This window comes from Rutidosis leptorrhynchoides, chromosome 10 (genome assembly GCF_046630445.1).
Source record: "Rutidosis leptorrhynchoides isolate AG116_Rl617_1_P2 chromosome 10, CSIRO_AGI_Rlap_v1, whole genome shotgun sequence".
Taxonomy (NCBI): Eukaryota; Viridiplantae; Streptophyta; class Magnoliopsida; order Asterales; family Asteraceae; genus Rutidosis; species Rutidosis leptorrhynchoides.
This window is the reverse complement of record NC_092342.1, coordinates 330,921,143-330,993,231: the sequence shown is the minus strand read 5'-3', so window position 1 is coordinate 330,993,231 and position 72,089 is coordinate 330,921,143. Positions and strand designations below refer to the sequence as shown.

Below are 72,089 nucleotides of genomic sequence, written 5' to 3'. Positions count from 1 at the left end.
TAAACATATCCAGTCATTAAAAGAAGAATTACCATACCTCTGTACCAGTAATTCCCTAATTGGCCCGGCCAATTCTACAGCTTCCAAGGGTCCCCATTCTATGACCCTTGGTACCTCAACAACCTTAGAGTGAAGAGTATGCAAACCCCGTTGATATTTTGGATAATCTATCCAAAGTCTGTCAAATCGCAGGTTCGGGTGCAACTGTTCCAAATGCATATCTGAAAAGGTCATGACTGGATGAGGTACATCCTGCCTGTAGTAGTTATCTACCTCCTGTTGTTCCAAGTTCTCAGCAGGAGCATGGCGGGCTTGGGATGAAGATTCACCCCTTTCATTCTGCAAAACACATCAAACACAAATTTTGTGCATCCAAATATGCATTAGTGTCAGCAAAATCATCAATCAAAATAATTACAATGACATTATCAATTTATATCAAACTTAAGCTTATTTTCACATTTTTATCAAATCTACACTTTTTCAAATAAGCATATACGAAAATTTTCGCCAAGTTCATAAGCATTCAACTCAAATAACATGTCAAAATAATCATTACTAGCAAATAAACAAGTCTCAAATGGCATTATCTTTCAAAAATCAAGTTCATGAATTTTGGACTTGAAAAAGTCCACTTTAATTCTCAAAATCATGTTTAGGCTCAAAGTTTGGATCATTTAACTACCTAGACATGTTACACTACTCATTTTAGCAACAATTCATGACAAAAATCGGCCATAACCTGTTTATATCAAAAAGCCCCAAATTTGCTCAAGAACACAAACCCTAGATTCTAAAGATTTTGAAGTTTTTGGCTTCAAATCATGTTAACAAGCATCAATCTAGGTTATACATGCATAATATACTAACAATTTAACACTAATTACACTAAATATTAACAAAATTCAAATTATGAAAATATGCTCAAGAACACACTAAAATTCGGATTTAAAGGTGATTTGGGGTGTAATTGTACCTGTTTTCTTGAGTAGTTCCTAGATATCATCCTTCTCAACATGATTATAGCAAAAAATTTGGTGATTAACGGTTAAAAATTGAGATTTTTGGGGGTGATTTTCGTGGGTTTTCGGGGGTTTTTTCGCTGTTAAAATTGCAGTGTTTTTGTGTGTGGTGTGTACAGATCGTGCAGCTGGTTATATTTTTTTTCTGTAATTTGGTCCCTCCGCGAGTCGCGGAGGTTTTCACTGAAAACTCCGCGAGTCGCGGAGTTATTTTTTTTTTTTTTTTTTTTTTTTTTTTTTTTTTATTTTTTATATTCTTTAACTTATAAAACAATTAAGAAATTAATTTTAAAATTTTGTTTCCCTTGTTATTTAGGACGAGGTCGTTTCGGATTGATGTCCTAGTCCGTCCCTCGACAAAATTTTAAAATTTGTCTTTTTGTAGCGATTGTTTTAAAAGCTAAGATTTTTGGGTTTTTTAATGTTTTTGGCATACTTTAAATCAATAAGATTAAAAATAATGATAATAAAAGTTCTCGTCCCTCCCTCGGGTAAAGCAATTTCGGTTCAAAGACCTAGTCTTCAACTTACGACGAATTTTAAAAATCATATTCTTAACTTAATGAGATAAAGTAAATTTTTGTTTTTAAATTCACACAACTTAAATAATAAATTCAAAATTAAAAAATTAAAAATTAAAAATTCACACCAAACTTAAAATTTGAAATGCATAAAATTAAAATTCATATTTTAAAAATTAAAAATTCACACCAAACTTAATTTAAAAATTCATAAATTCATATCAAACTTATATTAATTTTTCAAATATTTACAATTTTAAATATATTGTTTTTATAAAGTTTACAATATTAATTTAAGATTTAAATATTAATTTTAAAAACATGGTAAAAAATAAAATTAAAAATCTTTTTGTCTTTTTATCCCACTTTAATCAATCAAATATTATCAAAAATATGCGCCCCTCTTTTCGGTAAAGTAATTTCGGTTCCAAGACCTAATTTAACTCATGACGAATTTTTGAAATATTTTGGTTTGATTGTTTAAAGATATTTATACCTTAAGAATAAACGTTAAATTTCGCAGTGATGTAATAAATTTTTGAACGATATCAATAATTTCGGTCGCCAAACCTAATTTTATTTAAAACCAATTTAATACTTTTTAGCGAACAAATTAGCGTTTATTATCAAAAGGTTAAAAATAAAAATAAAAATAAAAACTGTACAGACATACCTGTGAAATAGATTTCTTAGTTATATGATCTATTATATTCATAAGATAGTCGGTTTAATTGGTCTTCCATGGCTGCATAGGCGTAACCTCGAGCATTCATTGTCTTTTCTTCTATACATATGAACGGTCCGTCTCTGCATAAAGTAACAAATTCGGTATTTGAATAGGTTTGATTATTTGAACATTTACCTCCATGTGACCATTTTCCGCATTTGTGACATTTTTCTAGGTGTCGTGCTCTTCTTTTCGCTGCGGATTTTGATTTTCCTTTACCAAATTGTAACTTATTATCTTCGCATCTGGATCCTTTTCTAACTCCGTCCATTCTTTCTCTGATTACTGATACTAATTCACTCGGTAGTATGTCATTATTACGTTTAGTGATCAAAGCGTGTAGCATTAGACCATGGTTTAATTCACAGGCAGTCTTCATTTCGTAAAAACCTAAAAAAATAAAAATTCAGAATGGGGGGAGAAGACTAGTTCTTTAGGGTCTGCTAGGGAAAGACCATACGTGTTCCATTTTCGAGAACTACACGAAAACAGACAATCTAACTCTAACAGAAATACATATTATCCTTTAAAGACTTGATTCTCCCCACACTTAGTTAGCTGTGGTGTCGAAATTGTGATTAACTTCGTTGTCGACTTCCATCGGACCCTGTATGTAATGTTTAACTCTGTGACCATTAACTTTAAATTCAATCCCATTTGAATTCATCAATTCTATCGTTCCGTATGGGAAAACTCTTTTGACTATGAATGGTCCAGACCATCTTGATTTTAATTTTCCAGGAAATAGCTTGAATCGTGAATTGAAAAGAAGAACTTTGTCTCCTTCTTTAAATTCTTTTGAACTTCTGATTCTTTTATCATGCCATTTCTTCGTTCTTTCTTTATAGATTAACGAATTTTCGTATGCTTCATGTCTTAATTCTTCTAATTCGTTTAGTTGACTTAATCGTAGACGTCCAGCTTCATGTAAATCAAGATTACATGTCTTCAAAGCCCAAAATGCTTTGTGTTCAATTTCTACTGGAAGATGACATGCTTTTCCATACACAAGTCTAAAAGGTGTGTTTCCAATTGGAGTTTTGTAGGCTGTTCTAAAAGCCCAGAGTGCATCCTCCAATTTAATGGACCATTCCTTCGGATTTGATCCTACGGTTTTCTCAAGAATACGTTTTAAAGCTCGGTTTGTATTTTCAACTTGTCCACTTGTTTGTGGATGATATGCGGTGGAGATTTTATGAGTTACTCCATATCTTTTAAGAACTTTCTCAAGTTGATTATTACAAAAATGAGTACCCCGATCACTTATTAAAGCTTTCGGTGTTCCAAACCTTGCAAAAAGACGTTTTAAAAAGTTTACTACAACTCGTGCATCGTTAGTTGGGAGAGCTTGTGCTTCCGCCCATTTAGATACATAATCAATGGCTACGAGTATATATAGATTATTATGAGATTTTGGAAATGGACCCATAAAGTCAATACCCCAAATGTCAAATACTTCACATACTTGGATGACATTTTGTGGCATTTCATCACGTTGACTTATTTTTCCGGCCCTTTGACATGCATCACAGGATTTGCAAAGAAGGTGTGCGTCTTTGTAAATTGTAGGCCAATAGAATCCAGCTTCATAAACTTTTCTTGCTGTTAGTTGAGGCCCATAATGCCCTCCTGTTGGTCCTGTGTGACAATGGTTTAAAATTTTACTAGCTTCATCTCCAAATACACATCGGCGTATTATTCCATCGGGACAACTTTTAAACAGATGTGGATCTTCCCAGAAATAGTGTTTTATATCACTGAAGAATTTCTTTCGTCTTTGGTACGATAATCCTTTTTCAAGGAATCCACAAACTAAGTAGTTTGCATAGTCTGCAAACCATGGGATTTCTTTATAATCTATCTTCAATAGATATTCATCAGGAAAGTTGTCTTGTATGGCCGATTCATTCAGAACTTCTAATTCGGGATTTTCAAGACGAGAAAGATGATCAGCGGCGAGATTTTCTGCTCCCTTTTTATCTCGGATTTCAATATCAAACTCTTGTAAGAGTAAGATCCAACGGATTAATCTTGGTTTAGCATCTTGTTTTGAAAATAGGTATCTAAGAGCAGAATGGTCGGTATAGACCACCGTTTTTGCTAGAACGAGATATGATCGAAATTTGTCAAAAGCAAAGACAATAGCAAGGAGTTCTTTTTCAGTAGTTGTATAGTTCGTTTGTGCTCCTTGTAATGTCTTACTAGCATAATATATAGGTTGAAATCTTTTTTCAATCCTTTGTCCTAAAACGGCTCCCATTGCAAAATCACTTGCATCGCACATTAGTTCAAATGGTAGATTCCAATTTGGTGTTATCATGATTGGTGCATTAGTGAGTTTTTCTTTAAGAATATTAAAAGATTTGATACATTCATCTGAAAAGATGAATGGCGCATCCTTTTCTAGGAGTTTATTCATAGGAGTGGCAATTTTAGAAAAATCTTTTATAAAACGTCGGTAAAAACCGGCATGCCCTAGAAAACTCCTAACTCCTCTAACATTGGTGGGATGTGGAAGTTTAGCAATTACATCTACTTTAGCTCTATCCACTTCAATTCCTTCTTTTGAAATTTTATGTCCAAGAACGATGCCTTCTTTAACCATGAAATGGCATTTCTCCCAATTAAGTACTAGATTTGATTTTTCGCATCTAATTAGCATTCGTTCCAGATTAATTAGACATGATTTAAATGTATCACCGAAGACTGAAAAGTCATCCATGAATACTTCCATGCATTCTTCTATCATGTCGTGAAAAATCGCCATCATACACCTTTGAAAGGTTGCAGGGGCGTTACAAAGTCCAAATGGCATGCGTTTGTAAGCAAAAGTACCATAAGGGCACGTGAATGTGGTTTTCTCTTGATCTTCGGGTGCTATTGGAATTTGAAAATATCCGGAAAATCCATCTAGAAAACAATAGTAACTATTTCCGGCTAATCTTTCCAACATTTGATCTATGAAAGGTAAGGGAAAGTGATCTTTTCTGGTGGCGTCATTTAATTTTCTATAATCAATACATACACGCCATCCTGTTACAGTCCTAGTAGGAATAAGCTCATTTTTCTCATTTGTGATGACAGTCATGCCACCCTTCTTAGGCACGCATTGAACTGGGCTTACCCATGGACTATCAGAAATTGGATATATCAAACCTGCATCTAGCAGTTTAATAATTTCCTTTTTAACTACATCTTGCATATTAGGATTTAGTCTTCGTTGGCGTTGCACATACGTTTTATGACCTTCTTCCATAAGGATTTTATGTGTGCAATACGAAGGACTTATTCCTTTAATATCATGAATCTTCCATGCAATGGCTGGTTTATGAGCTTTCAACACAGAAATGAGTTGTGATTTCTCATTTTCAGTAAGAGAAGACGATATTATTACAGGTAATTCAGATTCACCATGTAAATAAGCGTATTCCAAATGGTTTGGAAGTGGCTTTAACTCTAATTTCGGAGGTTCTTCTATCGATGATTTATATCGATATCTGTCTTCTTCTTTTAGCATTTGAATTTCTTCTGTTGTTGGTTCATATCCATTAGCTATAAGTGTAGCTAACATTTCAGCTTCATCAATTGGTTCATTTCCTTCTCCTAAAGAACATTCTCCTGTTCCTTGTAATTCTGGAAATTCTTCTAATAATTCTGCATGTGCATCTATAGTTTTAATATAATAACATGTATCATCTGCAGATTGTGGTTGTTGCATGGCTCTATCCACTGAAAAGGTAACACTCTCATCCTCTATACTTAGGGTCAGTTTTTTACCGAACACGTCTATCATTGCTTTAGCCGTGTTTAAGAATGGTCTTCCTAATATAAGAGGAACTTGAGAATCTTCTTCCATGTCCAAAACAACAAAATCTACTGGAAATACTAAAGTACCAACTTTAACTAGCATGTTCTCCATTATCCCTCTAGGATATTTTATTGATCTATCGGCTAGTTGTATGCTTATTCTGGTTGGTTTCAATTCTCCAAGGTCTAGTTTAGCGTATAGTGAATACGGCATTAGATTTATACTAGCACCTAAGTCTGCCAATGCTTCTATTGAACTAAGACTACCCAGAAAACATGGAATTGTGAAACTTCCTGGATCAGATAGTTTTTCTGGTATCTTATTCAACAGCACTGCTGAACAATTAGCATTCATTGTAACAGCCGAGAGTTCTTCCATTTTCTTTCTATTCGTGATTAGATCTTTCAAGAATTTAGCATACCTTGGCATTCCTGAAATCACATCAATGAAAGGAAGATTTACATTTATCTGTTTAAACATATCCAAGAATTTGGATTGCTCGGCTTCAAGTTTTTCTTTCTTCATTTTACTCGGATAAGGAAGTGGTGGTTGGTATGGTTTAACATAAGGTTTATCTTTAACTGTGTTATCTTCATTAACCTTTTCAACTACCGGTTCTTTTTCCTTATCTTGATCAGGTTGTGGTTCTTGTGGAGTAGGAATAGTTTCATCAGAAGTTACTGGTATTTCAGGTGGTTTAAGTGTTGTACCACTTCTTGTGGTAATAGCTTTAGCTGTTTCATTCCGGGGGTTAGCATTTGTATCGCTTGGTAGACTTCCCGGTTTTCTTTCACCTATTAACCTTGCTAGGTTACTTACTTCTTGTTCTAGATTTTGAATAGAAGCTTGTTGATTTCTAAATGCTTGAGCATTTTGTTCATTGGTTTGTTTCTGAGATGTGAAAAACTGCGTTTGAGTTTCAACTAGCTTCGTCATCATATCTTCTAAATTCGGCTTTTTATCATCGGTTTGTTGTGGTGGTTTGTTTTGAAAATTCGGTCTTTGCTGATTGTAAGTATTATTGGATACTTGTTGATTGCTAGGACCTTGTTGGTTGTTGTATGGAATATTTCGGTTATAATTCTGGTTTTGATTGTAAATCGGTCTTGGCGGTTGATAATTATTCTGATAATTATTTCCAGGCCTTTGGTTTATGTATGAAATATTCTCTCTTTGTTCCATTGTTAATTCAATACTGAGACAATCTTTTGTCAAATGTGGTCCTCCACACTGCTCACAACTAATTCGTATTGAGTGAATATCCTTAGTCATCTTTTCCATTCGTCTCTCGAAAGCATCTATCTTTGCGGAAATGGAATCTAAGTCATGGCTAGAATCGGCTCTAGCTGCTTTAGATGATCTAATGATATCTTTTTCTTGGTGCCACTCATGCGAGTGGGAAGCAGTATTATCTATAATTTTGTAAGCATCAGTTTCGGTTTTCTTCATAATAGAACCACCAGCTGCTATATCTATGTCTTTCCTTGTAGTGATGTCGCATCCTTGGTAGAATATTTGTACTATTTGACAGGTGTCTAAACCATGTTGCGGACATCCTCTTAATAACTTTCCATATCTTGTCCACGCCTCATATAGAGTTTCATTTGGCTTTTGTGTGAACGTAACAATTTCTGCTTGAAGTCTTACGGCTTTAGATGCAGGAAAGAATTGTTTAAGAAATTTATCAATTAAAACGTCCCATGTATCGATCGCCCCTTCAGGTAACGATTCCAACCAATCTTTGGCTTCTCCCTTTAAAGTCCAGGGAAATAACATGAGATATATCTGTTCATCCTCCACTTCTCGGATTTTAAATAGTGTGCAGATCCTATTAAAGGTACGTAGATGTTCATTTGGATCTTCCTTCGGCGCACCACTAAATTGGCATTGATTAGTCACCATGTGTAAAATTTGTCCTTTGATTTCATAATCTGGCGCATTAATGTCTGGATGAGTAATTGCGTGACCTTGGCCAGTGCGTTTAGCTCTCATTCGGTCTTCCATACTTAGAGGTTCCAGATTCTCCATAATTGAATTCGTTGACTCGGTATCACTAGATGCTTCAGATTTAATGGTTCGTTCCTCAACAATCTCTGTTTGAATGATTGGTGGTTCCGGAGGAAAGTTTAATGGTTCAGGATCTATGAACCGTTCCTGAATATTTTCTGGTTTCTCAATTGTGAGGTCGGGTTCAAAAAATGGATTATCGGTAATTTGAACTGAAGTACTTGGTCGACTGGATGACGATTCTAAAGAAAAATCAACGGCGGTTATATTTGTTAAACGATGTCTTGATCGAGTTACAGGTGGTGAACGTACAAAAGGTGGTGAACGTCTTGCTCGGTGCATTCACAGAATATCCTATTAGTTTTTAAAAGGAAAGAAAAATTATAATAAGTTATCCAATCAATAGACTTTTCTGATTTTGCCCACGTTTCGAATAGCCAAAAGATGCAGCAGAGGGGCAGGATTCGTTTGGTCTCAATATAATTGAGGACTGTTTGGCTCCAATAACCCGGTCCACGTACAAATCCAACTATTACTACGAACCAGAAAATTTTGATGTCTATCAATTTAACCACTTAAAATAAATTTTCGTAATTTTAAGAAATTTAGATAAGAAGTAGAAAAAATTCTAAGTCCTAAAAACTAGAATAGCGAGAAATAAGAGAGAAAAAGATTGCGCGTCGAAAAATGTCGAAAAAAAAAAAAAATGGTTGAAAAATAAAAGGTGACGGAAATAAAAGAAACTTATAAAAACTTAAAAATACTTAACTAATTTATCCTTATTACTACAACTAACTTAAAATTATAATCGCAAATTGAAATTACTAATTGGAATGATAATTGATACATAGTAAAAGGTCTAAAAATATTAAAGCTTACAGGAAAAACTAAATCCCAAATGGAAATAACTTAAAAAGAAACTAAAACTTAAAAAGGCGTCGCAAAATTCTAAAGCATCTAAATCTTAGTCTAAAGAAAAAGTACTTAAGGAATTCTACGGCAAAGCCTAAAAATATAGGAGTAAAAATAACTATAGCAAAAACTAAGTTTAAAATTAATTATGAGCTAAAAATATAAAAGTTACGCTACAATGATTAAAAAGGTACAAAATATAAAAATATACAAAAAGTTGTAAAAAGTACAATTTTTATAAAAAATATTATTTTTATATTATTTATTTTATTAAACTACTAATTTTACAATTTAATAAAAACTTATTAAAACTAAATACATAAATAAAGTAAAAAGTAAAAATAAAACTAAAATTAATAATAATAATAATAATAATTAAGTTAAATAATAATAATAAATTAAAACTCCGTAATTAATGCAACTTTAGGGTTTTGTCCGTGTGTCAGAAGACCTCCGCGAGTCGCGGCAAATAAAGAGGAAAACCCCGCGAGTCGCGGGGTTCAGAAAAACAGTTGACAGGTTTCACTTTTTACGCGTTTTTCTTTAATTTTTTTTTTTTTTTTTTTTTTTTTTCTGTTTTCTGTTTTTAATTTAAATAAACGATTTTTAATAAAATTTATATTTTTATAAATTAAAATAAAGATAAAGAAACTTATAAAACTTAAATATTTAACAAAATCTTAAAAATACTTATATTTTTGTTTTTCTTTTTATATTTTTGAATAATTAAAACGTAATTTTACAAAAACGACTTTTAATAAAAGTAAATAAAAATCTTTTTTTTTTTTTTATATTAGCGTTGCGCTTTCGGCTTTTAAGAGTAATTTCCCCGGCAGCGGCGCCAAAAATACTTGATGTCGAACGAGGTGTATATAAAATAGTTATTATTTTACTAGGAAAACACTATTAAATACGATACAATTTTACACAAGATATTTATTTATTTATAGAATGGATATACTTAAACCTTGCTACAACACTTATAGGCAGTGTACCTAATCGTACAGTAGTGTAGTTTTTAGTAAGTCCGGTTCGTTCCACAGGGAAATCTTTAAACAAAGCTCAACGCTATATTAGTTTACTTTTATAAAAATACAAATATATATATAAGTGATATTATTATTATAAAGGGGGGTTTTTACCGTTTAATGACCGGTTTGTCGATTTTAAAACTTTAGTCGCAGTTAAAACCTAATGTAAAATATAAAATAAATACAAGACTTTAAATTAAAGCGTAAAGTAAATAACGATAATGAAATTGCGAATAATAAAAATGCGATAAAATTAAATTGCGATAATTAAAAGTACGATAATTAAAAGTGCGATTAAATAAAATAACAATAAATAAAAGTGCGATAATTAGAAGTGCAATTAAATATAAAATAAAGGAAATTAAATATAAAATAAAAGAATTATGCTTATTTAAACTTCCGTAATCATGATGTTTGACGTGTTGATTTTAGTTTTATGCTCATGGGTTAATTGTCCTTTGTCCTGGATTATTCAATATGTCCGTCTGGTTTTTGTCCATAACAGTCCATCAGTCATAAATATAAATTGCAAGTGTCCTTGTCAAATTATTATTATACCTGAAGATAAATATTCCAACTAATTGGGGATTCGAATTGTAACAAGGTTTTAATACTTTGTTTAATGAATACACCAGGTTATCGACTGCGTGTAAACCAAGGTTTTACTACTTTGTTAACAATTACACCAATTACCCTTGAATGTAATTTCACCCCTGTTTTAATTATTCTAGTGGCTATTAATCCATTCCCGTGTCCGGTTAAATGAACGATTATTCGTACATATAAATACCCCGCCCATCGTGTCCGATCGAGTGTATATGGTAATTTATAGGGACGCCCAATTGTAAATCTTTATATTAACATTAACAAACTTTCATTTAGTTAAACAAATATAAAGCCCATTAATAGCCCATAGTCTAGTTTCCACAAGTGTCGTTCTTTTGTCCAAACCCCAATTATGGTACAAAGCCCAATTACCCAATTTTAGTAATTAGCCCAACATCATGATTACTTCGTTTTAAACAAGCATAATAATAACTTAGCTACGAGACATTAATATAAAAAGGTTGAACATAACTTACAATGATTAAAAATAGCGTAGCGTTACACGGACAGAATTTCGACTTACACCCTTACAACATTCGCTAACATACCCTTATTATTAGAATTATAATTAAAATTAAAATATAAATTATAAATATAAATATATATTACTCGTATATATTGAGAGAGAGATGAAAATATCATGTTTTTTGATCAGAATTCGGGTTGATTTATAGCCAGGAATGAAATTTGGGGCTCCGCGACTCGCGGCAAAAAGCCCTTCAAACTCCGCGAGTCGCGGAGAGGTATTTTCAATTCACACCCTTGGAGTTTCTGGCTGCCGACAGTTTTAAATATATATATATATAATATATATATAATTAATATAATTAATTATATATTATATTATATTTATATACATAGTTAACTTGTAATTTTTAGTCCGTTGCGTCGAGCGTTAAGAGTTGACTTTGGTCCCGGTTCCGGATTTTCGAACGTCCTCGCGTACAATTTAATATCTTGTACTTTGCGTTTTGAATCTTGTACTTCTGTGATTTCGAGACGTTTCTTATCAATAATTGGAACCTTTTTGATTGTCTTTTGTACTTTTGAGCTTTTTGGTCGTTTGCGTCTTCAATTCGTCGAATCTGTCTTTTGTCTTCACCTTTTATTATTTAAACGAATATCTCTTGTAAATAGAACAATTGCAACTAAAAGCTTGTCTTTCTTGAGGAATAATGCTATGAAATATATGTTCGTTTTTAGCATTATCAATGGACTTGTGTATAGGTCCAATTGGCACGATTGTGCATTTTGGTTGACCACCTTTGACGAGGTGCACACTTTGTGTGTACGTTATCACATGGGCGGGTGATGTGGATTATATAACCCCAATGACGAAGGGTTAATATTGTGAGTGGAATAATTATGCGTTCATGTTTATGGCGTATTTGTTTGTGGATGTTATGGTAGCATCGAGTGTGAACCACGAGCCGGTAGCACTATAAAAATAGATGTGAACCACGAGCCGGTAGCATCGAGTGTGAACCACGAGCCGGTAGCATCGAGTGTGAACCACGAGCCGGTAGCACTATAAAAATAGATGTGAACCACGAGCCGGTAGCATCGAGTGTGAACCACGAGCCGGTGGCACTATAAAACGAGGTGTGAACCACGAGCCGGTAGCGTCGAAGTGTGAACCACGAGCCGGTAGCACTATAAAAGAGTATGACTCAAATACGTATGGTGTGAACCACGAGCCGGTAGCACCATAGCGTTATGGTTAACCATATTGTGTTTGTGATTGTTTAGCATGTTAAATATTGTATACGTATAATGTTGTATTGTCGTGATGTAGCTAACCCTCCGGGTGTAGCTTATTGGCATTTGTTCACATTGTCGTTGGTGAACTTACTCATTGTTGATGTTGTTAGCTTGTTGCTTATTGATCGTACGGTATGCTTAGATTAGCTTGCCTTTATGCTTGGATGCTTCGGTATGCGGTATTTGTTTATTTATGTGGCGTGTCCATTTTATGCATATATATGTATGTAGTATATTCTCACTCACTAAGCGTTAGCTTACCCTCTCGTTGTTTACCTTTTTATAGATTTGCATGGATGCGGTGGCTCGGGTAAGCGTGGGACTAGTGGACTCGCGTAGTTGCTTTAGAAGGCTTGCTCTTGGATTGATTAGGATTGGGTAGCGTATCCCCAATCGCCATGGTCGGCTTTATTTTGTGTTAAAAGTCGTGTGGTCAAAAACTTGAAATTGGTACTTAAAGGGTAATTTGGGCATATGTGGGCCCGGTGTCGTAAAACCCTTTTTATTGATGGAACGTGTTAGTCTTAACTATTATAATATGTTGTGAAAACCGTTTAGTCTAAATGTGTCGGGAAGTGGTCAAACATTTTCGCATTTGGGACTTTTTGGGACAGCAGCCTGTCCAGGCCCTTTTGCGCGCCGCGCGGGGTCATGGCGCGCCGCGCCATTTGCTGCACAAAGAAATTTTGTTTTTTATTCCGCGTTATTGGTTGGTTAACGGGTTGGGTTGTTAAATGACTGAACCTGAAAATTTGAAGAGCACTTAAACCGAGAAAAAAGTGGGCGAATACTAAAACCGTGAAAAAATGGGAGGGGCATATCGTAACTTAACAATTTAAAAACAAAATTAGGTTCGGTTGATGTATTATTTTGAAAAATCGAGCCTAACCGATCAATTCGAAGCAACCATGTGTTACCCGAGCCTAGGCCCAGGACTTTTCAATTTGAATATATATAATAAAACAAAATGAGTGTGATGAGTGAAATATGTTCAAATGAATGACTTTGACGTTTTAAATGAGCGAAAGTTTGTTACAAGAATAATGTTGACGTGGTACATGTACAACTCGTGTGTGTAACAAACTTTTCGAGTTAAAGGGCTCACATGGCATGCATGCTCTCGATGTGTGCACACTCTTAGATGATTAGGGGCTTATGTGACACATTCCTATGTTGCGTGTTGAATGCCCATAGTTAAGGGCTTGCATAGTTGATCATGGACATGTACAATTGCTCAACTGTTGTATTCCTTTGATTATAATCATTCATAACTCGATCGTGCACATTGGCGGATCTAGAAAATGTAGTCACTGGTGTCACTACTTAAAAATTCAAAAAATTTACAACTATATAGTGGTTAGTGGCGGATTAAAAAAAAAATCTCAAGGAAGCGAAAAAACTACTAAAGTCTATAATATACAGAGCAAAATTTATAAATTTGAAAGCACAAGACATTTTATATAATGATTCTTACGTAGTAATATATAAAAATTAATAATAATAATAATAATAATTATAATTTATAATCTAATAATAATAGTAATAGTAATTAAAAATAAAAATAATAATAATAATAATAATAATAATAATAATAATAATTGTTATTATTATTATTATTATATTCTATTTTCTTAAACAAATTCTCTCAATTGACTTTAGGCTTCTCAATCAAACATGGGATTTGTGTTTTGTTTAGAAACCTAATTGGCTATATCTACACGTGATATTGATATACAGACATTAAGAGAAAAATATGCAACATTTGTTTTATATGCTCCGTTATAAATTTACCACTACATCACTACTTTTTGATTTTTAAAGAAAATAATACGAAGTATAGTACTACAAGAGTACAAGATACGCAAACTACCCAACTCTTTATTTATTCCCTCTCCACTATTTATCTTTTTCCTTCTTTCCTCCCACCTCCATTCTATCTTTGGTTGCAAACACCAAAACTAAATGGTGGCACCAGTTAGAAGACCCAATTTTTTACACTATATGAACTCATTTCACTAGTTGCTAGTAGATCCGCCCCTGATTGTGCATATCCCACCTTCATACCTCTTCTTCGTAGGGCGTATTATTAATCATTAATATTTATTATCGAACAGCTCTATGATTTTATTGAATGCTTATTATATCGACAACGTATTTCATAAAAATATATGAAGATTATGAATCAAAAGGTAACTGGGAGAGGCTATAAGGCAAGATACTTTAGAAACTGAGTTATGAATCTACATCCGTCTCGACTCCGTTTTTTCCATTGCGACGTTTTAAGGTCTCTACTGTCTTGACCTCTCACTTCTTTTTCAACCTTATATACAAGTTATTCAAGGTGTTGAGGGAGTCCGAACACTATTCTTATTAAAGTGTCGTGATTAAAGTTTATGCATTACGTTTATGTCAGACCATAGTGTGAAACCGAGCTTAAAAAAACATATCAAAATTATATTATAAATATACATCGTCGCAATTAGGTAAAATGAAGTTTTTAGGACATTATATAGTCTCTGTAAAAATATAAATATGCTGACCTTTATATAAGTCACCGATGAAAACTAGCTTTACCAATCAATTGTTTCGCGAATACTTAGTTCATCCTCATTGTTCTTTGACATATAAAAGATGCTAAATAACTAAGAAAAGAAAAGAAAAGAGAGATTTGTAGATGTGGGAGCAAATGAACCAAATTGTTGATTAATTATAGTGGAATGATTCTCACACACACTTTTTTGATCCTCACACACCAATTTAAAGAAATGGAGTATTATTAGAAGAGTAAAAGGTTAAAATAGGTGTGTGAGGATCAAAAAAGAGTATGTTAGAATCATCCCCCTTAATTATATATAGGCGTATATAATAGTAAATGATGTTGACGAATCAACTAGACTCTCTTTTATGGTCATTGTATAGGTTTTTTTTTTTTTTTTTTTTTTTTTTTTTTTTTTTTTTTGAACTGCAAAATTTTATTAAATAGAAACTCCCTTAGTAAGGCACTAGGAAAGATCCGAAACAATTACAAAAGATTAATTTGCCAAGTGTCTCAATGCACGCTCACTTTACATCTACTACACAATCAATTATAAGAATAATTTCTAATAGAATCAAATAAAATTTCTTTCCTCATTCTTCGGGAGCCAAACATAACACAATCCTGGTACCTCCAAATACGCGAAAACGAGCGATGCAACAATGATATATATCCGCAACTTTGATGCAGACGAGAGGTGACATGTATCAAACCAATTTAACCATTCGTTCCATGAGTTGAATGAAGGTACACCGATGTCTATCCATGATCTAATCCTTCTCCACAAATCCGAAGCAAGAGCACTAACCAAAAAATAAGTGATTAAGAGACTCAACATTACATTGGCAAATGGAGCAACCAATATCTTCAATCTCCAATCCTTTCGACGAAAGGTTGAGTCTTGTCGGTAAACGATTCCAAGCTACTCTCCACAAAAATATATTGATCTTTTTTGGTAACTCTTTTAACCAACGAGTGGGATCCGCAATGGGTAAAAATGCATCATCTAAATGAAGTCTCGTGCAAGCTACCTGATATGAAATGTTAGACAACAAAGACCACTCCCATGATTCCTTGTCGTTGTTTAAGCCTATATCACCAATAGACGAGATGAGTTGCTGAACGAGAGCTACATTTCGAGCACCTATGTCTCCCCTTGACCATTACCATCTCCACTCTCCTGCCACAAATCTATCTGCTAAACTGCAATTAACATTTGATTCCAGGTGCAACAGTCTTCTATATTTTTACGCGAGGGTACCGTCGCCTTTCCAATTATCATACCAAAATCGAATATCTTGTCCATTACTGACTCTAGCCCGCATGACATTACAAGGGAGTTTACCATCAGCTTTTAGTTTATTGAACAGTTTAACAATCGTAGGCCATGTACTTGAGCCACAAATCTCCCCTTCCAACCCCAATCACATCCATATATTCCAACCGAGACCCCCGTTATCTACAGAAGCTAACGTTTGATCCAATGTATCTTTCTATTTCCATCAGATCCTCCCCAAAAAACTGAAGCTCGGGTGCTTTCAATCGAGTTAACCACTGGTTCCGGACATTTATAAATGGACAAGTAATAAATACCCATAATCCAAAACCGACTTAACAAGAGTAGCGTGCCCACCAATTGAAAGTAGGTTCGCTTGCCATCCCGCTAGTCTCTTCATAAACTATTCACAAAACGATTTCCAACTAGCAATTCGACTCATAGAACATCCCATCGACAATCCCAAATAAACAAAAGGGATAGACCCCTTACTACAACCTGCATATGAAACCAAGCTATCAACTTCACTATCATGTACACCCATTCCAAATGGAGCCGATTTGTTTCTATTGATTGCCAACCCTGAGTAAGCGTGAAACTCTTCAAGGATTCGAAACATACAGTCTATATTTTGTCCTTGCCAACTAGAGATAAAAATAGCGTCATCTGCATACAACAAGTGTGAGACAATGGTATGATTATCACCAACTAAAATACCTTTGAGGTCACCATTCTCTAGTTTCGATTTGATGCATAAATGTAGACCTTCCATGACGATTAAGAACAAAAACGGACTTAAAGGGTCACCCTGTCGTAAGCCTCTCCGAATCGCAAATTCAAATGTTGGACTTCCATTTATGAGAATGGATGTACGTGATGATTGTAACACTATTCCGATCCACGAGCACCATACATTCCCGAATCCAAGAAACAGTAACATATAATCGAGAAACTCCCAATCGACCGAGTCATAAGCTTTCTCAAAATCAATCTTCAAAATCATTGGTCTTTCTTTTTTCCTCTTGCGCCATTCTAACGTTTCGTTCAAAATGAGTGGACCATCTAGGATTTGACGTCCCGCAATAAATGCCGATTGCTCTTTACAAATAATTTTATCCATGACTTTCACCAATATAGATGCCATGATCTTAGTTATAATTTTATATGGGACCCCTATTAAAGAGATAGGTGTAGTCTTTGACGAACGAGGGATTTCTAACCTTCGGTATCAAAGTGATAAAAGCCGATCCAGCACCTTTCGGTATTCTGTTATTATCAAAAGCATATATCACGATATTAACTACTTCTTCATTTAGGATATCCCAATACCTCTTTATGAAAGCGAAATTAAATTCGTCAGTACCGGGAGCTGTATTACTACCGCAATCCCAAACCGCCGAACGAACTTCATCTTCCGTAACCTGTCTCTCCACTTCGTTAGCCTCAGCTATAGAAAGTACCTAATCGGGGATGAGATTTGGGATTCTACTGCCTTCATGTTGCGCTGAAAATTTTTCTTTATAAAAATTAAAGAAAGCATTTTTTATAAGGTTTGGTTCGACAACCGAGTCACCGTACAGCGATATCTCTTTAACCATTTGATCTCCTTTGTTTCTAGGTTTGCTTTGTTATTTTCAGTTTTATGTTGAAGTGTTGGAGTTCTTAATTTAGTTTGTTTCATTTTAGGTTGTTCTTAAGCTGTCTCCCTTGGTTTGGCTTGTACGGTTTTTTTTCTTTCAATTTTTGAAAAAAAAAAAAGCATCCATTGTGTCATTTTGGCTTTCCTTATCGTCCTATATGTAACGGACCTTGCAACATCTTTATGTATATACTCCGTATTTGATAAATCAAAGTTAGATGTTGTACCATAGTGTCATCTTTTATATATATATATATATATATATATATATATATATATATATATATATATATATATATATATATATATATATATATATATATATATATATACTAGCCTTAATAGCCCGTGCGCTGCACGGTTGCTTTAAAATTGTTATCAATAACTTATTAAATACATTTGGTAACGCATGTTTAATAAACATCGTTAGTGATAAAAAAAAATATCAATGTAGTTCATGTAAACGTTTGCAAATGGACAAGTAAAGGTACATTCAAAATTGCTCGTGTAGTATGCAAGTATCTAAAAAGGTGTTGTCACTAATGTTATTTCCGTATATGTTATATCAATTAACAGTATGATAAAAAGAAAATCACAAGTATTATATTTTTCGATGAAAGAAATCATTAATGAAATTACCCTGATTAAGATATTACTTTTTCAATTTTTTTGTGACAATATACAACATAAGTAATACAAAATGTTTTGTTCAAAGAGATAAGTTATTACTAAAGAGTTAAAATTGAATTTTAGCTTATAATGAACAAAGTAAGTGAGACGATAATTAAGAAGTAAATTACCCTATTTAAATAGTTTTAGTAATCATTATTTATTATAATTCAGTAGGCTTATAACTACCTTTAGTGGTTTGATTCTTGATTAAGAATACTAATAATGAAGTGTAACAACAAAGATGATCATGGAGAGAAAGAAAGAAACACTTTGTAAGTGTGAGAAATGGTACATCTTTAAATGGCTACCATACATGCCTATTTATACTACATTAAGAGTGTTACATATTTGACTTTTATGAATTGTATATAAAATTGTTAGCCACCTTCAATAATTGATTGTTAGCCACCTTCAATAATTGATGCATTATTATAACACTCCCCCTTCGATGACAATTTTAATAGCAAACAACTAGTACTGCCTCGTTAAAAACTTTGCTAAAGAAAACCCAGTGGGAAAAAACTTTAGCTAAGGGAAAAAGAGTGGAGTATAGAGTTGTCTCCCCCTCAAGTAGACATTGCTGAGTTGTTACATCTTTTGAACATGCCTCATGCCAATATTGTGAACATGCGTTCTGAAAATAGCAGTTGTGTAACATCCCGCATTTTTCCGTTAAATTATTTTTTTTTACGCCGTCTTTTTTATTTTTATTTTATTATTTAATATCCTCAGTATCTCGATTCGTATCCTCCATTAGCTACATTCTTAAAATATTTTCGTTATTGGATTATAACGTCTCCCGTACTCCCGTGTAATTCAAAATATTCGTTCGGTTAATTCCCGCACCCGACTACAAACTAGAGGGACTAGTTTTGCCAAAAAGACAAAGAGGTGACTAGCACTTTGACTAGTCAACCTCCTCCCCATCTTTCTTTTTCATTTCTTTTCCAATTTCTTTTCATACTTCTCCATTTTCTCTCAATCCTTCAAAAAGGAAATCATCATCCATATTAAATCGATCAAGCTTCGGGCCAAACAAATTACATATTTGAACTCCTCGTGATCTCCTCTTCGATTCCATACCGATCTCATCAAATTGGGGTAACTTTCTAAAATCACTAATTTTATGTGTTCTTGAGTTTTTGAGTTAAAAAGGTTGTTAATTAGTGTCTATGGCTCAAGTCTAGTATGATTATGTATTTTGTATGCTTGTTCTTGCTATTTTGGTGTAACTAATTCATATTGAAAGAATGCTTGCTTAATCTTGAGTTTTAGGTGTTCATATGTTGTTTAAAGATGAAAGATCATGTTTTAATTGTGTTCCTAACATCACTAGCTTCAAATTGGTATGTAGGTTGACATGGATTAGTTCATAAACTTGATTATGAAATTTGGTGAATATGGGTTAGGGTTTCATGAACTTGAAATGGTTTTGTAATGCTTTGAATGACATGTAATGTTGTTTGTAAGTGTTTAGATACATTGTATGCGTGATTATCTACACAACGGTGTATTAAATTTTCGAATCATTAAATTGCATTTATGAACTTGGAAGTAATAAATGTGAGCATTAATGGTGATTTTGATATGAGTTTGTTTGGTTTTGATTGAGTAAATGCATTTAGTTATCTTCCTTGTCAAATTACCTTTCTAATAAAATATGATATGCGTTTTAAATGTTTTCGGTGCATGAAATGTGTTAAATTGTGTTTTGGGTCGTGACTTAGACCAATTTTCTGCAAACAACATGTTTCCCAGGTAGTGCGCGCCGCGCACATACCTGCGCGCCGCGCATAATCAAAAATCCCAGATGTCTGCCTTCTTGGTTAAGTTCTGACCAGGATTTACACTTGGGTGCGCGCCGCGCAACCCACAGCGCGCCGCGCATTTGGTCCAGCTCATTTTTGTCTTTGTTTTTCATATCACAAAATGTTCCCGCTTAACTATAATCCTGTTTACCATGAGACTTGACTATTATGCTCATATATGATTTCTCATCATGAGAAAATTGTCGGACACCCGACCCGACCCCGTTGACTTTGACCAAGTTTGACTTTAGTCAAACTTAACCAAACAATTATACAATCGTTCTAACATGTTTAACTACTTGTAACGTGCATGAAACTTGACAATTTGCTTCACATGCTATATTAATCGAGTCGTATTGAGCCATAGGACTAGTTGAACATCTTTGACCTTTCGTGACTATCGATATTGATACAACCTAATTGTTTAGGTCAAGACTAGCATTGTTCTTTGCACACGTTACTTGTCGAAGTACTTTTTGTTCGTGCATACAAGGTGAGATCATAGTCCCACTTTTTTTTTTTTTTAATCACTTTTATTCTTTACATCGTGGGCTGAGAAACACATACATTTCATACTTATTTACTTTTCATGCTTTTACATTGTGAACAAATACGAATACAAAGATGCATACGAGTTTGAACAAAAGTCCTCAATCCAATTATCATTAGTTCCACTTGCAGGGTGTAAGTGTAAGCGTGTAATTATGTTGTGTGGCCATACGGGTTTAACAAACCCTCATTCAGACGGTTCGCTACCGTTAGTGAATGGAATATAATTTCAACAATGTATAGTGTAAGTTCTAACACTAAATTCAAAATTCAGAGGGAAGATTCGGTTAAGCCTTGATAATTGGGTGCTCGTGATACAAATACTATTTTGGAATGTGAACGATTTTGGTTAAGCAATTCATAAAGAACCTTGTGGTTCAATACAATTTACTTACTAAACCTATGATTTCACCAACGTTTTCGTTGACAGATTCTTCTATGTCTTTCTCAGGTTTTGAATGCTTAAGTGATACATGCTTCCGCACTCTTTTGATACTTGCTTGGATGTCGAGTATACATGCATATTTGGAGCATCTTTTTGACTACTTTTAAATTGTGTCGCATAGGTTTCAATTGTACGTTTAACATTGTAATGTAACTAGCCGTCGAACTTCTTTTGTAAACTTGAAACACCCTTTTACATTGAAATGAATGCGACATATTTTGGTCAAACGTTGTCTTAAAGACTTATGACCATGTAATGGGACCTACGTAGTCGACGCCGTCACTTGACGATTTGTCGGGGTCGCTACAAGTTGGAAGTGCTTTGGTGAAAAGATCAGCAGAGTTTTTACTGGATTGAACATATCTCATTTCAATCTGGTTGTCCTTGATGAGATCTAGGGTGTATGAGAAGAATCTAGGAGGTATGTGTTTTGTTCGGTCACTTTTGATATACCCTTCTTTCATCTGTGCTATGCAAGCTGCATTATCTTCATAGATAGTTGTTGGACTTTTATCGCGTTCTAGTCCATAAGAATCAGTAATGAGTTGTGTCATTGATCTCAACCAAAAATATTCCCGAGTAGTTTCATGTAATGCAATCACTTCGGCATGATTTGATGATGTTGCAACAAGTATTTGTTTTTGAGAACGCCATGATATTGCGGTACCTCCATTTAGGAATACATATCCAGTTTGAGATTTAGCATTATGTGAATCAGATAAATAACCTGCATCTATATAACCAATCAAATCTTGTTTTGAATCGTTAGAGTAAAATAATCATAAATTAGAAGTTCCTCAAAGGTATCGAAATATGTGTTTGATCCCATTCCAATGTCTTTTGGTAGGAGCTGAGCTGAACCTTGCCAACAAATTAACTGCAAAAGAAATGTCAGGTCTTGTACAATTTGTAAGATTTTTCATCATCATCATTCATGATGTCATATGCAACATTATATGAAAATATCTCATCAAGATTTTTCATTTCATTTCTGTTTCATAATATATATATTTTTTTGAATGTGCATAATGGATTGAAAATTCCGTGTTGACATCATCAATCTCCTCTGCAGAAGGAGTATTGATTTGTGGTTCTTCTTGAACACTTTCTTTTACCTCATTATCAGCTGATTTTTCTTTTTCGAGGATTTTTATCTTTGGAACCAATTGGTCTTCCACGTTTCAGACGTCGCAAAGACTCATGAGTGACATTATTGCCAGCTTTTAGAATTTTAATTCTACCTGAAGCATTTACTGCTAGTATATATGATTTAGTCAATCCTTTTTGTATCTGTAAATACATCAGGTAATTTATTTGCAAGTTCTTGCATATGTATTATTTTTGAACTTTCTTTTCGCATTCTTTTGTGCGATGATCAAGATACATTAATTTATGTTCACATCATGAAACATCTTTTTCTTTATTTTTCATTTCTCCCCCTAATATAGGGAACAATTTTTTTTATTATAATGACAATCAACAAAATGTGCTGTAAAAACATCACCCGTCATGGGTTCAATATATCTTATAATTGAATATGTTTCATATCCAACATATATTCTCATCCTCCTTTGAGGACCCATTTTAGTGCGTTATACACTGCACAATCAAATATCTTAATGGTGTGAAATATTTGGATCTTGGCCAAGATCAAGTTGTAGAGGAGAATATTTATTAGTCGCACTTTGTTTAATGTGAAATAAAGTCGCAACATGTAAATTTGCATGTCCTCATATAAATTCTTAGAGTTATGTACTCATTTTTAATGATCTAGCTATTAGTTGCATGCTTTTAATTATTGATTCAGCTATACCAATTTTTTTTATCCACATGAGCAACTGGATGTTCAATAACAATCCCTTTAGACATATAATAATCATAAAATGCTCGAGATGTTGACTCACCAACATTATCAAGTCTCACCCTTTTAATGGTGTAATCGAGAAATGTGCTCTTAATTTAATAATTCGAACAATAAACTTTCCTAATGCCACATTTCGATTTGATAATAAACAAATATGAGACCATCTGTTAGATGTGTCTATTAGAACCATGAAATATCGAAATGGTCTACATGATGGATGTATTGATCCATATATATCACCTTGAATTCTTTCAAGAAACATTTGTGATTCCTTTTCACAATATACTTTTCATTAATCACCATATGTGCTTTTCATTAATCACCATATGTACTTTTTCATTAATCACCATATGTGCTTTTTCATTAATCACCATATGCGCTTTTCATCATATATCCTTTTCACCATATGCGCTTTTAATCATATGCGCTGCACTTTTCATCATATGCGCTTTTCATCATATGCACTTTTAATCATATGCGCTGCGCTTTTAATCATATGCGCTGCGCTTTTCATCATATGCGCTTTTAATCATATGCGCTGCGCTTTTCATCATATGCGCTTTTAATCATATGCGCTGCGCTTTTCATCATATGCGCTTTTAATCATATGCGCTACGCTTTAAATCATATACGCTGCGCTTTTCATCATATGCGCTTTTAATCATATGCGTTGCGCTTTTCATCATATGCGCTTTTCATTACTCAATAAATAATAATACAAATCCTTATTATCTTATTTAACTCGCAAACTCATTTCATAACTTGTAATCATTTTCACTATTTTTATGGTTACATATAATATATTTTTGTTTAGTTTAGAAGAATCTATTACATACGGAGTAACTTTAGTAAACTATCTGTAAACTGTAATCTTATAGTTCTAGAAAACTTACAAGATATACTTTACGAGTTAAGTTAAAATTTAATAATTATAGAGACATAAAATCAGCTATAATGCTATTGAAAATTCGTAGTTAGTCTAACTCAATATGACACGTTACATATAACTAACATAACTAAAATCTTACTTTAAAATGCTTTTCTTCACTTAGAAAACGTATAAACTATTTTTCGAGTGATCCTTTTTTTTTTCTTTTCTTTTTTTATATTATGATTCAAAGTTTATCATCTTAGTCTAAAGCTATGGGGCATATCTCTATATTTTCGCTTAGGGCATTAAAATTCGTAGGACCGGCCCTGAGAGTAAGTACTTACAAATCTTCGGTGGACGGATCGACATCATTTCCCACCATATAAAAATTAAGAAGCTACCTAGCATAATTAGTAGAGCTTCAAAGAATATAAGTTTTAAGTTTTTAACACAACATCAAGTTTCTAAAGAAGAAACTAAAACAAGGTGGGAAAAAGGGGTGTTTGTGAAGTAAACGGAAGGTTAAGTGAACAAAACAATAACACGGATCTCAAGAGAACAGGGACAAATAAATGATACACAAAACCACACAATGCAGTATATGTTTATGTTTATATGTACTCCGTATGTGTTAATAATAATTTTAATAAAAGAATTTAATTAATATAAATACGATTATTATAAATGCATTTAGTATAAATATGTTTAGTATAAATACGAAGATTAAGAGAATAAACATATTATGCATAAATAATAAATTTTAAGAATAAACATTAGTATGCATGAAATAAATAATGATTAATTGCATAAGTAATCATAAATGTTAGATAACATAAATACAAATGTTAGTGAAGTTAATAAGAGTTAGATTACAGAAATATAATTCAAGCGGTATAACCGACCATATATAACATAAATATAAATGTTAGTGAAGTTAATAATAGTTAGATTACAGAAATATAATTCAGGCGGTATAACCGACCATATATAACTTAAATGACATAAATATAAATGTTAGTTATGATGATAATAATATTTACCTTACTAATAAATAATAGAAGATATCGTCAAAGATTTTTTTTTTATTATTACCTTGATTAGTGACTTGTGCTTGCTTAGATAAACCTTGATTATACGGAGCACTTCGTGCTGATAACGTGTTATAATTCAGTAGGCTTATAACTACCTTTAGTGGTTTGATTCTTGATTAAGAATACTAATAATGAAGTGTAAGAACAAAGATGATCATGGAGAGAAAGAAAGAAACACTTTGTAAGTGTGAGAAATGGTACATCTTTAAATGGCTACCATACATGCCTATTTATACTACATTAAGAGTATTACATATTTGACTTTTATGAATTGTATATAAAATTGTTAGCCACCTTCAATAATTGATTGTTAACCACCTTCAATAATTGATGCATTATTATAACATTATTATATATTTGTACAACTATTTGTTAACTTCTCAATTATGTTGTTATATACTTTTAGCAGACAACAAATCATCTTCAAAAGAACCTTTGATGATTCATCTAGTGTGACTTTTATAACGAAATGCCCAAATATTACACTAATATCTTATGTTTAACTTTAACAAAAAAGCCTCATACAAATTATAGTTCGTGTACTTATTCTTAAACAACATAGCATTATCTGACATACGTTATACCTTTAGACAAATGATATTTATAACCAAAAGGTATCATCTATTCCGATAGTGAAGCATGATCCACATCTTTGTTACCAAAACATATCAGGATGAAATCAAATCTCCTGGGGATTGAGCTGCTTTCCTGTGCTTGCCGCATATGCATTGTCAATGCGTAGTTATTCACCTGTAAACATCAATATACATCAATACTATGTGATACAAGGTAACTTATTACTTTTTTTAAAGATAAAAAAAAATCGAATTTCTGTTAGAGGTTGTGTGCTCCATTATACTTACGTTACAGTTTACCAAAACTTATGACACACGTCCATTAATGCACTCCTACTCAGGAGTCAAGACTAACATTCACCCTCAGGATAGGAGTTGAGTAATAATAGACAACAATGGGTACATTTTAGTATGGGTTGAAACGGGTGAGTGAGTTTGAATTATGAGTCACAAACAATTTGGGTCCATTTTATCCTATTCATATTCATATTAAATGCATCAAATACAGGTATAAAACTTATGCTATAACGCTAACAAACTAATAGTAATTATAAAAGCTATTTAAAAGGTTGTAAACATCTCAAATACACTATGAATAACTTCCCATCCATTTGACATGTATTCTTACGTAGCAAATGTTAATTTGGCCCATTTAACCATTAGATAAACCATAACCAAGGTTGACTCTTAAATAATGACCATAAGTAAATGAGTCATTAGGTACATCAACCACACAAAAAATCCTAAGCAAGTTCAACCATATGGAAAGAATTGGTTATGTACTTATGTTTAACAAATTTGGAACAATGAAGCACCAGCTCCTCTAAAGCAAGCTTTACTCTATTTTTAGTTACTACTTTTGCTATTTAGACTCATAATGCATCTTAGAAACTCATTACAAACAGTGTGTAGTGTGTAGCAATTCTTAACCATAAAAAGTGTGTAGCTAATAAAAATATAGTATTAAGGTGTGCTTAAAATGGATTAAGAATATGTACGTAAAGAATTCCGTATTCTTACCTATATATTCCCAAATGCTTTGCATCATCATGTGCATCCGAGCAGGTGCAGTATTTTTCCCTATAGACTTTTCCCTATATACTATCAAACGCTCTGTATCATCACGGCTGATGACCATTTAGGTAACATTGTCCTGTTCATTTGCATCCGATTTAGCTTCATTTCCAGCCCATAAAATACAAACGATCTATCAAAATCCGGCTTGTCATGTGCTGGTTCTGTTAGTACTAATTAGTTGAACTATAAAATAATGTTACTAATATTTTAAAAAACAGTGACTCAATTAGTCATACCTGATCATCTTCATCAAAGCTCAATTCGTATATACATTCCTCGTTGAGCCATAAGTTGTCAACCTACGTTTATTAAAGATTTTACTCATCATTTTCTATAGATAAAAATTACACAATAACAGTACCAAAGAGAGGATGAGTTACTTATGGGGGATGCACTTATCTTCAGATAATTCCTTTTCCAAACTTTGTTCAAATGAAATGGCAAGCCAATTAACTTTCTGATCCTATATACTCATAAAGATATATAAATACAATTATTCATCATTAATCCTTAATTTGTCAAAGTTATTATAGAGGGAGAAAACAAAGTTGCCTCATCGTCATATGCTACATGTATTTTAGTTTGAATATGGGTTAGTTGTTTGAAATTTTTTCCCGAAAAGCAAATTATATTATTAAATCACGAAAGGGCCAAGCAGTAGCCCAGCCCGATACACGTACATACAACCCAGTTACAAAGTCCTCTGGGACTGCGGAAGATTAAAATATGGATGGTTTAACATGTACGCTGTACAAACTTAAAACAGTAAAGAAAAGGCTGCAGAGCCTACAACTAAAACTCTACTACAAACAATTTAAACACAATACTTAAGAGGATTTGAGAGTCATTCCAACCACTCGATGTGTTTTTAAGCCGATGAGCAATCCAATCATATGATTTTAGTTGAATTTTCATTGGTCCCGAAGGTCCGTTCCAACTGAGATGTATTTTATTGTTTTTGGCATGAAAAACAACTTAGATTTTATACGAAATTGCAACCAACTCTTTTTATAATATAAGGAAAAAAATTACTATACTAACCGAAAGGATTTATACTTGTAACCAACATTGATCCATGTGTTTCTTCAACTCCAGGTACATAGACTAATAAACCATATATGAACTTTTATCATCGTGTAACATAACACTAAGATATGTAAAGTAACACTAAGATATATAGTTACAAATAAGTCATTTAAATTGAAAACGCATTTGTACATGTCATCACTGACCTAACCAACCAACAAACATAAACTCACCCACTAATTAAACCTATAATTAAATAATAGATTTTTTTAATTAATGATTTATGCGTTCTTATTGTTTACAAAATTAGAGACCTACTAATCCACTATCAAATCAATGAAAATCTTCTATTTTACCTCCAAAACCTTTTTCTAATGTGATGCAAATTGGTTTGGTTTTTTTTTTACATATTTAAAAGGAGGCAAAGGCATTTTTTACTTTAAGGCAGGGGAGCTACAAATGAATGGAGATTATGCAAAATATTTACAAATGATATTTCACACATGTAGTTACTTTCTGGAATAAATTGACAGTAGCTAACAAATTATCGATTAGAAGTTGCATAGAACATAAATACCATGTAAAAATAAATAAATGGGTCAAAATTGTCAACTTGTTAGGATAAGATCCATTAGAGAGATTGTCATGTTTCCATAATCACCATGGTCATCATCCTGACATTGTGTTTATAGATAGTCAGTTAAAGACATGTTAAAAATACATATTAAAGTATGACTTGTAAAATTTATATATATTTGTCCATCAGGTTAAGTATAAATATTTTTTAAAAGCAACCTGGATTCATTTAAAACTCTCATAACTGTTGTTTGCAATAGAGCTACATCATGACTTTTTAATGCGGCATTAACCTGTATTATTAGCCTAGGTTGCATCAACCTGGATCATATCAAAATAAAACATTTTAAGCCATGTAAGTAAATGCAAGAAAATAAAACCATTTATAAACTGATTATAAATCAATACTTCACATAACATAAAACATAAACTCATTATAAATCAATAGTCAAATAAACTCATAAACTCATTATCAACAAAAAACATCAGGTTTAGCGCATAGGGATTTCACAATGTCTGAAACCGCGAGAAACATATGTAAGATAACCAAAATATAAAAATTTACGGCAACCTTTTGTCTCCAACATCATATTACCAAATACAAAGTCTGAAAATCTGCTGTAAAATTGAAATTTCATGCTTTACTGTCATTCAAAGCTGCAAGTTGGTCGAAAGATTCGTGTTGAATTATGATAACGAAAACAACCAACCTATAAAAACTATTAGTTCCTATTTACCGTCAGTTTTGATGACCATTGGCTTTTGTTTTCCTTAGTCTCGACTTCAACTAAAACTGAGTGTAAGTGTGGCTTTCATTAACACTCAGCTGTTGCAATAAAGGTGGGTCAAAAATTCAATGTCTAAGTAGAGAAGTCAATGTCCGTGATCTTTTTCGCTATAACCATGTGTTGTCCTAAAACTAATGTCTAAGTAGAGAAGTCAATGCCCATGATCTTTTTCGCTATAACCATGTGTTGTCACAGACATTTGATTAAACACATTCAATGCATCTTTATAAACAGACTTCTTTTGTCACTTTTATATATGGTTATTCATACTATCTAAGAATCACCAAGTATAAAGAACACATAATCACTTAATATAAAGAACACAACAACAAACTATAGCATCATCAATGGCCAATACAGAGACCAACAACATAATACAACACGTTATTAATTTACATATTTGCATTGAAAAAAATTACAGGATCAATACCACTTATCGATTGTGACGACGGAGATGGCGGCAGCGGTGGTTGTGATGACAATGTTTGGAGTTTTATCGCCTCAAACGCTAATCTTTACCCCCAATAATCGATTTGAAAAAAAAAAACATGAGAGAAGGATAACCCGTCATCACGATTAACAGATTCAAAGGGTGAAAATGAGAAGATACTGAAACGATTAAATAGCCAAATTTACAACGAAATTGAATGATGAATATCGTACAAAATTAAAAATCACATTTTTTGATGATAGTAACAAATTGGATATGCATTCGTTACCTTCGAAGATTTTTCGTTCTAGTATCGTGAAGGGTTTCACAAATCAAATGTGCGACCTACAATCGATTACATCTCACGTTTGTTCCGATTCAAAAGAATAAAGGAAGAAAATTAGGTTCTGAAAAAATAACAACAATCGCTCCAAGAGGATGAAGGGTAGAAATTCGAAAACCCTAGTTGAAGAACAGGTGCCGATTTAGGGGATTTGAATGAGAAAAAATTAGGAGTGGAATGAAAGAGAAAGAAACGTATGCTGTGATGTGGTAAAAGGAACTAACTGTTCTTGGACAGATGTCATCTTCTCAGCATAGTGAAATAGAGTAGGCAGTAGGGTAAATTGTAGACATACACGTGTCAAATGCATACGGAATATTACAGATTAGGTCAACCCTAGTGACTAACACTATTCATCTTCTTAACTGTCACATCAGCGCCACATCAACAATTATATTCTATAACTAACCCATAAAATCCTATAACTAAACACTCCCTATAATAATTACCAATAACCAACAATGTACAAAAAATATAGCACAAAGTATAAATATTTTAAAGCATTGAGGGTCCCACATGCATATAACACTCGCCAAATCCATGGTGAATGCGTATAACTAAAGCGGGTAACTAAGTGCTGCCTATGATTAGTTATGGGTGGTGACGGATAACTAGCGGGTAACTACCTATAATTTATCCATAGGGAGTGCTCTTATATATATATATATATATATATATATATATATATATATATATATATATATATATATATATATATATATACATCAAGCATGGGCGGATCTACTAACAAGTGACCGGTAGCACATGCTACCAGTGAAATAAGTTCATATAGTGTAAAAATTGAGTCTTCTAACTGGTGTCACCATTGAATTTTGTTGTGTGCAACCAGAGATAGAATGGAGGTGGGAGGAAAGGAGAAAAATAAATAGTGGAGAGAGAATAAATAAAGAGTTGGCTAGTTTGCGTACCTTGTACTCTTGTATAAGGGCGGATGTTTGTGTAGACAGGGCGGGGCACCAACCCCAGCTAGATTTATAAAAAAAATGTACACTAATTTTTTTTAACTAATAAATAAGGTTTTTATAGTGTTCGCACCAGCTGTCATTAAAAAATTTAATAAAATTTTACAGCCGCCACATTTGTGATCGGGTTTAAATTCCGCCACTACTCTTGTAGTACTATACTGCGTATTATTTTCTTTAAAAATCAAAAAGTAGTGTTGTAGTGGTAAATTTATTATGAAGTATATAAAACATGGTTAATGCTACATATTTTTCTTTCAATGTATTATATATCACGTGTAGATATAGCCAATTAGGTTTCTAAACAAATCACACAAATCCCAAGTTTGATTGAGAAGCCAAAAGTAGAGAATTTGTTTAAGAAAATAGTATAATAATAATAATAACAATTATTATCATTATAATTATTATAACTTTTATTTTTATTTTTAATTACTATTACTTATTATAAATTATAATGTAATAATATAATAATTATTATTATTTTTAATTGTTATATATTACTACCTAAGAATCATTATATAAAATGTCGTGTGCTTTCAAATTTATAAAGTATGCTCCGCATATTATAGACTTTAGTAGTTTTTTCGCTCCGGTGGATTTTTTTTTTTAATCCGCCACTAACCACTATATAGTTGTAAATTTTTTGAACTTTTAAGTAGTGACACCAGTAACTACAATTTTTCGATCCCACTGACATCAAGTACTTGTATCATACAAACAAGTGTGCACGACATAAAAGAGCCGTTGGGTATTGTTGGGTTTTATTTAAGTTTTCCATTTATGAGGAAGCACAAGCCCAACAAAATAGGCCCAAGATGAAGTTTGACCTGGTCAACATCTGGGGGCATTAATATGTTAATTGTTTGCAGCTGTATTTATCAAGAGAGATCAGAGAGATAGATCAAGAAAAAGAGTGAAACTCCATTTCCGTCTACAGTGACAGCAGGCCAGAAAATCGACGATCCCCGGAGATCCGACCGTTGAATCTTTTTCATTTTTGGGCTGTGTCTTCCTGACATCAGTGCCAACATTTTCAACCGTTGAATTTGTCTAAAGAGGCCTGTAGCTCGTGTTCTTGCTGCTGGAACAGAGGGCAGTTTATTGGTAGTGTTGTTCATCTTTTGTCTTTAATTTCTTCATATACTTGTTGATTATTGTTGTTCAAGAGTAGATGATGTTGTATACCTCTAGTTGAGCTAGAGAAGGATTATTGTATTGCTCTCTTGTTGATGATAGTGGAACATTAAGTGACTTACGAGTCCCGTGATTTTTACTCTCGATTTTGAGGGGTTTTCCACGTAAAAAGTCGCGTGTATTTAGTGTGTGCTTGATTATTGTTTGGCTACTGATTTGGAACAGATTTGGGGACTGAATTGGGTTGGATTTGATATAGCTTGTTTGTTAGTTTCCTCACGGGTTCATACGGGTCGGGAAAGTGTTGGTCAAACAGGTTTGTTTCCGCTTTGTAGATTGTCCGTTGTGATTATTTTCCCATCAGGTACGTCTTACCAAAACGTTGATGGGATGATTCTTATAAAATTATAAAATAGTACACGTTATTAAAATTAAAATCATATTTAAATTTTATTCCAAATTATCCGAAACAAATAATCTCTATAACAAGTTTAACTCAAGGTTGATTCATTTAAGGTACCTCCTCAAATAACATCCAACCCTTTTTCTACAACGTTCGAAACAAATAATCTCTATAACAAGTTTAACTCAAGGTTGATTCATTTAAGGTACCTCCTCAAATAACATCCAACCCTTTTTCTACAACGTTCATCATGCCAAAACCTTTGCAACATTTCTTTCCCGCAATATGGAATCTCAAAATTCATCATTTTTGCATAATCATTATTATAAAACTACCGCAAACAGATGGTCAAGTGAAGAATGACTTTGTAAGTACTGTATATATTTAGCAGGCATATCCCACCAATATTTTTAACAACTTATAAATACACTCAATTCCGTGCTTTTTAGTTCATTATCACTTTCTCTTAGATTGCATAATATTTACCTCTTTTATTTTTATAATTGTTAAAGGTGAACTCAGGTTACATCCTTTGTCCACTAATGAAGCAATGATGAGCAAGTAAATGTTCATATGAACTTACCGAGTTGGTAAAATTCACGAAGCATGCATGTGTCGAAGGCGACAAATAGGAAGTAAGATTCAATACTTACAGACGTCGAAAATGCCGACCGACAGACAAAACTGTACCCTAAATCACAAAAAGTAGTCGGGAAACATCAGACCATGTTTTTAGAATCATATGAAAACAGTAGAAATTAGAACAGAATGACTCACTAAATGTACTCTTGCTTTCAAGCTCCAGCAGAAAACTCCTATGCTTGATCAACCACAATGACCAAACAGAGCTTTATTACAATAATTATAATACAGTTCGAAATAAGTACAGAGTATGAAACAAATTAACAAGAATAAATGTAAAGACTTATGTAGCCTTAAGTCACCCATCAAGTCTCCTAACACAGCATACATATATAATACAACTAAAAAGAGGCATAAAGGCTGTTCGTTTTTATCATAAAGTTCAACACTGGGATATGTATTGTACCAACTGATATATAAACGAATTCATCATCTAAAATCATCTAAAACCAACCTACAAGTAGGATAGTACGACTCACTAGGGCGTGTAAAAACAATATAAGGGAACATTTAAAAGGTATTATTTAAAATAATTATTATAAAACAGGACACAATAAGCTCCAAACAAACAAACCAAGATACCTTCTCCAAACTGCCACTACACATCTGTAGCACCGTCTAGTGTGACCTCATACCACTGACAGCTTCCTGTTACAACAAAATTAATTAGACTCGTAAATAAAATAAATCTATAATTTATTTTAAAGAGGAAAATTAACATCAAGTGCTCATTCAAGAGCACAGTAACACATTTCATATAATTACAAAAAAAAAAGCACATCAATCTGGAATTCTGTAAAATGCTTATTTTACAAAGAAAATGCTTAAAACTACCATCAATAACGAATACAAGAAAAGAAAAGCGCAATGTGGCGAGTTATCTTACAATAGAACAGTACACATTCAACTGAAAAGAACCAATTGCCACGTCATCTGCTGATGTCAAAAACCGTGTTCAAAGTTATTAAGCCAAGTCACACAGATAAAAAGACAGTTAAACAACAGTAAATTAAAATTAAAAAAGACAACTGCAAATTCTCCAGGTCAGCATCAAAAACTATCACTTGCCCGTGATAAATGGATGCTTGCGTGCTTGTTTTACACTAATCCTCTTATCGGGGTCTAATATGAATATCTTCTCTAAAAGATCCTTAAAGTTTGCTAGCAATTGTGGATCCTCGCCAGGTGACCCCGTAACAAACGTACGGATGCCTTTTGCCTGTGTATTATTAACCAGCCTCTTTACAATCTGTAAATTTTGTATAGCATGTCACTAACTTCATCATCTAGAAACAGAGTAAATACAAAGTTATCAAAAGTCCAAATTAGTCATTCAAAGTTAAAGTTATCATGTTAAAGTAGGTCAAATACAGTAAAAGTCAAAGTTGGTCAAAGTCAAACTAGTATCCGATGGGACCCCTACAAGGTCCCAACTAGCTCTGAAGTTATCATAATCTAACTTGGTCATTTAAGGATAGATTTATTAGGCCAAATTAGGTTATATATAGTAAAAGTCAAAGATGGTCAACATTGACTAGTACCTACAAGGCTACAAGGTCCAAAACGACTAGTCCCCACTAGCTTTGACTTGGTCAGAGTTGTCATAAGTCAAACTTGGCCATCCAAAGGAGGATTTATTAGGTCTAATATAGTACAAGTCAAAGTTGGTCAACACCCCACTATTCTCTGATTAGGTAATTATGAACATGAAGTAAAAATTGAAATTTTACCTTCTTAGTAACGGGGTCCTCCTCTATGGAAACAAAGTTCAGATGATCATCAAAATGGTATTTGATGAATTTTGCCTACAAAAAAAATTTGACAAAAAAAGTAAATCATAAATATCATTCATATAAAACATGTACATAAACCACATAAGTCAAATAAAGTCAAAGTCAAAGCACCTTTTCCGTAAGCATCTTTTTAGGAAAAGAGCCTTTAAGTTCCATTTGCAGGCGAAGCATATGATTATTTGTAGCACCCGGGAATAAAACTTTCCCGGTATAAAGCTCAAACAAACAGCAACCAACAGACCACATATCAACAGGATGACCATAAGTCAACCCTAAAACTGCATCACAAAAAAAAAATAAAAAAATAAAAAAAATAAAAAAAATCAATGATCTAGTCCATAATAAATAATTTTAAATTAATTAAACTGAGCTACTTACTTATTTCAGGGGCACGATAAAAACGGCTGACGAGGTACGGTGTAATCTCATTCTTCCCAGCAAACATTGCGTTCCCAAAATCACAAAGCTTTAACACATTTTTAGCATCATTTACCTAATAAAAAATAAATCGTATTTAGTATGTCTACACTAATTAATAAAATACGGGATGATACATTAAAAGGCCACCTAAGTTGATAATTTTATTTTTGTAAGGCACCTATATTTTGAGAATAATTTTGTAGGCCACTCAAATTCCTATTTTGTTCATTTTATGGCATATCTACCTATAAATTCTACCTATGTAGAATTGTTGAGTTTTTTTTTTTTTTTTTTAAAGGATTAACTCTATTAACTATATTTCCTATGAACTTTTAAGCAAATTCGATATAAAATGGGCAAAGGGTACTGGAATTTGAGTGACTATAAAATCATTTTCAAATCGGGTGACCTAGGATACACTTGGGTGGACTCCTGATACATAAGAAAATATATATAGAAAAACATAAATATAGTAACTGACCAGCATGTTATCAGGTTTGATGTCTGTATGAAGAACACCACATTCTCTGAGGTGTTTTAGAGCAATAAAAATCTGTTTGGCATAGTTCCTTACAGCAGTTAGTCTAAGACCAACATTACGACCAAATTTCTTTAAAACTTGACGAAGATTCATATTAAGTGATTCAAATACTAAACAAAGATGGTTTCGGTACTTGAATTTGGATAAAAACCGAACACAATGTGGTGCGGTGTCTTCCAAACCTGCACCTACTAACTTCTTTGGGTTTTTCTTTGAACTGCCAACTACTAACTTCTTCAGTATCAGCAATTCTTTTGAACCCGCTTCATACCTGGTAAAAAAACAAAAATAAAAAAGGTTGAATTTTTGGGATAAATGGATAAAGGACTGTGATTTAAAGTGCATACGTTTTGTGATTGTTGCGTATGATTTTTATTGCTACTTCTTGTGGATCGGTGGGTCCGGGTTTAAGATCTTTAGCACGAACGACTGTTGAATAAACGCCTTTACCATGAGCAGCAATAACTTCATACCGACTATCGAGTATTTCCCCAAAACGGTAACCTGCAAGTAAAATCACAATATCAAAGTTAATTATATCTATTTATTTACGTATTGACGAGTGTATTTAAAGGTGCTAAAACGGTTAATTATTATAGATAACACTTACTGTAGTAACCTTCCGCATCATCCCAGTTATCCTGGGGGCCACTTCTCTGAATGGGGAGATTATCAACTTTTCCCTGAAAAGATAACACAACTTGATCAGTTAAGGTTTATGTTGTTATTATGTATCCATGTTTTTAAGGAAGAGTTCACTAAATGACATAAATATAACGAAGAATATTACATTTTTTCTTACACCGGCTGGTGATTCTCCAAATATATCATCAGAGAACATGTCATTCGATCTCTCTTTCTGCGCATTTCAGAGAAACTAAAGTCATTCATTGATAAATTTCACGGCTAACTGGTAAATAATACTCGTAATAAACATGTAGTACTATATACATGTATACATACATATATATTTATATTTATACACACAGTAAGACTTACCGTTTCACGAACTCGAGGTGGAGAATCTCCAAATATATCATCCCCATTGGATCTATCCCTCTGCAATATCTATTGTGATAACATATACCAGTAAGTAACAAACACAGACAACTAATATTAGGAAAAAAAAAAAAAAAAAAACACAGCCTTAATTGAAAAATTGCAAAAAAAACACACACCTTTGGAGTACCCCCTCCTAATCCACTCTCAACACCAGAATTACCACTTTGTAGTGGTGATCTACCAACAGACTCATCTCCTGAATTTTCATTAACTGTTCAATCCAATATAGTTGACCACCAATTAGTCAACATGGGTCATAAAATTTCTAGTTTTACTCATAAAAAGGTAAAATTAGAATTACCTGTCTCATTTGACTGAGGCTTTGACGTATTCTTGTACTTTTCAAGAATGGCTTGTCTTCGTCTTCTAGACTCTTCTTTAATCCTGTTAAGATCTTCTTCTTCTTCTTCGTTATCTTCAACTTGCATAGCACTTATGTCCTCATATACCTCTTCATTAACCTCCTCCCTATAATAATAAAAAAAAAAAAAAGTCAACTTCAGAACATATTTAAACCCAACAGATATAAGTTGATAAACAAGGTTGCAAAAGTTGTTATTTGGGGAGTAATCAGTCAGGACTTCTCAAGGAGTAAACAGGAATTCGGGGACTTGGACTGAGATTCATCCCATTTTGACTAAATTTGACCGATTTTTAACCCTTTTTGACCAAGTAATCACCGATAACCGGGGTTTACCGAGTTTTGACCAATTCTCCAAAAACGGAGTACTACACAAGTATTTCCGAGTTCAGGAACAACACTGTTGATAAATATTAAAAAAATGTATATAATTAGAAAACAAACCTGTTACTCTTCTTGGTATCTACATCTACCTTGGTGCTATGATCTTTTTGTCCATCATATTTCCTAGATCTATCATTGTAATCATCAATGTCTTCATGTCTATGATGTTTGTAATCATTTCCCCTATCACGAGCACCACGTACATCCCGCGTATCATCATAGTTACGATCCCGACTATGTCTGTTGTAACTGGAACCGCCTCTAACATAATCCCGACTGACACGTCTATAATCTTTCATCATCCTATTATTCCTTCCAATCTCACCATCTTCATCATATTTCCTGCTTTTATAATAATATTCATCACCCTCTTTGTGTTTATCAAGATGAGATGGTCCACGAGAAATGCTCCGAGACCGAGACCGATCTTCCCAATTTTTTTCATCAACAGATTTGCTGGATGATTCTTTATGAACTTTAGTATAATTTCCATTAGAGGTGGTCCTCTTTCGATCCCTCACCTCATAATCATCTTCACGATGACTCTTGGTATAACCACTTCCTTTATGAGACGAATAATTAAACCCATTAATAATATGCTCCTTGGTAACACTAACCTCTTTATTGAGCACAACAGCATCACCATTAGTTTCCTGCAAGCAACACATAGAACAAATGATGAATCATAGAGTAAAATTGTGAAAAGAAAGAACACAAGACATGTAACGTAACCAGTTCTTACAAATTACTTGAAAATCATCATCAGTAGTAGTAGCAGTCTTCAAGATACGCCTAAATAATTTAACTGTATGCCTGAAAATAGATGTAACTGGTGGTGGAGTGCATAGCTCCTTTTCAGGAGCATATCACTTTTCTGTGTGTTGCAAACATGATCTTAAAACATTTGTTAAATGAACATATAAAGAAGAAAATAATAAAAAGTTACCAACATGCTAGTTATAATTGCCATTGCAAGTGCCCTAGCAGTGTTTTGCAAAGTTTAGATAATATAAGGTTAATTTAAATCTGGTTCCGTGAATTCGAACCAAACAAATCGAAATTTAACTACAATTTATATGAAACTAAGGTCAATTTCTCAGCAGAAACTACATAAATCAATTATTAATTTAGTAATTTTGAAAAAAGTAACGGGAATTCGAACAGACCATTTTAATTTCACCAGATTCAGCATCAGAATCAACTATCTTCTTCGCCACGGCATCATCACCGGCTTCTTCCACAATCTCTCCTTCCTCCATATCATTATCGGACCGGAGGTTAGTCGGCGGAATAAACGGTGGTGGCGGCATATCCGTAACTTGTTCGTCAACCTCATCGCATTTATCTTCATGTTTTTTACTGTGATGATGGTGGTGACGTCGACGGTAGTGACGATGCTTTCTTCGTTTGGACGGCTCTTTAGATTCGTCGTCAGATGAACGACGGTGCTTGAGTTCTTCGTGGTCGCTAGTCATCGCAAAATCTAGGGTTAGGGTTTGCAGAAAAATAAAGAAGGCAAAACTGAAGGAGAATGCAACAGTTATATAGATTCGAAGGTTTGCTTTTTATTTTTATTTTTATTTTTTGACAAAAACTAAGAAATGTATTAATTTTGGAGGACATACCCAAGTCCAAAAACAAAATACCACACACCAATCTAATACAGAAACAGAGAACACAAAAACAAAAAACTAAACAATTCTAAATCCCATATCTTGCCACTGGAGGTCCCACATCTTGGCTGCTTTCAACACAGCAACAGACTTTTTAACTTTGAATGTTATCAATTTCAACTTAACATACTCCTTGATATCTCCACACAAAACTGCAGCATCTTTCTCCTTTTGAGCAAAAAGCCTACAATTCCTCTCATTCCAAATGAAATACACCCCTGCTGCAATAACAATCCTATTGATAATACACCAAATATTATTTGAAAATGGGTACTGTGCCATATCCTGCATAATCCCTGGCAAATGATTTGGCAGGCCTCTAAACACTAATTTGCTTTTCAAAAAATTCCAAACACTTGCACTATAATCACATTGGAAGAACAAGTGCTTAACAGAATCATTAGTCTTCCCACACAAAGCACAACTGAACATTTTATGAGGATACCAAACTTGCATTCTGTCTTGAGTGCTTAACCTATTGAGAACAGCAAGCCACAAAACAAATGCATGCTTAGGGTTAAAATATTTAAACCATACCACATGATGCCAAAGAACTTCACTTTTGTTGCTTTTGAAATCCCTTCAGACTTGATGTGTAGAAAATACCACTTTCCTACCTTCATTAGTAAGCCATAAAATCTCTTCTCTACCATTCCTTCTATCAACACAAACATGTGGCTTGACTTTTTCTCTCAATGCTATTAAAAATTTCCAACCACAGCTATCATTAGAACCTGGTTGAATATCCCAAAAACTTCTCCCATTAAGTTTGACCACATTGACCCATTTTCCCCAAAGAGACTCTTTTTGAGTCAAAATCCTCCAAATTTGCTTAACCAGTAATGTTTCATTCCATTCTTTTAGAGATTTTAAACCTAAGCTACCTTGATCTTTAGGGTAACAAACAGATTTCCATGCCACTTTAGCTTTCCCTTTTGAACTTTCTGATTGACTCCACAGAAAACCTTTAAGAAGCTTTTCAATATCATCAATCACACCTTGTGGAAGCACATAAACAGAGGCTCAATACAGCTGCATAGCACTTAAAACAGATGCTACTAATTGTAGAAACATAAAACAGAAGGTTTCAGCACTTAAAACAGAAGGTTTGCTTTTTACGTAAAGAGATCCAGGGTGCAAAACTGAAGGAAATTGCAAGGGTCATATACGATACACTTTGGAACTCGGTGTATGGGCCGATTTCTATCTTGCACTCCAAGGTAATAAATAATATGCCTTATTTTTGCGTTATTTATCGCTATAGAATTATAGAATGATGAATGATGAATACAAATCCAATTCTATACAAATATCTAAATATCTACCGTCATCTAATACACCCATACAGTTTCAGCGGGAAGTGATCGTATGCTGAGACTGTCTCAAAAGTCATTAAACAAGATACGCGGCAAGCCTTTAATAAAAATATCTGCATTTTGAAAACAGACGGAACATGTAAGACGCGAACTTCTCCTCGTGCAACTTTTTCACGTACGAAGTGAATATCCATTTCAATGTGTTTCGTGCGTTGGTGTTGAATAGGATTTTTAGAGAGGAAGATGGCCAAAACATTATCACAAAAAACCAAGGTACACTTCGGAAGCGGGCAACACTACTACAAAAATGAGCAAAGAAACCCTATTTGGAACCTGTTTTTTAAAAAATCTATAAAAACATGTTTCAAAAACCATAAGAGACCGGTTTCGTGAACTTTACTTAGAAACAGGTTTCTTTGATCAACTTTAGAAACCTCTTTTTTACTAAAAACCGCTCCAAGCCTTTAGAACCTCTTTTTCCTAAAGAACCGGTTTCTTTACTTCCACTTTAGGAACCTCTTTTTTATTAAAACAGGTTTCAAATTTTTGAAACCTCTTTTTTATTCAAAACCGGTTTCAATTTTGCATTTTTTAGAGGGATCAAAAAGCGGGAAATGAAAAATAGAAAACTAATTTGAATTTGAATTTCATATATCTGCACCTAAACCTCACACTTTCTTTTCTAATTTCTAAACAAACCCCCACATATTCTTGTTTAGCGTGATGTTATAGCTAATATCAAATTTTTTCATGGAGACTATATATAGGTTACGGAGTACTTTTTTTGCTGTCAAGGGAATTAAATTCATGTAAGATTTTACTTTAAGCACAATACTTGATACTTGATAATAGTTGTACATATGTATCATAATATATTTGTATTAGTTGGGGGTATTCGGATGTGTTTGATAAAATGTAATTTGGTTACTGCAAGGACTATAATGCTATGTGATATAGTCAAATCGTTTGAATGGATCTCGTGTAGGCTTAAAGGAAAAAAGATTGAGTGGCTTACTTGGTTATCTAATCCTTATTTGTATTTATCTATTTAGTTTTTTAGTATGGGATGCAACCTTTGCACCCTAGTTTGTAGCTCGTGATCTTGTGCCCAACCTTGTAGTTGTATGGTTGCGGCCGTGTTTGTATTCGTTGTCTTTATTAATAATAGTTTCTTGCTTTTCAAAAAAAAAAAAAAAAAAAAAAAAATGCTATGTGATATTATTTAAATATCCAACAATTTTTGCAACTGGATATACCTTTTAATATTGCAGGGACTAAATAATTTATGATTATTATATATGTCTTCACTTGTTTGTGTAGTGATATTGCATCAGCCATTAAGCAAAAAGAATCCATCAAGCCATTAACTCCAAGGCCATCAAGTAAGATCTTCAAGCCATCAAGAACTATCTTTTTGAATACTAGTAGTAGTTTACTCGTGTGTTAGAAATCCACATTTCTTTGTAAATTTGAATTCATATATGATATATCCTATCAAGATTACTAATATATGCAACTTTGCTGATATACATATAAGTTTATCATTAAACTTTAATATTGTTCCGTTGTCAACACTAAGTTTGTCACAACTCACAAGAACTTGTTTTGGTTATACAACTACCAGAATACGGATTATTATTATTATTATTTTAAAAAAAACACATAGAAACCGGTTTTTAATTAGAAACACTTCTCTTTAATCAAGCAAAGGAACTTGTTTTTAGAAAAAAGAGGTTTCTAAAGTTAGTCAAAGGAACCTCTTTTATAACCGGTTCTCTACTTTAGGAACCCCTAGTGATAGGAACCTCTTCTAAAACCGGTTCCAAAGGCCTTAAAAACCGGTTCCAAAGGTCACTTTTTGTAGTAGTGCAAGTAATAAATTGCGAATCCAACACCAGAGAAATGTCTTGGGTTAGTGATGGAAAAATATACGCTAATGTGACATGAGAAAGAATGCGATCATATGGCTGTGTTAATTAAAACATGTGCTTAATGAATGTGCTTAATGATTGTGATGGAAAACAAATACAATGATGGGTGGCGGTGTGTTAAATAAAACATTGGCTTAATGGTTGGGAGGAGTCTTATAAAGGAGGCTTTGCTGTTTTCTTTTGTATAAAACATTTTTTTATTGTCAGAATCATAAATCAATGGATAACAGACATTAGATGTAATAAAATCAACGTTGAAGGATCCAACTGAAAGTATTTTGGTACATTTAGTAAGGTTTGGCAAATTTTTTCTATAATAACTATTGCAACAACGCTAATAGCATTACTTTCGTTGGGCGGGTGATGATAATTCTACTTTATTCTATAATAAATTCACTCATGTCTATCCATAACACTTGGTATTATACAAAGGATACACTAATTTAGTGGGTTTATCAAAAAATCAAGTGGAAATGTCATCACCCCCTTGGTGGATCATAACCTCTAGGTATCTTCTTAAACTAGAGCTTCAATTATTTGGTTGCAATTTTACTCTTTTAACCAACTTTAGCATTGCCCAGCTGCTCAAGGCTCATAAGAGCACACAATCTTAATTGACCATAAGCCCAAAACCAACAAAGATATTTTATGATACCCGACAATTCAAACTTGTTCGATTTCATTTTTTAACACCAAACAAATCGAACGCAAAGAGTCTGCATGCATAATCATCAGTATTAGTGTATTACAAAGGAAATATTGGTAAAAACAAAGTGGATAAGTAAAAATTACACTTAAATCTGGATCAAAATTTGTGGTGCACGGATACAAGATAAATAAGATTTTACTTCAGCACAAGAATGAAACAACAAATGGAGTGTGTTTCAAGAGAGAAAACTGAAACCATGACCTTAGCAAATCACTCTTCGTCGGAGAGTTATTGTACTTTAGCATAACAATCTCATAAAATCAAACCTAAAGAAAATCCTCTTAATAATATTTTTTCAAATTATTATTTTACTTATTTAATTTATCAACATATATTCATTGTATTATTCATCATGTTTTCCTAACCTATTATAATTGCAGATTAAATTAACATGTAAGGTGTAGAAAGTAGCCAGGAGCAGACCCAGCAACAACAGATCATCTTATCTAGTTCTATGGATCTTGTTGCTTCTAAGAACCATAATATCTGTGCCACGTTTCAAGTATAAAGAGTATATCTAGCTCACGTGCTGATTCAAAGGTGATTTCAAGGCGTTATAAACAGTATATCTAGCTTACGTGCTGATTCAAAGGTGAACAAGGCTGACTTCAATACAAATTTCAAGTATGTAGCTCACCAAATGTACTACTCTCGCTTTCAATCTCCAGCAGAAACACATATGCTAGATCATCACATCCACAATGACGAAACAGAGCTTTATTTATAGAATTATAATACGGTTTGAAATATGTATGAAACAAATTAACATGAATTAATGTAAAGACTTGTGTAGTCTTAAGTCACCTATGAAAGCAAAAGGCTATTCGTTTTTATCATGAAGTTCAACACCGGGATCTGTATTGTACCAACTGATATAAACGAATTCATCATCTAAAACCTACAAGTAGGATAAGTGGGCGTAAACAATATAAGGGAACATTTAAAAGTCTTTATTCAAAATAATTATTAAACAGGACACAAGCTCCAAACAGACAAACCAACCTTCTCCAAACTGTCACTACAAAGGAAAAAAACGCACATCAATTCAGAATTCTGTAAAATGCTTATTATACAAAGAAAATGCTTAAAATGATATAATACTTGATGTTCATCATCAATAACTAATACAAGAGAAAAACGTCATGTGGCGAGCTATCTTACAATAGAACAGTAAACATTCCACTGAAAAGAACCAACTGCCACGTCATCTGCTGATGTCAAAAACCGTGTCCAAAGTTATTAAGCCAAATCACACAGATAAAAAGACAGTTAAACTGATAATCAGAAAAAAAAAAAAAACACAACTGCAATTTCTCCAGGTCAGCATCAAAAACTATCATTTGCCCGTGATAAATGGATGACCGCGTGCTTGTTTTACACTAATCCTCTTATCAGGGTCTAAGAAGTTTGCTAACATTTTTGGATCCTCACCAGGTGACCCCATAACAATCGTACCAGCCTCTTTACAGTCTGTAAAACATGTCACTAACTTCATCATCTAAAAACAGAGTAAATACATAGTTGTGAACTCGAGGTGGAGAATCTCCAAATATATCATCCCCATTAGATCTCTCACTCTGCAATATTTATTGTAATAACATATATCAGTAAGCACAAACACAGCAAACTAATATTACACATACCAAAAAACACAGCCTTTTTTGTACTAAAAATTGCAAAAAAAAAAAAAACACACCCCCCTTTGGAGAACCCTCTCATGATCCACTCTCAATACCAAAATTACCACTTTGTAGATGTACTCTCCCAACAGAAAAAGGTGTGCCTCCAGTGTTACTTCTGAACCAAATGAAGTTCGCCTCTATGCCGGTGTTGTTTTTAGGAAGTTATTAAATATCAAAAATGAAACAAAGGAATTTGTGCAATGGTGGTCGTCCGTGGATGCGGGATATAGATCTTATATAATAGTTTGGTTGGTAAGTTCTCTTTCAAGTAAAGAGGGGTATAGGGTTGCACTAATTATTGCTAAAATTGGCTCCATTCTGATCACAAAAGAAAATCGGCCAGACCTCTTCTCTAGTTTGAGTGTTAATATGATCTATGAAGATTAACCGATGCCTTTAAAGAAGACAACCATGTTGGCCCTTCGGTGTGTTTATCAAGAGCTGCCTGATAATGGTTTCCTTTGCACTAGAAAATAAGTTAAAGTATATCACAACACAGGCATTAGTGCAAATCAGCAACATCATGTTCGTATTGATGCAATTACAGTACTAAACAGTGCTCTTCACTTATTCTCAATCAAATTTAAAAACGAATTAGAGCAAAAACGTATAATTTTGGTCATTTGTGAAGTTGTCAACGTTAATGATAATGACATAAAACAGGTTTCTCTCGAGTGTATTGCTTCGATTTGTTACAAATATTGTGATTTGATAGCTTCACACATACAGATCCTCTTCGATCCATTAGTCAATGCTGTTAGAGAAGATGAAAAACATCTATGCTATTAAAATTATTGAATATTTTATGATGATACCCAGAAGTGGTGCAAGTGGTCAGCCACAGCCTCATGCGCAATTTATTGATATGTCTCTTCAAATGTTAATTTTGTTGCTCCTCGATACCCTGTTGAGGCAAGATTCGGGTATGAATCTGGATGATGAGAAAAATCAAAATGTGCCGAGTGTTGCAAAAGAGGAGTGTGTCTCTGTGTTCTTGCGATAGTTTTTAAGGACAAAATCTTGTCTTTAGTTGTTCCTTCTATTGAGGAAAACATTGGAAGACAAGATTTTGTCCTCAAAAACTCTCGCAAAAACACAACACGCTTTGGCAGCAATTGACACATTCCGACTTTTCTCATCATCGAAATCCAGACCCAGATCTTCTCTCAATAAGTTATTGAGAAGCAACGAAACTAACATTTGAAGAGACATATCAATAAACCGTGCATGAGGCTGTGGCTAACCACTTGCACCAGTCCTAGATAAAATCATAAAAAATCGATTGTTTTAATAGCAAAGATGTTTTTCACCTTTTCTAAAGGCATTGGCTAACGGATCAAAGAGGAACTGTATGTGTGGCGCTATCAAATCACAATATCTGTAACCAATCAAAGTAATACACTGAAAAACAACCTCTATCATGTCATCATCGTTTAGTGCATAATATTCTTCCGCTTTCAATCAAAGTAATACATTGAAATTATACTCTTCCGCTTTAATTCATTTTCAAATTTGATTAGGAATAAGTGAATAATATTGTTTAGTGCAGTAATTGCTTCAATACGAATATGAGGTTGCTGCTTTGCACTAATGACTTTTAATATGGTAGTTTTGATATACTTTAAATCATTTTTTGTGCAAACAAATCCATTGTCAGACAACTCTTGACAAACACACCCACGGGCCAACATGGTTGCCTTCTTCAAAGGCATTGGATAATTTTCATGGATCATATTAGCATTCAAACTAGATAAGAAGCATGACTAGCATTCTCTTGGAATCAGAATGAAACTAATTTTACCAATAATTAGTCCAACCTTATACCCCAATCTACTCAAATAAGAACTCACCAACCAAACTATCATATATGATATATATCCTGCATCCATAAACCACAATTGAACAAATTACTTTGTTTCATCTTTAGCATCAAAAAACTTCTTGAAAACAACATCGGCATAGAAGCCAACTCTAACCAGTCATCAACACTGACAAACACACTTAGCAAGGCGAAGAATAATTCATGGACATTTTCCTCCTCGACCTTTTCCAGTGAGTTGGGGGGCTTCTTTTCTAACAAAAGAGATTCAATGTTATCTCTAACCTTTCTCACCATTTCTTACAAAATATAACGAAAACAATCAATATCAATACACAAACCCTAAAGCTACCGATATTCCATTACAGAAATATAAATAGCAACAGATATATTTCATTAGTGGCGACTAGCACCACTAGTTACGGAAAGAAATTCACAAACCATTATTAATTATTAATATAATTACAGGACACCACTAAATGTAAATGGGACTCCATATTTTTTTTGAAGTTTGTAATTTTAGAGTTTAGATAACATATGGTTAAATTTAAATCTGGTTACCTGCTGAGATATCCAATCCGTGAATTCGAACCACACAAATCGAAATTTTAACTCAAGTTTATATCAAACTAAGGTAAATTTCTCAGCAGAAACTACAGTTAACTACACATAAATTCGTTTTATAATTAGTAATTTTGAAAAAAGTGAGGGTAATTCGAACAGACCATTTTGATTTTACCAGATTCAGCATCAGAATCAACTATCTTCTTAGCCACGTAATCATCACCGTCTTCTTCCACAATCTCTCCTTCTTCATATCATAATAGGACCAGAGGTTAGTCGCCGGAATAGACGGTGGTGGCGGCATATCCGTAACTTGTTCGCCAACCTCACCGCGTTTATCTTCATTTTTTTTTACTGTGATAATGATGGTGACGCCGACGGTGGTGACGGTCCTTTCTTCGTTTAGACGGCTCTTTAGATTCTTCGTCAGACGATCGACGGTGCTTGCGTTCTTCGTGGTCGATAGTCATCTCAAAAACTAGGGTTAGGGTTTGCAGGAAAAAAGAGGGCGAAACTGAACGAGATTGCAAGATTTATATATATTCGAAGGTTTAATGTTTGTGTGTGTTGGGCTTGAGTGTTTGTTGTTTGTGTGTGTTGGGCTAAGGTATATCCGGACCATGTATTGCTTTGAACAGTTCTAATATATTCAAGAGATTGAAAAAGTGGGTGACAAATCAAGCATTCAAATGTGCTTTATGTGGACAAGTGAAAGATTCAATTAATCACTTGTTCTTTTTTTTTTTGGTTATAGAATGCACATTGATATATTCAACATCATTTTTACTTCGGCCATCATAACTGTGCATTAAGACCACTCGTAACAGTGCTGGCCAACGCCGTTGTAGCCTAGCTGGAGGACCAAAAACGCCGGACAAACGCCGTAACGGCGCCGTGGTGGGCGGCGTTGGGACGATGCAACGGAGAGGGAAACGGGAGTGGTGGACAGGTGGATGATTGTGGTTGGGCTAGGAAACTAGCCGTTGGCCAACGGAAAAAAAAAAAATTTAATATATTTATTTTATCTATATATATACATAATTACCTTATAATTTTACACACAACAATTATCTTTCTTTCATTCTTTAACTCTCTTCTTACTAAAAAAAATCACAAAAAATGGATAAGGCCTTCAAAATGTTTAACTTTTTAATCGATGATTCGGATGATGAAAAAATTGTTACGTTCGTTAACAGTTTATGGGAAGAAGAGGAAGAAGAAGTAGAAGGAGAGGCGAGTAGTTCACGAGTCCCTCGTCCCCGCACTTATATTGCACGAGTAGTTTCTAGCCGTTGCAATTCAATTTTTTTTTTAAATTTAATTTTATTACATTAAATAATAATAATAAGTTAAAAAAATAAAATAAAACAGGAAAATACAAAAATAAATGCCACATCAGCATTCCACTACCACAACACCAACCCACAACACCAACTTTCAACACCACCACTACTCCACTCTCTCCCACAACACATCCTAATCATCAAATAACTCACAACACCACCCCACAACATAGCACACCATTACAAATGGTCTAATAGATTGTACAGTACAACAAATTAATGCATAATTTATATTGGACGAAGTAAAAATGATGGTGGATACACCACCTTTATAGAATTAAAGTCCGGACGAATATGAAGTCCAAAATGTTGTTTAAAGGTATTCCAGATCACTTATAGGATATTATTCATGGGTTATCTCATTACCCATGTACTAATAATATATATGACATATTATTAATAGACTAGTGCTGCTACTAATGTCTATTATATTTAGCAAGAAAGACACTACATAACATTCAAGATCTAAAGAAGATATGGGGAGGAGTTTGTTGGAGCTAATCGATTCATTGTGTCTCAAATCGGAAAGTGAAATAAACGAATGTGCATATAAAAAAAAAAAAAAAAAAACTTATGGGAACCTCCCTCTATCACCAATTGGTTTTAGAGAAATGAGGGACTCATGAGCTTATATGCATGGCATGTTAGTGGACCTAAATCGATCCAACAAATGGTATCCGAGCCTGGTTATAGCCTAGATGTGTGGACGGTGCAGAATGGTAGCGGAGGTTCAAACCGAGATGACTATGGACGTGACCGAGGAGGAGGTCGGGTGTCCGGGAAGAGTCGAGATGGTATTGAACGTGTCCGTGGAAGTAGCGTGGAATGAATCGATTAAGGGGGTGATTGTTGGAGCTAATCGATTCATTGTGTCCCACATCGGAAAGTGAAAGAAACAAATGTGCATATATAAGCTTATGGGAACCTCCCTCTATCACCAATTGATTTTTGAGAAAAGTGAAACTCATGAGCTTATATGTTGTACATGGTGGTGGACCTTAAACGATCCTACAGAGTTGAACAAGATTATTTAGAATTATTTTGATTTAAGTTGATTTTGGTGAAGGTTAAAAAGACGTAAGCGGTTTATTCCAATCGCGCCAATAGCTTCTTTAAAAAAAGTTTTTTGGGCGGGATGATACTAAAGCCATTGGGATATTGTAACAGGTCAAAACATCCATCTCCGGTGACTATTTCTTTGAGATTCGTGAAGTTCTGACAGACTTATGAAATTCCGGCGACGAAGTGGTGTTCCAGATTTCGAATTCGTTGCAATTCTGATATAGCTTTGTATATGCAAGTTCTCATTTTTATTTTGTTGGTTACTGTGAAATCATGGCTTATAGAGTAAACCTTGATTCAAGATGAAGATGAAATGGCTCTGGGTTTTTTGGTTTGTTTTAGATCGTAAATGAAAATATAAAACCATTTTATGCAATGCATTTGAGCTACAAAGATATAGTATTGTTTTTTATTTTTTGATTTGGTTTCATTTTGATTTTGGGATGATGATGAAGAATTGAAGTGTTAGGAGTAAGGGCTTGAATTGGTTTAATTAGGTTTTGAAAAAATGGGGATGAAGATGAATATGCTACAAGCATTTTACAATTTAATCTTTCTTATTTACTTAATTTAATTTCATGCACAATATTTAGTGCAAATGGACAAAACTACCCTCATCTGCGTATCTAACAACATCTTACTATTAGCACGCGCGGTGCCAATAAGGTGCATATGGGGTCAGATGACCCGGGTCCAATTTAAGGCCCAACTAGCAATTTTTTTTTTAAATAATAGCCAGAGTTTTGCCCCTGGCCCAAATTCACTTCTTCATCAATTAACTGTTTTAAATAAGCGACATTGGACTTCACCTTCTTTATTATTTAGGTCATCAATTTTGCATCTGATCGAATCGAAGCTCTCGCCAATGTTAAAGATGAAGATGTGATTCAACGTTTCCAGAATATGCGTTTCGTAAAGGAAAAGTGTAGTTAATGGACATATTTTGTGCAGTTTGATTTGGTAGAATTCATGTTTTTTTTTTTTTTTTTGTAGAATCCATGCAGTTTTTTGATAGTAATTGGGTGGTTTTGAACCTGTTTTGAACATGCTTAATAGTGAAGTTAGTTTGTTTTAAATTATTGTTGATGATGTAGTTTTTTCGCCCCCATCATTATAAATTCCTGGATCCGCCACTGACTATTAGGACATGAAGAAATTGGACTATCTGGAAATAAGTCTCTGGACTATTTAGTTGAAAAAATCAAGTTTAGACTATCCATGTGATTTTGAGCAAACCATAAGGACTATTCGTGTAATTTTGTCTTTTTAGTATATAATAGATATATTTATTAATATATATAAAGAAAATTCTATTTTTAAACCGATGAAAAATCAATAAAATTAATAACGAATCCGTAGATAGATAATTAGATAATAGGTAATTACAATTCAAACAAAAGTAACCCAAAAACCAACTCTAATCAACAAAACAACCGCGCACGCGCACATGTGACATAACAAGAGTCCTATACAATATACTCACCAACAGGGTGAAGAAACAATTGAATAGCAAAAAACATGCGACAAAAGTATAACAACACGAAGCTAAGGAAAAAACATGCATAACAGTTTGTATTATACAATAAAAAGATGCACTACTTTAGTGAATTTATAAAAAAATCAAGTGGAAATATCATCACCCTTGGTGGGTGATGTATAACAAAAACCTAATTAATACAATAACCTCTAGGTATCTTCTTAAACTAGAGCATTAATTATTTGGTTGCAACTTTATTCTTTAAACCAATTTTAGCATTGCCTAACTGCTCAAGGCTCATAAGAGCACAAAATCTTAATTGACCATAAGCCCAAAACCTACATAGATCTTAATGATACCCGAAAGTTCAACTTTGTATGATTTCATTTTCTAACCGCGAACAAATCGACCACAAAGAGTCTGCATGCATAATCATCAGGATAACAAAGGAAATATTGGTAAAAACAATTTGGATAGGTAAAATTACACTTAAATCTGGATCAAAATTTGCGATGGATACAAGATAAGTAAGATTTAACTTGAATCTTCATCATATGGTTGATAAGATGGCACAAGAATGGAACAACAATAAGGAGTGCTTCAAAAGAGATGACTGAAAGTCTGAAACCATGACCTTAGCAAATCACTCTTCGTCAGAGTTATTAAACTTTATCGAGTGAGATTGCAAATCTATTTGACCTCCTCTGTAGCTTCCACGCTTCTTTTTTGTCTTCTCGTGACGAAAGTCCCTAAATTAAATACTGAGTTTAGCAACTTTCTATATCTGTATCTATATCTAACATCCATAATACCATCAAGCATGTATGTATAAAAACCCCAAGATGCCAATACATACTACTTGACCAAGAACTTCTTGCGCTTTAGCACCATATCCAATATCTGCACCATCCTGCAGTGTACAGTTTTAACATTAGAACATAATAGATTTTCATTTCATGGGTCCTACCAATATTATGTATGTAATAATAATAAAAAAAATCATACCTTGGCCCAGTAGGAATTATCTTGTAATTTCTCATGAGCAAATTCTACTTGATCAATTTTCACCCTTTGAAATGCATTATAAAATATTCATTATTCATATAAATCAAACCTACAGAAAATTCTATTTTTTTAGAGGTCAGTAAATCACTATTTCAATGAGCTTCATTAGAATCACAACTGATTTTTATAAAATTACAAAAAAAAAAGGACATGGTAACACAATTACACAAACCTCTGCTGAATCAGTACGTTGCTTTTTCCCCGATTTCTTAATTCCTCCATTCATCTCCGGTTTCTCAGATCCTTTTTTATCAGACGTTACATGTGCATCACTTTCATTAACAATTTGATTAATTTCAATCTTTGCAGACTGATGCTCGTTTTCATCAGACACCAATCTTTTCCTTTTCTTACAACTTTTTTGTTCTTCATTAGCCACTTCTAGTTGAACATTTTCATTTTCTTTAGTAGATACCTCTTTTTCATTGCTATTTATCTTCTTATGTTTGTTTTTTTTTCTTTGATTCCTTTACCTCTAATCCATTTGTAGTATCGTCTATAGGCTTCTCCAAAAAATCCGCTTTTGTTTCTTTATTTTCATCACCAGAAACCAACTCATGTTTGTTTTTCTTCTTTTTTACTTTAGTTTCAGTTTCAACAACTACATTATCTTCAGTTTGTCGACTGCATAACACAAAATCCATCATTCACATCATAAAACTTATATCTATAATTGTTCATATTAATTACAGTATATGATTTATTGAATTATGATCAATCAAGGTATTCATTAAAAGAAAGGCGAAAAATAAAAGAAAATGATTGTTTGTGCCATCTTACCATGCATTTACGTATTTGCAATAGATGTCCTCTAAATTAGCAGACGAAGCTTTCCATGTGTCATTCTGCATTAAAAGCAAAATCATCAACGTTTCATAGTCAGCTATAAACTGTTAAAATACAATGCAAATTTAGAATAATATGGAATTAGTAAATGTATATGGGTAAAATATCTAGATATTAATATGTATATGAAAAATATCTAGATATTAAAATGTATAGAAAAATCTAGATATTTATATGTGTAAGAAATATCTAGATATTTATATGTATAAAAATATCTACATATTTATATATCCATGGAAATATCTAGTTTCTAGAAACTTCCATGGAGTAGTATAAATATAGGTGGTGGGTTCATTTGTGTAAGGGGTGAGTAAGTGAAGTGTGAAGTAGAGAAGAAGTAAGAAGTGAAGAAGAGTTAGAAGAAGAAGTTGTGAAGAAGTAAGAGTGTGAGTTGAGTCCATAATATTGTAATTGTTTTTTTGTATTAATAAAAGTGTTCTTTGTTAAGTTTCCCGGTTAAGCCTTAGTTCGTGTTTGAGTTCTTAGTGCACTTGTGTTATTTTTATTATATGGTCGGCTCTGCCGCCTAAGTGATATATGGTCGGTTATACCGCCTGAATGATATATGGTCGACACTGTCGCCTAAATATTATTGTGCACTAAGGATTTATAAAATTAAAGGCTAACCAACGTCAAAGTGTTGGTCTAGTGAGTGAGTATAGCCTAAGTCCTCTATAGTGGGTGTGTTGGGCTCGTCGAAGCTTCCAACAATTGGTATCAGAGCGGGTCGTCCGGGACCATTGCTAGTGGAGGTACTCATCGGTAAACGTTGGACGTTTACATCGACTTGTTTTCACCAAGGCTCTAAGGGAGATTCTGTCGGAGCACAGTTAGGAACTGTGAAAGCTCATCGGTCAGGGACCAAGCTTATTGGACGTTGGACGTCATGATGGCAGATCTTGCAAGTACGAGCAGTGGAATCAAGAGTCTCAATAACCACAACTATGGTTATTGGCGGACTTGTATAGAATCCTACCTACAAGGACAGGATTTATGGGAAATAGTTGCTGGCAGTGACACAACGCCTCCACCGAAAGAAAATGCCGAAGCCTTGAGAAAATGGAACATCAAGGCCGGGAAGGCTTTATTTATATTGAAGACTACAATCGAGGAGGATCTATTGGAGCACATCCGTGACGAGAAAACACCAAAGGCAGCTTGGGAAACTTTTGAAAAATTATTTTCAAAGAAGAATGAAGCACGACTCCAGCTCTTGGAAAATGAGCTCGCAGGTATCTCACAAGGAAGTCTATCTATTTCTCAGTATTTCACCAAGGTGAAATCTATTTGCCGTGAGATATCTCAACTTGCCCCTGAAGAGAAAGTGAGTGATGCAAGGATGAAGAGAATTATCATCCACGGCTTAAGATCCGAGTATAATGGATTTATAGCCGCTGTGAGAGGATGGCCTACTCAACCATCATTAATAGAGCTGGAGAATTTATTGGCTAACCAAGAGGCATTAGCCAAGCAGATGAATGAAGTAACCGTAAAAGACGGAGAAGATGCACTCTTCACCAATAAAAAGAAAGCAACATCTCGAAGACAAGAGGCGATGAAAGAAAGTAAGACATATGGGTGGAAGGGTCACCCAAAATCAAAAGGCAACGCTTCAGGGGGAGCTCAACAAGGAAGAAGAGATCATCGCCAACAATACGGGGAAAATGATAAGAGAAAGAATGGTGAATGCTTCAATTGTGGCAAGAAGGGTCATTTTGCTCGAGATTGTAGATTCCCCAAAAGGCGAACTTTCGAAGGAAATGTGGCCGCCACAAGAGATGAGAAGAAAGAGGTCACATTCGAAGCAACCATTAATGAGGAAACATGGGATGCAGAAGCTGAACTCTCTGTTGAAGCTGACATAGATGATCAAGCTCTTACAACAACTTTAAAGTCAAAAATAAACTACAAAGATGATTGGATCATCGATTCTGGGTGCTCAAATCATATGACCAATGATGAGACGAAGCTGCAAGAAATGGAGGATTACAAAGGAAAAAGAGTCGTGACAGCCAACAATTCAAGGTTGTCTATTTCTCACATTGAAAAGACAATAATTCCAAGTGAAGGTGACTCTCATAAGCTCCATCTCGAGAAGGTGTATCTTGTCCCTGGCCTAAAGAAGAATTTACTGTCAGTACCACAATTGACAGCAGAAGGAAATTATGTGCTCTTTGGACCAGAAGATGTGTCTGTATTCAAGAGAGTGAAGGTGGTTGGCAATCCAATTATGCAAGGAAAAAGAATAGAGTCGGTCTATGTACTATCTGCTGAAACAGCATATGTGGATAAGACTCGAAAGAATGAGAAGGCTGATCTGTGGCATGAACGTCTTGGGCATGTGGGATACAATAAGTTAAAGGAGATGATGGTGAAACGCATAGTAAATGGGCTTCCTCAAATTGATATCCGAACAGATACAATATGTGCTGGATGTCAATTTGGCAAAGCTCACCAATTGCCATTCAAGGAGTCAGCGCATCAGTCCAAGACACCACTAGAGCTAATACACTCAGATGTCTTCGGCCCAGTGAAACAAACATCACTTGAAGGAATGAAGTATATGGTGACATTCATTGATGACTTCTCAAGGTATGTCTGGGTTTACTTCATGAAGGAAAAGTCGGAGACTTTTCAGAAGTTTAAAGAGTTCAAGAAGAAGATAGAAAGTGAGCTTAATAATAAGATTAGGTGCTTACGCACAGATAATGGAGGAGAATATTTATCAACCGAGTTCAATATCTATCTTGAGAAGCACAAGATCAGAAGGCAATTAACTTGCCCTAATACTCCACAACAGAATGGAGTGACAGAACGTAAGAATCGTCATCTTGCTGAAACCTGTCGAAGTATGCTTCATGGTAAGAATGTACCAGGAAGATTTTGGGCCGAATGTATGAGGACGGCTTCATACGTGATTAACAGACTCCCACAAACAAAGTTGGGATATATTTCACCATATGAAAGATTATGGAAGATCAAGCCAACCGTCAACCATCTCAAGGTTTTTGGATGTGTATGCTACGTCTTCGTACCAGATCATCTACGAAGCAAATTTGATAAGAAGGCAATTCGGTGCATTTTTGTCGGTTATGATGAATCAAGAAAAGGATGGAGATGTGATCCAAATACTGGGAAGTGTCATACTTCAAGAAATGTGGTATTTGATGAAGCTTCTTCATGGTGGTCATCTCAAAAGATAGAGCTTCCAGAATCTCATGGATTAGAAGAAGTTCCAGAAGAGAAAGAAAAACATAAAGAGCACATATCGGATCCAATTAAAGAAGGAGATGGATCGTACTCTAAGGAAACGAGTCCATGGAAAACTGGGGTACATCAATCTACATCCGAAGAGGTTCGTCCAAGCCAAATGGATGCCGAGGAGCATGTGCAAGAATTACGGAGATCAACAAGGCCGAGGCAACCTAATCCGAGGTATGCCAATGCTGCTCATGTGGATGAATCAATACCTATTGAGCCTTCCACTTATGAAGAAGCAGCACAAAGTCAAGAATGGCGGAAAGCAATGGAAGAAGAAATTAATGCATTAAAAGAAAACCAGACATGGAGTTTAGTTCCAAAGCCAAAAGATGTAAAACCAATATCTTGTAAATGGGTTTACAAGGTGAAGACTCGATCAGATGGCTCCATTGAAAGGTATAAAGCTCGACTTGTTGCTAGAGGTTTTTCTCAACAATATGGGCTGGATTATGAAGAAACGTTTAGTCCAGTGGCGAAGATCACAACAATTCGAGCTCTACTAGCTTTAGCCGCTAGCAAATCTTGGAAGCTGTGGCAGATGGATGTCAAGAACGCTTTCTTACATGGAGAACTTGACAAAGAAATTTATATGGAGCAACCAAGAGGCTTTGAGAACAAGTCCCATCCTGACCATGTCTGCAAATTAAAGAAAGCACTATACGGCTTGAAGCAGGCTCCAAGAGCTTGGTACGGGAAGATTGGCGAGTTTTTAGTAAAAAGTGGTTTCACAGTTGCTCCTTCAGATTCTAGTTTATTTGTGAAACAAGATCAAGGAAAACTAGCCATAGTGCTAGTATATGTGGATGACTTAATCATCACGGGAGATCACTATGAGGAGATCCAAAGAACAAGAGAGAATCTGTCTATCAGATTTCATATGAAGGAGCTTGGAGAACTCAAACATTTTCTTGGACTCGAAATAGAGCAGAAAAGAGAAGGATTATTTCTGGGACAACGAAAATATGCGCGAGATCTTTTACAAAAGTACGGAATGCTTAATTGCAAACCTATCTCAACTCCGATGGATCCGAATACAAAACTACGAGCAGATGAAGGAAAAAGTCTTCAAGATGTTACCATGTATCGAAAGATGGTCGGAAGTCTTATTTATCTCACACTAAGCCGGCCAGATATATCTTATGCAGTTGGAGTGGTTAGTCGATACATGAGCAATCCGAAGAAGCCTCACCTTGATGTTGTACGACGCATCTTAAGGTATGTTAAAGGCACTATTAACTTTGGTATTTTATACAAGAAAACAAAAGAATGTCACGTGACTGGATATTGTGACGCCGATTATGCTGGAGACTATGATACACGACGATCAACAACTGGATACATGTTTAGTCTTGGATCGGGAGTAATATCATGGTGCAGCAAGAGACAACCAACTGTATCCTTATCAAGCACCGAAGCAGAATATCGATCGGCAGCATCAGCAACACAAGAAATTACATGGTTGAAACAACTAATGGAAGATCTTCATCAATCAACAGACTATCAAGTAGAGCTTTTCTGCGATAACTTATCAGCTATACGTCTAGCAGAAAATCCAGTCTTTCATGCAAGAACAAAACATATAGAAGTGCACTATCACTATGTACGCGAGAAGGTCCTTGAAGGGGAGATCAAGATGGTGCCAACAAAGACAGATGAACAAGTTGCAGATATATTCACCAAGAGCCTAAGTAAACCAAAGTTTGAAAAATTCAGAGAAGCACTTGGAATAGTCTGCAAGACATCGTTGGAAGAAAATTTGCATTGAGGGGGAGTGTTAAAATACAATGCAAATTTAGAATAATATGGAATTAGTAAATGTATATGGGTAAAATATCTAGATATTAATATGTATATGAAAAATATCTAGATATTAAAATGTATAGAAAAATCTAGATATTTATATGTGTAAGAAATATCTAGATATTTATATGTATAAAAATATCTAGATATTTATATATCCATGGAAATATCTAGTTTCTAGAAACTTCCATGGAGTAGTATAAATATAAGTGGTGGGTTCATTTGTGTAAGGGGTGAGTAAGTGAAGTGTGAAGTAGAGAAGAAGTAAGAAGTGAAGAAGAGTTAGAAGAAGAAGTTGTGAAGAAGTAAGAGTGTGAGTTGAGTCCATAATATTGTAATTGTTTTTTTGTATTAATAAAAGTGTTCTTTGTTAAGTTTCCCGGTTAAGCCTTAGTTCGTGTTTGAGTTCTTAGTGCACTTGTGTTATTTTTATTATATGGTCGGCTCTGCCGCCTAAGTGATATATGGTCGGTTATACCGCCTGAATGATATATGGTCGACACTGTCGCCTAAATATTATTGTGCACTAAGGATTTATAAAATTAAAGGCTAACCAACGTCAAAGTGTTGGTCTAGTGAGTGAGTATAGCCTAAGTCCTCTATAGTGGGTGTGTTGGGCTCGTCGAAGCTTCCAACATAAACCGCACCGATGCATTAACCAAACACAATTTTATTAAGAAAAGAGGGAGACAGCAGCTATTAGCAAACATAAAATCTACATAAAATACTTAAAAAACAAAGAGTCTTCCAAATCCTAAATTTAATCTCAGACTACAGTTTTGCTGCTTGTGAATAGAAATATGGAATATATAATTCAACTATATTGCAAACTCGTGTTTCTGACATGGTATTCGAATCTTAAATGATCTCACAAAGTTATCTACTACTTCCATTGCAAACTACATCCCTATCAGGGTAAAACTGTAAGTTTACAGAAAACTAACCGCAGACTATAGCTAAAACATACCCATCATAATTTCTACAGAGTTACGTTAGAATGTTAAATACTTAAATAAATTGTATATTTACAAAGTGAGGGGATAAGTTCTTTAGTATCATGCTTCACATCCATATTTATAATTTTAACACTTGAAATAAAATTGCACCTTATTATGTGTAATAAATTACTGTATATATTATGCTAAAAATGTAAATTGGCAGAGTTAGTCCATTTCTAAGATGTGTCTGTGAACGTTCCCAGTGTCAATTTCCCCAAAATGAATATAAATTAATTAATGCATAAAAAAAATAAAAGAAAAAAAGAAACCTGAATGCGAGATTCGGATTGAAATCGTTTGAAGGTTTTTGGGAACCCGTTACGATGAAGGTAGTCAAGGATGATGGATTAGTGAAGGATCTGTTTTGTTTCTGGTGTCATTATTACGAATTCGCCGTTTGTAGCTGTCATTTTACTGTTATTTAATATCAGAATTTATAAATTAGTACTCCGTATGATTTTAGTTCTGGTTCTAAGGTTTATATTATGCCCTGGCAAATCAAACCCACAATTTAAAAAATGGGTTCATTGGATCTTAATTTTAAGGTCTAGTAGGGTGCGGACAAAATTTCATTCCTCGTCCCTGAACTTTACATCGATTTTGACTTCCTGTCCTTTTTCTTTTTCTTTGTGCATACCTCGTCCCTAAACTATCAAAAGAGTACATTCCTCGTCCCCCGTCTACTTTCTGTCAAAACCTGCCGTTACCCCTTATCACGTGCATGTCATGTGAGGGTATTTTAGTCTTTTTGATGTTTTTTTTCCCAAACTGATCTTCTTTCTCAAATAAAATATACTACTACTAAAACACATAATACAAGTACTCAATTCATCTTCAATTCATCTTTATCTTCAAGTTACACATGAACATATCCAAATCCAAATACAAATACAAACACACTCAAATCCCAACCACATTAAACGATTAAATCTAATAAATTTACAAATATTCCATTAAAAATATCATATCTCTTTTCAAGCATCAAATGCGCTAATTCCACAATCGAGTATCCATCCCTTTGTTTTGAGTTTAGTTAAAGCATCAATTTCGCTAATTCCACAATCAGTCCACTTCAATGTACACCACCACCTTCTTACGATCGTAGAAATGGTGTCCCACTTCATATAAGTTTAGTAGAGAACACAACAAAATAACGTCCAATTGAACGGAAACTATCCCTTTTTTTTTATCAAAGTAACCAAACCAATGAAAAAACCCTGGATTAGTCATATACCTTTCGAGAAAATTCATAAGGACTCCACAATGCATTGGCAACATCAGGAGGTATCATCATTTCAGAAACACCTTGATTAGCAATACCAACTATTTTGACTTTAGATGCAATGCCTTCCTCACCATCTGTAAACAGGTACATAAACAATAAAAATAATCTTTATCCGCTTCCTCCATTTCATTATTATCACACACAAATTTATCTTTTGTGGGTGTGCCCTCTTTTTTGGAGTATCCATCGCTTCCGTACACTGTCCCGGAGATCCAACTCCATTTTGAAAGTTCTTCACCTACAATGAAGAACAAAATTGAACAAAAGTACTTACCTTGAAGCTTCATAAAAGTACTTACCTGCAAAGTTCTTCACCTACACTGTTCATGAAACCCTAATTCATAAAAGTACTTACCTTGAAGCTTCATCTCCCTCATTCATCACAAAATATAAACCCGAATATCTAATTAAATCCAAACTAAACAAATACGAGTAAACCCTAACTAAATTACAATCAAAATTCATAAACGAAACACACTTTCGACAAAAACTTAAATCAAAATTTCTTTTTCACTTTTTCTTTCATCACCTACCTGCAAATTCTTGCTTTTTCTTCAATAACCTCATCATCAAAGACCCAAATCGAAGACCCAAATCGAAGATTGATAGAAGACCTAAGTCGAAGAACCAAATCAAAGGCTCAAAAACCAATTCGAAGATCCCTTGCAATTGATCGAAGACCCAAAATCGAAGGTTCAAAACCCATGAAGATCCGATTGCCTGTTCCCCATGAAGATTTAATATGTGGTTGCCTAACAGGAGAAATGATATATGAGATTGAATATGTGGTTGCCTAAAGATCTTGTGGTATGATTTGATTTTCAATTACACCCATTTAGGTGATTTTTAATTGAGTCAGTGATTGTAAATGAAAGTTTTAGAGAGATGAAAGTTTTAGAGAGAAAGGTTTTAGAGAGAAGATAGTGACTATGGTTTAAATGTTTAATTGGGGGTTTATACAAAAATGATAAAAATACCCTCACATGACATGTACGTGATAAGGGGTAACGGCAGATTTTGACAGAAAGCAGACGGGGGGACGAGGGATGTACTCTTTTGATAGTTTAGGGACGAAGAATGCACAAAAAAAAAAGAAAAAGGACAGGGAGTCAAAATCGATGTAAAGTTCAGGGACGATGAATGAAATTTTGTCTAGGGTGTGAGTTTATAAAGGATAAGAAATCTTGTGGGTCAAAAATTGAACTATTTATATCACAAGGAAAAAGTGACGGGTCTATCGGGTCCTATGTTCGGGTCCAATGGGTTCTACGTTTTCGATGCCCGTTTTCGTCGTAAAATTTCGACGCGCATTTTCGACGCGCGTTTTCGACGCCCGTTTTCGCAGCGCGTTTTCGGGCGCGAGTTTTCTTAGCGCATTTTTGGCACTTGATTTCGGCGTGCGTTTTCGGCGCGGTTTTCGCAGCGCTTTTTCTTCTGGCGTTTTCAACGCGATTTCGGCGGGCGTTTCCGACGCCCGTTTTCGGCGAGCGTCTCCGGCCGGCGTTTTCGGCTGGCGTTTCCGGTGGGCGTTCTCGGCACCCGTTTTCGGCGCGCTTTTTCGGCGCCCGTTTTCGGCGCGCTTTTTCGGCGCCGGTTTTCGGCGCGCGTTTTTGGCGCAGGTTTCCGGTGCGCGTTTTCTGCCGGCGTTTTCGGCGCCCGTTTTAGGCGAGCGTTTCCGGCGCGCGTTTTAAGAGGGCGTTTTCGGTGCGCGTTTTGTGATGACCCGGAAAATTTCGACTAATTTAAACCAATTCTCTATATGATTTAATATTATTTAAATATATATATATATATATATATATATATATATATATATATATATATATATATATATATATATATATATATATATATATATATATTATAAGATGTACAAGTAAAACACTCATTGCTACTGTAAAACGACTTTGCTGCAGTAAAACACTATTTGCTACAGTGAAACCGTATTTTGCTACAGTGCTCACTATTTGCTACAGTAAACACTGTTTGATGTCGACGAACTAGCAAACAAAAACGGAAAAAGCGGCCATGCGATCGCATGGCAAAAACACTGAAAACTCATGCGATCGCATGAGCTACAGTAAATGGAAAAGTATTATAAAAGGTCAGTTTGCTCGACGAAGTAACACACCAATACTTTCTTATATTTATATTATAATTATAATTAAAATTTATAATTTAAGTTTAATAATAATAAGGTATATACGCGGGTGTTTTTAATTCGAGTTTCAAACCGTTTTAAGCTAAGAAAATATTGGGTATTGTTCGGGGTATTGTTCTTGAATCCAAGGCCAACCATACAGTCGTCTACCATCATTACGTCTACGCAATTTGCCTACAATATTGAGTCTCAATATTGAACTGTGAGTTTATAGTCTCCCTTTTTAAATACTTTAAATATTTTTGAGCTGAGAATACATGCAATTTATTTTAAACGCGATAAGACACAAGTACATACTAAATTCTACACTGAGTTAAACCGAAAATCCCTTAGCTTTGGTAACTAGTAGCTGCCAGTACATAGGATATGGACTGGTGGGCGCGAATAATTGTATATGGATCCATAGGGCTTGATATCTACGTCCGAGCTAGAGCGCTAGCCTTTTAACGAACGCATGTTATTTGAGTTTATGACACGTTGGTTTGCGTGTATTAAAATGAATGGGGTAATTATCACTATATCGTTAAGTTTAGTTACCAGGGTGCTCTGTTACGTAGAATCTATTGATAAAGTTTTGATGAAATCTTGTGGTCTATCTTTATATATTTATGACTCGAGCAATTAAACCTATAACTTACCAACATTCGTGTTGACTTTTTAGCATGTTTTATTCTCAGGTCCTTAGAATTCTTCCGCTGTGATGTGCTTGTTGCCTGCATGGAGTCTCTCATGCTTTGTACAAAGTTTATTACATTCAAAATAAAACTGCGTTGTGTAATAAATAATTGGACTGTGATGTCAACCTGTAAATTAAAGACTTATGTATTTTGGGGTTTTGCTTATACCTAAGCACTCGCCCACATGTTTATAACTTTCTTTGTTTAGAAAGTCACTTATTTTAATGAATGCAATATTTTATCAAAACGTATCATATAGAGGTCAAAACCTCACTGTGGAATCAATGATTAACGTGCCGCGTCAATAGCGATTTTGACGGGTCGTTACAGTTGGTATCCGAGCTTGAGGTCATAGGGAACCAGAAATTACATTAGTGTGTTTAACTGGTAATTGTTAGGATGCATTAGTGAGTCTAGACTATGACCATATCTGTTTTTACTGATTTTTGCTTATCATTTGGTCAAAAACATTATATGTGATATATTTATATGCTAACGTAATTGTTATTTCAATTATGTGATAGATGACTTCTTCTAATCCTATCATTTTGTACGACTCAGAATCGGACACTGAATCTATTATATCCACAACTGAAAAGGGCGTTCCAATACCTATTAAAGAAGAAATTGTGTTAGCCGGGGAATCTCAACTTCAGGTTAACCCAGAGGAGGTCTCAGCTCCACCCAGCTTTAGTTTTCCAGAGCCACAGTATCGTTGGCATGGACCCATGATCCCTGGAGTAAACGAGGATCGTCCATTTCTAAACGAACATGGACATTGGGCCAGATACACCGCCGACGGACGGGTTGTGAATATTACGCCTGGCAGATTTCGGTTCATGACCACCGGTACATATTCTCGTACACATGATGCAGACAGTTCGTCATCATATTCTCCTACACATGACTCAGATAGTTCGTCATCAGACGAGATCAGTGAGGAGGAGGATTTCGCTAATGAAATAAAAGAAGTCACTAAGGAGAAATTCTGTAACGACCCGGATTTTTCCGATCATTTTATACCTATGAGATTAATATTTACATAAATTAAACCTTACCAACATGATAAGCAATCTAAATTGTTGAGATTTATGTTTTTAATAAGAGTTTTACACAACGTTTGACCGTCCAATTTGACCGATGATATCACGAACTATATAACAAACGATAATTATATGTTTGTGTATATATATGTATTTATATATATTTAACATGATCTAAGAATGGTTTAACATCTCATTGTGTACTAATAACAATAAGTTATAAGTATACTTTGAGACTACTAACTTAAGTTTTCAAAATGATAACTATACGTAACGTTATTTGACATATATACCTTTAACCTATAATACTTATACAAGTATCGTATAAATATGTATTTAATCACTTTTAAAGGGCTTATATACATAAAACAATATAAGTATATTTACAAAAGATAGCTATATTTGAATTCTCGTTCCGTTTCCTCAAAATTTCTACACGTATACCTAGAGTATATGTACTCGTATCATACCCAGCTCCTATACGCATTTACTATTAGTATATACACATCACAATCACTTTATTAGCAGCCATGAGTCAGCTAATTTTGGATCTTAGCATGCATGATTAATCAATTTGGCATATTACAAGACTTTTGCACAATATTACAAATTTATACATCTTTTCACCACCATTTATACTCCATTCCAATTTCATTTTTACTACACATTTTCTCTAACCAAAAACACACTCTTAGGAACCTTAAGTGTTCTTCACAATCTCAGCAAATAACCATGAAGATCTAGCTTCAAAAACAAGCCTTAATCATCATAATAAATTCCTTACAAGAAAATTTCAATAATCCTTCCAAAAATACAAGTTTACTTCCAACCTTTTGATCCAACTCCACCACTCTTTTGGTTCTAAGATTTTTCTCATCTTTTACAGTAACTTTGTCCAAGTAACTTGAGGTAGTAACCTTGTTCATAACCTTATTCAATTCATATTTATATAGCTATCTTATTTTGTGTTGTAAAATTTTAACAACAAGAACATAGTTTGAATGATTTCAAACTTGTTTGCAAACTAAATAGATCCTTCTAACTTAACTTTTAAAACACTTCAAGACCTGTAATATATCATAATGATATGCTAACTTAACAAGATATAACTTGGTTTTACAAAGAACATCTTAAAAACTGAATCTACGTCGTCGGAGTGCAACCGGGGGCTGTTTTGGGTTGGATAATTAAAAACCATCTTAAGCTTTGAATTGGAAGTTCATGTTCTGGAAAAATGATATTTCTTATGAATATGTTAACACATAAAAATTTCATGGTTTAACTCAAAGTGTAAGTATTTTTAGAAAAATGATCATTAAATGTTGTTTTTATGATGGCAAATGATCACTTTCATAAGTTTCACCAAAGTTTGACCTATAACCTGTGATTTCGAATACAACCTAAGGTATTTTCAGTTCATATTCTTAAAATTTGACTCGATCCAAGGAAGTGGCAAGTTGAACCAACAAAAACGGAGTTGTAATGAAGAAACTACGACTAAAACAAGATCGGGTATCCGAAGCTAGTTTAGCTACGAAAATATTTGGAGAAAAATTAAATTAATCATATATTTCTAATTAATATGATATTTCATATATATTTACTTATGATTTGATTTTATATATTTCAGGACCACCCGTAAACAACACGAGAAGATTAATCATAAGACCTCATGATTGTACGCAACACGTCATTTGACAACACGGTACTTTATGTACGTAACACGTCACTTGACAACATGGTACCATGGGTCGAGATTAATTCTGATCAATACGAATACGATGGGGTCTTTATTTATTTTATTTAAGCAACTAATTGTGGACCACTAACATCGGACTGCTAACTACGGACTAAGAAAATATTAAAAGTATTAAAAGTATATATATATATATATATATATATATATATATATATATATATATATATATATATATATATATATATATATATATATATATATATATATATAACGATTACTTAAAAAGAAAATATGTTGATATTATATATATATATATATATATATATATATATATATATATATATATATATATATATGTAACGATTACTTATGATTTGATTTTATATATTTCAGGACCACCCGTAAACAACACGAGAAGATTAATCATAAGACCTCATGATTGTACGCAACACGTCATTTGACAACACGGTACTTTATGTACGCAACACGTCACTTGACAACATGGTACCATGGGTCGAGATTAATTCTGATCAATACGAATACGATGGGGTCTTTATTTATTTTATTTAAGCAACTAATTGTGGACCACTAACATCGGACTGCTAACTACGGACTAAGAAAATATTAAAAGTATTAAAAGTATATATATATATATATATATATATATATATATATATATATATATATATATATATATATATATATATATATGTAACGATTACTTAAAAAGAAAATATGTTGATATATTATATATATGGTTAGGTTCGTGATATCTATCGGAGACCAAGTCGTGATAAATACCTTCAAGGCAAAAGTGAGTATATAGTCCCACTTTTAAACTCTAAATATTTCGGGATGAGAATACATGCATTTTATGATTTACGTTATGGACACAAGTGATTAAAAATATATATTCTACGTTGAGTTGTACCACTGGCATACTTCCCTGTAACTTGGTAACTATTATTTACATGAGGTATTGTAAACACGAATCCTGTTGATAGATCTATCGGGCCTGACAACCCCAACCGGACTGGACGACCAGTATTCAACGGTTGCACAGTACTTCATTTCGGTAACTACACTTGGTACGGTGTAGTAAGATTTCATAATAAAGGGAATATGCGACGTTGATTAAATGTTAAGTATGGTTATCAAGTGCTCAACAACTTAGAATATTTTTATTAAAACGTTTATATATGAAATCTTGTGGTCTATATTTATAACGCTGCCGGCATTAAACCTATATCTCACCAACTTTATGTTGACGTATTAAGCATGTTTATTCTCAGGTGATAACTAAAAGCTTCCGCTGCAACATGTTGAATTTAAGCAAGATCTTGAGTATGCATATTTGTGTCAAAAATAAAACTGCATATCGGAGGATTTGTAATGTAAAATATGTTGGAAGTCGTATTGTTATTATCACATGTAAAGTTTGTAAGTCTAAGATTATCGCTAAACGATAATCATTATTAAGTTGTTTAAACCTTGTATTTGTAATAAAAGCTATGGTTTGTATTGTAAAAACGAATGCAGTTTTTGAAAAATGTCGCATATAGAGGTCAATACCTCGCGATGAAATCATATGTTATTGTAATCGTCCTTATGGTTAAGGTTGGGTTATGACAAATTCCAACTTGCTATAGATAATAAAAACAACCACAGTAATAAAAAGACCTTAATTATTAAAAAGAAACAGGACCATTCGATCCGTAACCACCCTTATTGTATTAAACCCACTGAGGCAACGGGTACCTTAAAACCCCAACCAAAAATTAAATACACTACCAGAATGTCTGTCGGACCATGTGCACACAAACAATTGGCAGAGAGAACCAAATGGGAAGAAGTTTTCGATAGTTCTGAATAAACGACCTCGCAACCATAAATCTTCCATGTGCTATTCTATTGCTTATGAGTGCCACTCTATCTTGTTATGTAGAATAAGCATATGTAAAATATCGGTATTGTATGGTATTGTATTATTTTGGTTTATTAATAATAAATGCATGGAATGATTATTTGTATTATTACTTATTATTATTATTATTATTATTATTATTATTATTATTATTATTATTATTATTATTATTATTATTATTATTATTATTATTATTATTATTATTATTATTATTACATAATAACGTAGTAACTCACTATAATTTTTCATAGTGGAATATTATCAGGATTTTAGTAGTTAATTCCTTGTACTAGCTATTATGTATGAACTTAACGGGTAGGTAATACCCTAGAAATAATTATAAAATGCTAATAAGAAGAAAATGCTTTTATAATAATTGGTTCATATTATTAATATGCTACGATTAACTATTGACAACTCATTTTACCTATAATATTCTATATGATTAAATTATCTCTGTTGTGTTTATTGAAGAAACATGTCTCAAATGTCGGATGCTGAGTTCGAGGAACTAGTCGAGAAACGTGTGAATGAAAGAATTGCTGCAGCCGAGGCAACAAAAACAGCAGCCGAAGCAGCAGCCAAAGCAGCAGCTGTGAACACAAACTCACGAAACGGATGACTCATACAAAACTTTTCAAGTATGCAAACCACAGATGTTTAGTTGAACCGAGGGACCAGTTGGTCTAATCCGATGGTTTGAAAAGATGGAGTCCGTTTTCAAAATCAGTAATTGTGCGAACGGAGACAAGTCAAAGTATGCTTCGTGCACGTTGCAAGACGGTGCACCTACTTGGTGGAACAATTATGCTAAAGCAGAAGGAATAGATACAGCATATGATATCTCTTGAGAAGAACTGAAAAAGATGCTAATCGAGGAGTACTGTCCTCGAAATGAGATTAGAAAAATGGAATCTGAGTTACGTAATCTGAAGGTTTTCAGTGCGAATATCAATAACTATGAAAAGCGTTTCATGGAACTAGCCTTGTTGTGTCCCGAATTGGTGCCAAACGAGAAACGAAAGATAGAAATATATATTGACGGTTTATCGATCAATATCAAAGGAAATGTTACATCGTCCAAACCGAATACGATGCAGGAAGCCATGACAATGGCACACCAACTCATGGACCAGATCACAGAGAGTTCGATTAAGGCACCAATTACCGAAGTCAAGACAACTGAAGGAAAGAGGAAATGGGAAGACTATAAGGGCAAAAGTACTCACCTGAAGAAACAAGAAACTTTTAAAGGTAAACAAGATGGGGCAACTGCAAGTCCAAACTATAAGGGACCCCATCCGTTCTGCAAAAGATGTTACACACATCATGCAGGTTATTGCCAAGTGGTCTGTGATAAGTACAACAAGAAAGGACATGTGGCGAAAGATTGTTATGCCACCGTTTCTGAAGTAAAGACAAAACCGACCGATGTCAAGAAATGTTTTGGATGCGGGAAGTCTGGTCACTTTAGAAATCAATGCCCTGATAAGGAGAAGAACAAAGAACCCGCACGTGGGAGGGCATTTAATGTTAGTACCAGTGAAGCACGTGAGGATCCTAATCTTGTCACGGGTACGTTTACCGTTAATAATCAACTAGCTTCTATTATGTTTGATACGGGTGCTGATAGAAGTTATATGTGTAAAGACTTTAGTCCTAAACTAAAATGTTCATCATTGCCTCTAGACGATAAATATACTATTGAATTAGCTAATGGTAAACTGATAAAAGCCGATAAAATTTGTCATGGTTGCGAAATAAATCTCGCTGGTGAAACCTTCAAAATCGATTTGATACCCGTAGAATTAGGAAGTTTTGACGTAATCGTTGGCATGGACTGGATGTTCAAAACAAGAGCGGAAGTTTTTTGCGTTGAGAAAGCAATCCGCATCCCTCGTAAGGATGAAATGTCATTAATGATTTATGGGGAGAAGAGCAACTCGAAGCTGAACTTTATCAGCTGTATGAAGGCCCAGAAACTTATAAGAAAAGGTTGTTATGCTATTCTGGCACACGTAAAAAAGATCGATACTGAAGAAAGAAGCATTGATGACATGCCAGTTGTAAGAGAATATCCCGGAGTATTTCCAGAAGAATTACCGGGGCTACCTCCACACAGATGTGTAGAATTCAAGATTGATCTCGTACCAGGAGCCGCACCTGTAGCCCGATCCCCATATAGACTTGCACCTTCAGAAATGCAAGAATTACAAAAGCAGTTGCAAGAATTATCGGACCGTGGATTTATTCGTCTCAGTTTTTCACCTTGGGGTGCTCCTATTCTGTTCGTCAAGAAGAAGGATGGATCTATGAGAATGTGCATAGATTACCGAGAATTAAACAAATTAACGATCAAGAATCGGTACCCATTACCGAGGATTGATGATTTGTTTGATCAATTGCAAGGATCAAGTGTTTATTCTAAGATTGATCTACGCTCCGGATATCATCAGCTGAGAGTGAAGGAAGAAGATGTTCCTAAAACCGCGTTCAGAACCCGTTACGGTCACTATGAATTTTTAGTCATGCCTTTTGGATTAACTAATGCTCCAGCAGTATTCATGGATCTAATGAATCGCATCTGTAGACCGTATTTAGACAAATTTATCATTGTTTTTATCGACGACATATTGATTTACTCGAAGAACAAGGAAGAACATGAGCAACACTTAAGACTGGTACTAGAGATACTCAAGAAAGAAGAATTGTACGCAAAATTTTCGAAGTGTGATTTCTGGTTACAAGAAGTACAATTTTTGGGCCATGTTGTCAGTAAACATGGAATTAAAGTTGACCCTGCCAAGATCGAAGCCATTAGTAAATGGGAAACACTGAAGACTCCAACACAAATCCGCCAATTCTTAGGTCTTGCTGGTTACTACTGAAGATTCATCCAAGATTTCTCTAGAATCACCAAACCCTTAACTGCATTGACTCAAAAGGGAAAGAAGTATGATTGGTCCACGGAACAGGAATCCTCATTCCAGTTATTAAAGAAGAAGTTAACGTCTGCACCCATTTTGTCATTACCAGAAGGAAATGATGATTTCGTGATCTATTGTGACGCTTCGAGCCAAGGTTTAGGATGTGTATTAATGCAACGCACAAAAGTTATCGCATATGCCTCACGACAACTAAAAATTCATGAAAAGAACTATACGACGCATGATTTGGAACTTGGAGCAGTAGTTTTTGCACTCAAAATTTGGAGACACTATCTATATGGCACCAAGTATACAGTGTACACTGACCATAAGAGTCTTCAGCATATTTTTGATCAAAAACAACTCAATATGAGGCAACGTCGCTGGGTAGAGTTGTTAAACGATTACGATTGTGAAATCCGTTACCACCCCGGAAAGGCTAATGATGTGGCTGATGCCCTAAGTCGGAAAGAAAGAGTAAAACCTCTTAGGGTCCGAGCTTTGAATATTACAATTCGTACTGATCTCACAAAGCAAATTCAAGCAGCACAGTTAGAGGCTTTAAAAGAAGAAAATGAAAAAGGCGAAATGAGCAGAGGGTTAGAAAAACAGCTTGAAGTAAAAGCCGATGGAACCCTGTATTTTGCTGGTAGGATATGGGTACCAAGACATGGTAACCTAAGGCAACTAGTACTAGATGAAGCACACAAAACAAGGTACTCAATTCACCCAGGAAATGGGAAAATGTACCACGATCTCAAGAAGTTCTATTGGTGGCCTAATATGAAGACATAAATTGCTACTTATGTAAGCAAATGTTTGACGTGTGCAAAGGTCAAAGCTGAGCACCAAAAGCCGTCAGGATTACTGCAACAACCGGAAATTCTGCAGTGGAAATGGGAAAGAATAACCATGGATTTCATTACGAAATTTCCAAGGACTGCAAGTAGTCATGATACTATTTGGGTGATAGTTGATCGTCTAACTAAATCAGCTCACTTTCTACCAATAAAGGAGACAGACAGTATGGAGAAATTAGCACGCCTATATTTGAAGGAAGTAGTTTTCAGGCATGGTGTACCTATCTCCATCATATCTGATCGCGACACCCGATTCACATCACATTTCTGGCAGTCATTA

General features: G+C 34.2%; 2 protein-coding genes, 2 long non-coding RNA genes and 1 pseudogene across 6 annotated transcripts; all 5 read right to left on the bottom strand.

The window, feature by feature from the left end:
- Positions 1 to 25,606: 25,606 nt before the first annotated feature.
- LOC139873008 (uncharacterized) lies at positions 25,607 to 30,107 on the bottom strand. 3 transcript variants are annotated; one of them, XR_011767247.1, is made up of 5 exons: positions 29,908 to 30,107; positions 29,619 to 29,797; positions 27,179 to 28,721; positions 26,742 to 27,097; positions 25,607 to 25,896 (listed from the first exon to the last, which is right to left on the bottom strand). It is a non-coding gene; the product is annotated as an uncharacterized lncRNA (long non-coding RNA). The 3 variants fall into 3 exon arrangements; XR_011767248.1 differs by having other exon boundaries at positions 26,742 to 28,498; positions 28,620 to 28,721; XR_011767246.1 differs by having other exon boundaries at positions 26,742 to 28,721.
- A 3,272-nt stretch (positions 30,108 to 33,379) lies between these two features.
- Positions 33,380 to 39,162, bottom strand: LOC139871355 (uncharacterized). Its single transcript, XM_071859073.1, has 16 exons — positions 38,854 to 39,162; positions 38,437 to 38,553; positions 37,748 to 38,340; positions 37,244 to 37,410; positions 37,059 to 37,153; positions 36,880 to 36,948; positions 36,671 to 36,739; positions 36,491 to 36,563; positions 36,228 to 36,384; positions 35,821 to 36,151; positions 35,298 to 35,412; positions 35,031 to 35,197; positions 34,857 to 34,931; positions 34,195 to 34,375; positions 34,013 to 34,062; positions 33,380 to 33,774 (listed from the first exon to the last, which is right to left on the bottom strand). The coding sequence occupies exons 1-16, from the start codon at positions 39,160 to 39,162 to the stop codon at positions 33,745 to 33,747; spliced, it is 2,598 nt and encodes an 865-aa protein (XP_071715174.1). The 3' UTR covers positions 33,380 to 33,744.
- Positions 39,163 to 39,378: 216 nt separating this feature from the next.
- On the bottom strand, positions 39,379 to 40,870 carry LOC139871354 (uncharacterized). The gene is made up of 3 exons (XM_071859072.1): positions 40,699 to 40,870; positions 39,967 to 40,358; positions 39,379 to 39,870 (listed from the first exon to the last, which is right to left on the bottom strand). Exons 1-3 carry the CDS (start codon positions 40,868 to 40,870, stop codon positions 39,379 to 39,381), a joined length of 1,056 nt encoding a protein of 351 aa, XP_071715173.1.
- Positions 40,871 to 44,356: 3,486 nt separating this feature from the next.
- On the bottom strand, positions 44,357 to 47,907 carry LOC139872492 (uncharacterized). Its single transcript, XR_011767064.1, has 2 exons — positions 47,543 to 47,907; positions 44,357 to 44,893 (listed from the first exon to the last, which is right to left on the bottom strand). It is a non-coding gene; the product is annotated as an uncharacterized lncRNA (long non-coding RNA).
- Positions 47,908 to 51,906: 3,999 nt separating this feature from the next.
- On the bottom strand, positions 51,907 to 60,895 carry LOC139871353 (uncharacterized; annotated as a pseudogene).
- Positions 60,896 to 72,089: the final 11,194 nt, after the last annotated feature.

Bases quoted from the DNA above. Each gene is read 5' to 3' on its own strand.
- LOC139871355 (XM_071859073.1), bottom strand. From the start codon at position 39,162: ATGACTAGCGACCACGAAGAACTCAAGCACCGTCGTTCATCTGACGAC. The intron at 38,554-38,853 runs GTCTGTTCGAAT...ACAGAAAAGTGA, and splicing joins AATCTGGTGAAATTAAAATG to TATGCTCCTGAAAAGGAGCT. The intron at 36,740-36,879 runs GTAAGTCTTACT...TGAAATGCGCAG, and splicing joins CACCTCGAGTTCGTGAAACG to AAAGAGAGATCGAATGACAT.
- LOC139871354 (XM_071859072.1), bottom strand. From the start codon at position 40,870: ATGGATATTCACTTCGTACGTGAAAAAGTTGCACGAGGAGAAGTTCGC. The intron at 40,359-40,698 runs GTATTAGATGAC...TGCTTCCACAAG, and splicing joins CCCGCTGAAACTGTATGGGT to GTGTGATTGATGATATTGAA. The intron at 39,871-39,966 runs GTATTTTCTACA...TTTAACCCTAAG, and splicing joins CTAATGAAGGTAGGAAAGTG to CATGCATTTGTTTTGTGGCT.